The following is a 60,948-nucleotide window of genomic DNA, read 5'->3' on the forward strand; positions in this document are numbered from 1 at the left end:
CAGAGAAAGGGTGAGATATGTTGCTTTCATCGGTGTCGATGAATGTCACAGTTGGGACTGGTTGAAGAGCTCATTGTCGTCAAAGTCTTTGGCCTTTAAAAGTGGGCCGGTCCTGATGGAGATCAGTAAGTCATTTAGGCCTAACAGTCTGGATTCACATAAAACGGTATAAAATCACTTCATCCTCACATTTGACTCCTCTAAAGAGCAAAGAGGAAAACATCAGACTTTTGTTTCTGATGATTTAGCGTCTTGTTTGATTTAGCTGCTCAGTTGTTTGAGATTCTGCAGGACCTGTAGCTCAAAACAAAGAATCAGTCTGATCTGCAGATGGGCTGAGCATCACCACCAACAATGTCTCCTGTAGAACCTGCAGCTCTCGTCATAGAAAACGTGTAATAGCAAGTGGAGGACATTGTTCTGCTCTGTTGAGTATTTGGTGTTGTGACCGGGTTTGCTGTAGGCCCACCTGGGCCTATTAGTCTTAATGATGAACTCAACTTCTGGGGAACTGCTTTAAATCCACCTTAAAGAAATTTCATTTTAATGGTTGTCCTGATAGGATGAGGACTTATCAGTATTTTCATTTGTGCTGTCTGATCAAACTGAAGGATCTGTCACTACATCTGAAAAGTGTCATTTTCAAGCACAGATGTTGGTTCCGTTCAGATCAGCTGTTTTACAGTTAAAATAGAACTCTGACGCTGAAGCTGACCAATCACAAAACCTGATCAGTACCTGAGATCATATCAAAACGTCTAAAACATGAAACCCGTTCTCTTTACCTGCTTCTCAACATGCGCTGGTTTGTAGTTCTAACAGAATGATCTGGCCCTGATCGATCTGTTTTAGTGGATCAGTAACCAGAGGTGTTGAACTGGTGCACAGTTTTTCTCCTTGTACAGCTCTGACCTGCCGATTCTGATTTCTCTTTAAGAATAGTAAATAATCCCATTTTTCAAATATCTGATTTGGTTAAAGATTGTGATTCGTGTGCATTAATGTACACATTTCTGCAGTCTAGTCACTAGGCTTCAGTTTTTAAGTTAAAATTAAGTGAAATAGAATGACTCACTCATACCAGCTCAGTGGCTTAATGGTACGAGTGGCCACCTTGGGATCGGGGTCCAAATTCCGGTCAGGTCATTCCAAAGACTTTAAAAAATGGAAACCAACTCCTACCTGTTTGACACCCTCCCACTGTCCTATCGGGTGACCCTTTCAGGAAAGGTGACCGTTGAGCAGGGTTGATGGTTTGTCCCTTGAGGTCCACATGGCAGGGGTGTACCTCAAGGGACAAACCATCAACCCTGCTCAAGGGTCACCTTTCCTGAAAGGGTCACCCGATAGGACAGTGGGAGGGTCAAGAGGTTGGATTGGGGTATAAAACCACCAAATGGTTCCCAGGCTCAGCCACTGCTGCAGCTCATCCGTTTCTCACGGAGATGGGTCAAATACGGACATGTAATTTCACCAGTGTGTGATGACTAATGGGACTTTAACTTTAACTGCTGCATGACAAATCAGCAGAAATTGTTCATTAGCAAGGCACAGATACGGTTATGGGGGCTGTTCTCATACAGCTTTGATTTAGGCTGATTCAGCTTTATCCAAAACTACTAAAATTATCAGATCACACTTTATTTTTCTTCTATTCCTCATTAACTTAAACTATAATTCAAAAAGTAATAATGTCCACATAAACCTCTGATTTAGCTAGCTGTAGGGAGTTGATGAATAAAAAAAATCAAACTTTTTATTGCTGCTTGGCTGTGGTGTGTTCACTGGCCCTGGGAAAAGAAAATATTTTGCATTTCAGACTGGTTGATCACCAGTTAAGCTGAACACTGGCTGATTATGGTTTTCATATTTGCCTGAGCACACATCAAACACTCAGTATTGTGGAAAACTTAAATTTCTACAAACCCTATTTGAAATAAACTGCAGCTGTGTCCAAAATTATACTGGTGAGAAAAATAAAAACTTGCATGTTTGATCAGTCAGATTGTTGAGTTACCTTTTCATTTTACTGTAACTTAATAGCTATTTAACAAGTGTTCTTTCGTAAACCTGTTATACACCTCGAGAGTCATGGTGATGTTAGACCTGTGGGAGAGAGACACGCTTGTACTGCCTGCAGGTTCACAGTAAATTGGATTATCCTAAAACAGAATAATTACGCTGCTAACATTTTGTAAGTTTCTTCAAAAACATTTGTCTTTAGTGCAGTTAATAACAGCTGTAATTTTTCCCAACTAGTAAATACAGCTAGCTACCATGACAAAGATGTTGGATGCTGATGAGGATGAAACAGTCACTTTTCTAAAAGACGTTCTGTTGTCCAGTAAAGTTAATGAAACCTTTATCTTCATGGATAACAGACCTGCTGTAGAAATGCCTTACAGATGTAACATGTAACCTGATGTCTTTTTCAGTCAGTAAAAACTTCTGCACAGATGTGTTTTTGATGGTGACAATTAGCTGCTTAACTTTGACACTCTCACTGTCCAAGAATAATGTTATTTTGGGTGTTTGGTTAAGTGATTCTGGTCAACAGCCAGTAAACTGGTACTTCTATAAGTCACCAGTTGCAGGTGTTCCAGATGTTTCTGTCCCTAACTCACCCATCAGATATCTACCCAAACATCATCGCCATGGGCTTCCCTGCTGAGCGGCTGGAGGGCGTTTACAGAAACAACATCGATGATGTTGTTCGGTGAGTCTCATTCTGGGTTCATGCTCCTGATTCTGAACACGCTCGCTCGTCACATGCTGACCCAGTCTGCTGATGTCTCAATCTTAACAATTCACACACATGGTGTAAGACACCTGAAACTGTTGTACGCTGTTCAATAGAATGTTTTTGTTTCAGATTTTTAGATTCAAAGCACAAGAATCACTATAAGATCTACAATCTGTGAGTACTGATGAGTTGTTTTTCTTCGTTATTTTGATCGTTTGATGATTTTGGTTTAAAAACACGGAGAATGGGGATGCTCTGATACATAATCGTAACAGCTGTCTCAGTGAAAGGTCATTTTCTGACCCAGAACTGAAGACTAGTTTCTCTGAAGCGAAGTCAGGTTTTTGTTTCTGATGGTGAAACCTGTCGTCATCTCCTCAGATGTGCTGAGCGACATTATGATACTTCCAAGTTTAACTGTAGAGGTGAGACTCGCTCAGATTCTGACCTGCAAAAATATTTTTTCTGAAAGCTTCATCCATTTATGTTTTAGGTTTTTCAACTCTAACAAGCATCTCTGTGTTTCAGTCGCTCAGTATCCGTTTGAGGACCACAACCCGCCCCAGCTGGAGCTGATCAAACCCTTCTGTGAGGACCTGGATCAGTGGCTGAGTGAGGATGAGCAGCATGTAGCCGCCATCCATTGCAAGGCGGGAAAAGGCCGAACGGGGGTCATGATCTGTGCTTACCTGCTGCACAGAGGGAAGTTCCAAGAGGCTCTGGAGGCTCTGGACTTCTACGGAGTGGTCCGAACCCATGACAAGAAGGTGACTACTCTTAATAAGTATACACTTCTCCCTACTCCTTTTCAAACAATTGCGTGGAATGATTTTATGAAATGTTGGTGAATGTATATGTTTGAAATAAAGTGAACTGAAGTGAAGTGAACTACAGCTGCTATTCACCAACAGATACATGAGCATGGTTAAACCTTTTATAGATGAGTCTTTATTCTGGATCTGTTCATGGTCAGCTAAACTCTTACTGTGTAACAGACAGCTGGTTCAGTTTCATTCTGTGCCAAGTAAATTTCTGGTTCACTTCTTGAGTTTATGGTCCTTTTTTGGCCTAAAATAGCTAAAGGTCAATGGTCAGTGTCTTAAAAAAACATTCTTCTAAACGTTCAGGTACAAGGAGTGAAGCAAATTGAAAAGGCGGCCAATGTCCATAAAAAAAGTGTTGATCCAGACCACATTAAAGGTTCTGTGACCGTTTAAAGACAGGAGAGGCAGTTTTATATTCTGAGTACCTGTTTCTATAGTTACTGTTCTCTGAGTCCAGCTGGTCAGACTAAAGGTCTGAAATGTGTGTGCGTGTGTGTTCAGGGTGTGACCATCCCCAGTCAGCGCCGTTATGTCATCTACTACAACTACCTGCTGAGGAACCGGCTGCAGTACAAACCCGTGGCCTTGCTCTTCCATAAGATGATGTTTGAGACCATCCCCATGTTCACTGGGGGCACCTGCAGTAAGTCCTCCCTGTCAGGTGTTACAGCTGGAGACGTTCCAACAGGCCACTCACATGTGCTGTTGTCTCCCTGCAGACCCACAGTTTGTGGTGTACCAGCTGAAGGTGAAGATCCACACGTCTAACCCAGCCAACACACGGAGAGAAGACAAGCTGATGTATTTCAGGTTCCCACAGCCACTTCCTGTCTGTGGAGACATCAAGGTGGAGTTCTTCCACAAACAGAACAAGATGATGAAGAAGGTGAGGAGTAAACTGTGAATGCAAATTATAAATAATTCCAAACTATTTCCTTCTAGCCTTTTCAAAAGGAGTAGTTTAATATTTATTCTTTTTCTACTATTTACAACATATAGTCTCTAAACAACAACATAAAGAAACATAATTTTTACTTTTTTTATTTATATATATATATATCAGAACCATCGGTTGATCTTTTAGTTTCTTTTATTAAGATATTATATGTAGATTTGTTCAACATCAGGCTAACTCTACTCCATTATTGCTACCTTCTACCTTCATGGACACTTTGTGTTCAGAGAAAAAGGACCCGGACAACTTTTTCTCCCAGAATGGACGGACAACTGACTTCTCCTCTCACTTGTCTTCCTCTGTCCATACAGGAAAAGATGTTCCACTTCTGGATCAACACCTTTTTCATCCCGGGACCAGAGGAGACTTTGGACAAACTGGAGAATGGCAGTGCTGGTACACTACGGGAACTGTCTGACAAAACTCATCAGAACCCAACGATGGTGGCGGGAAGTGAAACTAACGACAAGGACTTCCTGATTCTAACGCTGAACAAGAATGACTTGGACAAAGCTAATAAGGACAAAGCCAACAAGAACTTCTCCCCAAACTTCAAGGTAGAAAAGGACAAATTTTCTTAGCTTCAGTCCTGTTTTTTCTGGTTTTCAACTGAACATCTTGCTGAGTGATTAAAGCAGACATTAGATTCTTTTCCAGATGACCTGCATTGTTGGACAAAACGTCCTCGGTGTTGCTCCTGCGCCACGCCTGAAATTCTAGCGCCACAGCTATGAAATCAACCCCCCCCCCCCCCCAACACCTCCGCTGTCACGGCTGACGCACGGCACCGAAACGTTCCGCACGCTATTACCCTCTTCCTCGCGCAACGAAACGATCCAAATGTAACCCCGCCAGCGAAACGGTCCCAAGCGTGCAAACATTCTCCTCCTCCTCCACCCCGCTGCCCTCACAGATGGAATACAGCAGCGAAACGATCCCGAGCGTGCACTCCCCCACCCCTTCTCACGGCCAACGCACGGCACCGATACTGGGATGCAGCTTGGTTCCAATCTGTTGACTCGGCTATTAAAAAAAAATTATATTGGGGGAAAATAAACAAAGAATTAAACTTGCTACACTCCAGGAGCCAAAATTGCAAGGAGGCAAAGGCAGCTTTATTTATAGAGCACATTTCAAACACAAAGACAATAAAATGTGCTTTACAATTATCAGGACATGATATGAAAACAACATAAAAACACAAATTAAAATACACACAAATGGATTTACAGTTTAGAGCAAAAGGAGAAGACCAAGTTACAACGCAGATTACAGTGGAGATGACGCTTGATAAACAATTTATTTAAAGGCTGATGAGTACATTGGGGTTTTTTGTTTTGTTTGTTTTAAACAACACTAGGGTTGCGGCAGATCTGAGGTCATGGGGACGCTGATTCCATATGTGAGCAGCATAGTAGCTAAATACATCTCCACTAATGCGGCAAACTTATCACTATTCATTAGGCAACATCTACAATTTATTCACAATTTATCCATCCAAACCCATCTGACCAAACTTGGATAGACACTGAACAAACAATATACAGAAATATTAAAATATCAATTTTACACACTGGTTCAAGCATTCTGGGGGGAAAAAAATAGAATGCTTGAACCTTCGACTGCCATCCGCTGAGCAAAAAACTTCCTTACCCATCCGTCTAGCTCCTCCTTGAGTGTGGACTCTCACGACGGCAGTGAGGAATGTATGGAGCTCTGAAGGTGACAGAATTTGCTGCTACTTGCTGGCATTTTTTCACATTCATGTACAGCTAACAAATATACAAACAATGGAACTTCGTTTGTTTTGCTTGTTGCAAGTAGTGAAGTATTTCCGTCGACCAATCAGTGCGCTGTGTTGTTGCTCCACCCTAATCATACCGCTCCAAAAATTTCTGGACCTACAACTGAAGGGAGCCAAAAAAAGTCCTGTGACTGGCGCGGTACGGGTAGGTTTTCTGGACCAGTTTTACAATCGTAACAGAAAAATTAGCGACCTGATCTGTCCGATTCCATGCCAAAACAGTTGATGGAAATTGGCTATTAGGCAACTATTGTTTTTTAATAGACTTGGTAGTTCGTTGGTTAAAGTGTCTACCATCCTAGTTCTGCCATCTGTTGATGTGGGTTCGACTACCGTTCGACTATTAATTATTTTCTGCCAAATGTTGTTAGCCTCAAACTAGGGCTGGGCAATAAATCGAAAATTTATCATTATCAAAGTTTCTGACTCTTATCTAGGTAATTTTTCCCATATCAATAAATTTGATAATAAAAAGATGAAAAGATGTTTGTAGGTTGGCAACGTTCATGTGCCTTTAAGAAGCTGTGTCACCTTGAGTCATGTAAAAATGTCACTCAAATTCTACATGTGACAGCCCCAGCTAGTGGGGAACTTTTGATTCTGTGCATACCTGTACTTATCGTCCATTTATCGTTATCGAGGTGAAATCCTCAATATATCGTGATATTAATTTTAGGCCATATCGCCCAGCCCTACCTGCTGGCTTCATTATCACTTGTAAGTTAGACTAAAGTGTCCGCTAAATACATAAACATGAATATTTTGTGTCTAATGATCTTTGAATTTGGTCATTTCTGAGCAGCATTTTAGTTGATACTCTGCCCACCTCACATGGACTCACACTGGCTAGATAAAGATTAGTCCTTACTTTTTAAAGAGCAAGTCACCCCCTACCAGAGTCTTACTCCACTCCCACTTCAAGTTTGAAAAATGCAACAGATGCTGTTGCCTGGCAGACCGAGAGACCTGAGCCGCTAACAAATACACACACACAGGCTCACAACGACATTGTGACATCATAATGTACCAGCTAACTTCATAGTGTACCTCTTAGCCAATAGGGATGGCAGATTTAAATTCAAATGCAGTGCAGAGTTTTTACCTGACGAGGGCACAACACTGACAGTTTAAAGCAGAAAATTAAAATTTTAATTAAGATTAACTAAAGTGCCAGATTGTTGACTACACATGTCTACCACACAGTTAGACACTCATTTATATAGTTTATCAGCCAAAAAAAGTTGATTTGGGGGTGACTTGCTCTTTAAACAGTTCACCAATAAAGCGTTGAAAACATTATACTGGCGAGTGTAACTAAAAAAAGAAGAAAAAAAGTTACAGCTCAGACAGGGACGTCTAAGACGCTGCTGTAGGCCCGTTTTGTCGGAGTGGGCATGGGCGGAGTTTCTCTGAGACGGACCGTTTTATATCCGAGTCTAAATTCAGGCTGACGAAAATAACTCATATTTCAAATGAATCTTTTTTTTTAATTTGTTTTCTCTTCATTTGTATATCAGTTATTCACACATACACACCTTTTCTTCACTTTATCTTTTGATGACTATGTAACTATGGTGTAAAGCAGAGACAGTAAAGAATTGGAGATAATGGAGATTAACATTCTCTCAAAGCCAGATTTTTTTCTGAGGGTACCATATAGAAGTGGACAATTGTATTGCACCTTAAGCCCCTGTCCTTACTTTCATGATTACGGCTGGAAGCAACACCTCTTATTCATGAAAGTGCACTCCTAGCCGGACTGAATCAGTTCTTTAACTTCTAGAGTTCAAAGAGCTTTTTGTTTGTTTGTTTATTTAGGGGTCTATAGCTTGATGAATGAAACGAGACCAAATGCTTTCACTGCCATAAAAAAGATCAAATACTTGTTTAGGTTTTAGATGGTGGTTTTATCTGCTGATTGTGGATGCTCCTGATTTTTTTCTGTAGGTCAAACTGTTTTTCACCAAGACAGTGGAGGAAGGAGCCAACTGTGACACGAGCAGCACGTCAGCCTCGGTGACGCCGGACGTCAGCGACAACGAGCCGGATCACTACCGCTACTCGGACACAACGGACTCGGACCCTGAAAACGAGCCCTCTGAAGAGGACCACCATAATCAGATCACAAAAGTCTGACACACTCTCTCACACACATTTATCAGGCGTATACGTGTACATAAACACACAGTATGTCTGTATACACAGCCGGAGCGCTGGACAGGGACAAGAGTGTGACAGGCTTTAGGGGGAATCGGATCAGAACTGATCTGTGGACTCAAAAGAACTCAGATCAGTTTACAACCCCAAACCCCCATCATCACAGTTGGACAATCATTGTGTGGCAGGCAGCAATGAGGGGGGGTGGTGACATATGAGTGGGTGGGGCCTTGTGTTGACAAATGAATGGACAGATGGATTTTAAAAGAAAAGGAGTGAAACTTGAATCTAAACAAACTCAGAGACAAGTAGACTTCTTCTCAAAGATAAGTCCCTTCATTTCCTTCCTTCCTGAGCAGCTTTAGTAAACGTTATGCAGACGAGTCTTGATTTTGTTTTCATCTCTGTCCCCATGTAGTGTCATATATGGATCTTCTCTCTGTGCATTGTTGTCACCTTTTTAAACCTAAATTCACATAAACTCTTTTAAATTATTTCTGTTTTTATTCACCATGACGATGATGATAAAAACACATCTGCTGAGTTAATTGCTCCTGATTAACAGGTGTAAAGTAGGCATGGGCTGGTTTCAGGCTGGCACTGCAGGTTTCACTCCCTCTCTCCAGTCAGTCAGTTGTGTGACCCAAAGGATAGAATTTTTACTGAACTTTTCCCTCATTAAAAAAGTCGGCTAATTAAAAATGTTTCCAGCAGCAGCAGAAACACAGTTTATTACCTTACAAGTGCCATCTATTGCTCTTTTAAAGTAACGCCGTTTACAGCCTCTTGCTTGCTTGCTGACATCAGCAGTCAGGAGGCTCCCAACCTTACTTCACAAATAGCAGAGCACAATATAATATGCATGTTTACTTTAGATGAATGACTAAAGTTATTTGGTGCTTCTTCTGTGTTTTTGATTTACTTCTCCATCTTTGTGCTCACATTTTTAGAAAAGTTATAGCATCATTCGAGCAGCCTCCTGCTACTTTGGTCAGCAGAGAACAGGAAATGAATTCCCCACCAATCTTTAGCTCTTTCAAACCCAAATAAAATGTTTAAGTTAAATATTCATCATTCATTGTTTTTCTTAGCTTGCTTAGTACTGATTAGAATTACAGGAACTGGTGCCCATCTCTAGCAGTCATCTGGTAAATGCGTGGGTCACCCTGGTCAGGTCGCCTGTCCGTTGCAGGGCCAAGTAGAGACCAACAACACCCCCAATCACTCACAATTTAGATCCACTAACTAAACAAACATGCATGTTTTAGGTCTGGGAAAATCCTGAGTACTGTGGGGGAACCCACACATTCATGAGGAGATCTTGCACAAAACCCAAAGGTTGCATATGGGTTTTGACCCCACAACCTTGTTGCAAGGTAACGTTGCTAGTAATTGTGCCACCAAGCAGCCCACTTTAGAATCAGATCAAGGTAAACCCTCATCTTTTTCTGGAATCAGAAACCTGGTCCCACGTGCTTCTGCTACCAACCACGCAACTGTGCAGCCCAATACTGTCCCTACAGTAGTAGATAAAACAGTAATATGTGACATTTAAGTGGTAGTAATAGTAGTCACGTTTCTGTTTGTAAATTAATTGGATGCACAGGAAAGTTTTAGTTTAAAATTATTCTGTTGTAGCTCTTGAAGGTCGTCCATCAGAACCTCCTAACCGTCCATGCCTACTGTAGCGTTTTAATGAGCTAAAGCAGCTCAGTCTGTCCCCGCAGAAACAATCTAACAGAATTTTTGTGTTTTAAAATGAGGAAGTGGTACATAAAATTTGTTTCTGATAAGTTTTAACGTATCAAAGCAAGAAAACTTGATTTTGTTTTTCACCCCCTCACAGACACTAGCTGATGAGCCGCATCAGTCGGGTTCAGATTGGACCTCTGCAACATTTAGAGCTTTGATCTGGAGGCTTTGACCTCCTAAAATCTCTGGGCTAGAATCTTAAAATTGGGTGGGATTTTTTTGTTTTCGTGGCATGGCGGTGCACTGAGAGAAGTGCTGACCTGTTTGAATGTGACTCTGAAGTAGATGTTTGGATTCTTCACGATCTGCTGCCATTCTGTCAATCAGCTTGTTTCTGCTGTGAAAAAATTCCTGGTTCTGTCTGTCCTCCTTGATCCTCTTCACTTAGCCCCAGAGCTACAAGATATGTATTTATATCCATCATTAAGCTGAACAACACAGTATAACCATTCCTTCTGTCAATCTGCGTCTCAGCTGCACGCTGTCTCTGACACAACGGAGCGCTTGGTTTTTATGTGTCTAAATGCTAGGTGGGTGGAGTTTATTTAAAACACTTCACTGAATCCGGATGTGTCCTGTAAATAATTCCAGGCGTGCTCTGTCCATCTGTCTGGATCATGCTGTGGTGGTGGCGTTCGGCGGATTTCAGTTATTTTCATGGATTTATCAGAACCGTATAAGCTATAGATGTAGAATTTTTTTGGAAACAGAAACCAGGATTTGGGTGGTGTCTGGGTCCTGAGAGCTTTACGGTATGGGTCAGAAGAGGTTGAGAAAAGCAGTTTTTAAAGATGAAAGCTCCAACACCAGCCTCTTTTAACCTTTGTCCACTGGGTTGTGGTGCTGGATCCACTTTAGAAACCGTCTGTGCTTCAGCAGCTGAAAGATGAAGAGCTGCTTCTGTGGCAGTTACTGGGTTTGAACCAGCACTAGAACCACTTTGGTGGAAAAGGCTCCTGCATGTCTGGTTTCTGTCATTTCAGAGAAAGTGATGAACAATAATTCTTATTCTGTCTATAGAATATTAGTCATTTCACTTGTATTTTTGGAAATGTCTGAGCATCGAAACATTTGTAAACTAGCAACAAGAAGAGGTTTTATGGTCATATTAGCATCTCGGCAGACCCAACTCTTCTGTCTGGGTTCTACTGAAGCAGGTGAACTTTAGAGATGTCCTTAGGTCTGAAGTAAGTGGAAGTTTCAGTCCGTGTTCCTGATTATGGTCTTCACATTCGGTGCTAAAACTTATCTGCTCTCTTCTTCCTTACTGTCCATCTTTGGTGCCGTGTCAGGACTCCAGATTGGTTCTGGAGGTCTGTGTTATGAAAGTTATTGGCCTTTGGAAGGGTCTGATCACACAGCCGGCATTCTGAAGTATGAAACACACACACACCTTCAGCGAGAAAACTCTGACCACTTTCTGCTCACAGGGGGATTTCAGCAGGTATATTGGTCGTTATGTTTGGCTCATTAATGCCGAGTGGGTCAGTTTCCTTCCAGTCGTCTGTATCAAACCTAGGAGCAGAGGCTGATGTGGACTTTCTTCCTCCTCAGTGATCAGCCTGCAGCTTCATATGAACTAGCTGAGCTGCTGTTGGACCTCCAGGCCATCTTGTTTAGATGTAGGTGCTAAGTTATAAGTTTTGTTGTCCATCTGTGGTGCTTTCTACAGCAGCAAGCATTTAGTCAGGCCTTTTCTGCTATGCTCTGCAGCTCTCTGAACCTGCTATTTACAGCGACACTTCTCTTAGGTGCTGTTGGACCTGACCCACTTCCTGTCATCAGCCTGTTCGGACACGACCAACGTGGACAAAATCAGAAACCTGTCAGTCGTTCAAAGTTTTGTTTCAGGATGTTTTGCTTGTTTCATAGCTGCTGACCTTTAAAGCTCCCAGGAAGTTCTACCAGCTCCTACAGAGTCAGGTGTGTGCTGATTGGTCAGCTAGACGAGCCTGATCAGCCTGGGAGGATTTAATTGGACATGGATTTAATAACCTTCCTTTAAATTCAAAAAGAAAAATCACAGCAGCTAAATAAAATAAATTCAGGAATCTTCAGTGTTTGTTCAGCCAGAGTAAACACAGAAGATGCTGAAGATGAGCGTGACAGCAGATTACTTCCTGATGAAGGCAGGAAGTAGATCTGCTGATTGTAATGTAAACTGAATGGGCTTCAGGTGTTTAGGTCAGGTTGGTGCTGTCCACATTGGTCAGGTGCTTAATGGTGGTTTCTTTTAGCCAGATGTTGGTCATCGATGAAAAGCTCAACTCTTCTGGAAACAAATCCATAAAAGTAGGCGCCTCGTGTCTCCATCAGCTGTTTTGCTCAAAAATGTTCAGGTTCTGTTTCTGGTTCCACCTGATAGAACCTGGTTTAGACTGGTTTTCCACTCAGACTCATACTTAGATTTCTGTTTCAGCCAACCAGCTCGCTCTGTTTACATCTCATCACCAAATCTGCCAACACGAAGCTCACTTTTTGTTGTCTGTTTATTTTTGGTTTGATGAGGTCATCTCTCCTCCTGACAGAGGAGGTGAAGTCCTCATCACCTGTTGGTTTATGAAACAATCACCAGTTACTCTACATTTCATCACATTTATCAGTCATCATGTGACTAATGTGAGATACGATTTGGCTCTTCAAGTTTCAGAATAACAGAACCAACAAGTCCAGGAGTAAAAAAAAAAAGTTTAATTTGAACCATCTGATCGTTTCTGGGATGATGGGTTCTGTTCTTTTGGACTAAGCCCTGCCCTCATAAACACTTGTGTCCTGCTCTTTTACCTAAAGTCATCTGATGACTGAAGCATTTCATTAGGTCAACAACAAACATTTCTCCTCATTGAGGGTTTCTGTAATTTCTGAAGGTAATTTCTTTCAAGATAAACTGTTGACTGTGATGTCATCATGATGATGTCATCCTCTCACTGCAGTGGTCTCTAAATGATGAGTATAGGTCCATTCTGCAGGACTCTGTTGTCCATACCAACTCTGTTGTCACGTTTTCTTTTGGTGTTTCAGTCATCAAACATTCGCTGTAATCCTACGACCCACGTCGCCATAGAAACGCGTTAAACTGACCCTCTTCCTCCCTTCCCTGTTTTATTCTGCCGCTCCTTGTTTTATATGGAAATAAAAACACTGTAAAGGTGAATAAACTATTTATAAACAGCTGTGGTTTGTCCCGAGTTTTGTTTGCGAACTCCCATGAGCCTTGAGGTGTCCAGCTGGAACTCATTACATCAATAATCATCCAGAGGATGTGAAATCTCTTTTCTAACACCAAATGATGCATCAGAACCTGCGGCTTGTTGCTATGGTGACAAGTAAAAATTCCAAATTGGAAAATGACATCCTGCTCTAACAAGTTGTGTACTGGATAAAAACCTCAAATAGAAATAATGTCTGAGGGATTTTTTTGTTGTTGCAAAAAATACAAAAGCAAAATGTAATCAGGGTATCCGCGGGTCCTTAAAAAGTCTTAAATTTGCTTTTCCAAATTTAAGGCCTTGAAAATCCTTAAATCCAGTTTCCAAAGGTCTTAAATTACCAAAGACCCAATAAGCAAGATTATTTTATTTCTATAAAAATTTTCGTGAATTTCTAGTTTGTGTTCAGCATTTTTTGTGTACGATGTTGGCGTAAGCGGAACCGTACACATTCAGTTGGTTGTGAAAGGGGGCTGTTTTTAGATGAGCACATTAGCTGGTTAAGCTAGTGGGAGCTTTTGGCTTGCGCCATGGGGAAGTGCAAGTTTAATGGTAACTGGATGGCTAATCCCACGTTCACAACGTTAGCACTGGCCCCAGGCAATAGCTGGAAATTATAGCTTAAATTTGGTCAAAGTGGCCTTAAAAAGGTCTTAAATTTGGCTCCCTTAAACCTGCAGATACCCTGGTAATCAATGAGTTTAACTGAATCAGAATTTAAACCACAGACAGGATGAATTCTTCCGATTATGTTGGTTCCTGAAGATTCTGTCTTTTAGGAAATCCAGTTGCTGAGTTTGTATCATGAGACCAAACTCATCTGGAGTGTTTCCATCTGTTGCTGGGAGACAAAAAGCCTCAAGAGTTCTTCAACACCAGTCAAATCAGAGCAGAGAGCGTACCAGTTCTTGGTGTTCTGAGCAAACGCTGTTCATGTTGCTCAGTTTGTCATCCACCTGTGACAGAAATAATCACACTCTGCAGCAGTTGTACTGAGAGCGCTCCAAACGACAGAGAAGAAATGAGGTCACGCGCTCAGAGCCTCACGGGTAGAGAACCAGAACTAATTCTGTCTGTTCTGCTGCTATAAAAAGATCAGAGGAAGTTCTGCAGCATCTTCGCTGCATCAGTCAGCTGGTCGGAGCCGGCTGATGCTCTGCAGCTATCACACCAGGTGGTACACAACTGGTCCTGAACCAGTCAGAAAGCAGGAACCTGGACCTAGTCCACCCCCCCCTACCTGTGGCCTTTATGTGGTCTGAATTTTGTTTTGTGCATTCGGGTCACACGATCCAGAACTGTTATTCAAGGTAACCTGGTGTGCAGCAGGACCTGTGGAGGTGTGTCTTCAGGTCAAGCGTACTCTGTTTAAAGCAGAAACACTGATGTTTGTTCACATCCACAACATAGTTTATTTAAAGATAAGGACAAAACATCTACTTAGGACTAATCTACAATCACTTCCCGGTGCCTTAAGGATGTTAGACAGGTGATGCTCTGGTGTTCTGAACATCTAAAGAGGTCTTCAGAGCCCCAAACAAACTCAAAGCAGAGTCCACACAGCCATCGAAGTTGGAGTGACTGAAAGCGTCGCCGCCACAGATGAGCGGCGGCTGTGGCAGGAGGGTCATGTGACCCGGACAGTCAGAAACTGAGGTCAACACCTGCCCAAGAAACAAAAAGATGATTAAAAGATCTGTCACCTGAAGAAACAGATTGTCATGAAACAGGGACTCACCTGAGAATACCTCCACTTCTGACACTTGATGCTGATTGGCTGAGGCAAATCGGGAAGCAGACTGTGCAGCTCCTGTAAGATGATTGGCTGGATGTCCTCTTTGTCTCGCTCCAAGTGTTCCAAGCCGAATGGGACACTGGTGTGGATGACAAGGGACGGACCAAGACCTGGAGAGTCTGGGAAGACAGGTGAGGATACGGGTTAATCGGTGAGAAGACAAGTGGACAGGTAAGCCAGAGTCCAAGGAGCAGATGAGGACACAGACCTGCACTGCGTTTCCTGTTGTCCACAGCGATGTAGCGAATGCAGGGGTTGTCTGTGACGTATTTTGCCCCCCAACTGAAACTAAAGACAGCATCTGGAGAGAAGAAAAGGGCGAGAGCGAAGCGGGACGAGTATCTGACACCTTCCAACTTCTGCTTCTGCTGAGCAGACATCACTGAGACACAGAGGACAGGCCAAAGTTAGACACTCACCTACTGCACCATGGAAAATTCAGTTTCTACACTTGTCCAGCTGCTGATGTCATACAGAGTTCTGATTGTTGTTAAATGGTAAATTACCTGTATTTGTATAGCGCCTGCTAGGGTTCTACAACCCCCAAGGCTCTTCACAACACACCGATTCACACACACACACACACACATTCACACACTGGTGATTATGAGCTACAACTGCCCTGGGGAGTACTGACGGAAGCCAGGCTGCCAAACACAGGCGTCACCGACCCCTCTGAACACCACCAGCAGATAGGTGGGTTAAGTATCTTGCTCAACGACACAACAGCAGCATTCTCGGCCAGGAGCCGGGATCAATCCTACAACCTTCCGGTTACTGGACAACCTGCTGTACCTCCTGAGCTACTGATGCCCAAACATTTGGTTCAGTGTATGTGGATAAAGATCTAACTACAATAAACTAGTCAGCTTAACTAAAACTTTTGTCTGGTGTCGTTTACCTAGTGGCAGGTTGAAAATTCATGACAAAACTCAGTCTCAACTAGTTAGTTGTGAGTCCTATCTCACCTTTTGAGATAAAACGTGTGATTTTTCCAGGCAGGCAAACATAATGAAGGCCCAGAGGGAAATCGCAGTGATTCCAAAAGACTATTTCCCTCTTAAACAGGTCAAGTGTTTCGACCACATTTCAAATTGTAAATGTTGACATTATTGTCCTCTCAAAGCTGCCCTGGCTCGAGTAGTTTTTTTTTTTCCGCACCACAAAATGTTGTTAAGAAAGTCCAGCATACTTCAGCTGAGGAGCTCAGAACAGTTTACAGCCAGTCTGATCCTGTTTGTTTCTCCCTGAAAGAATTAATTTCATGATTCAGACAAAGAGACAGGCTGCAGATTCCTTCTGCAAGCAAGCAAGCAAACACACACACACACACACAATCTAATAATAACCTGAGTGTGTATGTCAGAGGAAATGGGCGCTGTCCCTGATCAGCCAATCAGAGGACCTGAATGTGACATCATCATTTCATCATTTGAAGAAACAAGGAGGAGCTGTTGTCTGCAGCAACCTGCATACACACCACACTCACAAACACACACGCGCGCACACACACACACCAATTCTGAAGCCACATCTGGACCTGAGAACCAGCTCTCTGGACTCCGCAGCGTCCTCACACATCCACAACACTCCACCTCACTAGGTTTTTATTAAAGGGCCTGTCAGCCAATCAGCGCTCAAGAAAGTGACATAATAGAGAATGCATTGATTCTCTTGAGTGTGTGCATATGTGTGTGTGTTGTGTTAGACGAGCTCCGGCTTGTTTTCTGTCCTCTAACCTCATTCTCTGTGATCAGTGTCTGATGAAAATCTTCCTAATTGAGTTTGTTTGAATTTCAGATTATTATCAATAATCAGTTACACCCACCCATGAGAAGATGTTGATCAAAACAAAAGCAAAGCTGTTGCTGCCCCCGTGTGGTGGATCATTGTTAATGTACTACAGCAGTTTTGATATCAGAACATTTCAGGTGAAAGCATTCCTACAGCAGACATGACCACCTCAGACGGTCACCCGAACCTCTGCAGGTTCATCCAACTTGTAAAGGGTGTGTTGTATCTCTGTGAAGACAGTTTAGACCTGGGGTCACCAAATGGATCCCCCCAGGAGCCCTCTCTACCTTATTTTTCACGTTCCTTATGGAGAAACAATGACGGTAGCAACATCCGGTGAATTAACTAACCCACTGGTTTGCATGGTGTGGTTTTGATGCTGGTAAAGGTTCATTTGAACATTGAAAGAGGATTTTATAAATGATTTACCCTTGAAAAATGTATTTGCGTGACTTGGTAAAATGTTTCTGTGTTTGTGGTTGTGCAAACAACCAGAGAAAATTTCATTTGTGGCTACAAGAGTGATGTTTATAACACGCACCAGGCGGTAAGAGAGTGTGGCTGCAAGCGTCGGTGCAGCTTTCACCACCTCCCCAGAGATGTGGAGCCCAGAGGAGTGTGGCTGAAAAATCTTAACTTGAAAACTACCTCAAACTGTATTTGTGAGTTCCTTTCGTTATGTTTCAAACAACCCAGAGAGGAACGCCCGCATCCTACTGTGTTGTTGGATATGACAAACCTCAGAACAGACGCCAGGTAGTAAAGAGATCTGACAGCAGGCTCACAAGAGCAACAGGCATGATTTCATTTGTACAATTTTCTGAATAGTTTTATGTAACGTGCGTTTAGACTGCCGTTACTAACCTAAAAGTGTCCTCCTGCAGTTTGATGTAGAAACTAAAACCCAGGCTTGGTGATGAGGGATTTAAGGCTCTGACTCAGATCTATGTCTACTTTTAGGTAAATAAGATTGAGTCCCATCTCTTTCAACAAAACATGACCAACCTTGTTACTATGTAGGTACTGATAAGCCTCCGAGTTTTTAAGATTGTTTATTGCCTCGCTGTAGCTAAAATACTACTGTATGTTAGCTTTGGACAGATTTTAACATCAAACCCCCCTCTGACTCAGTAAGCAGAAGGAATGTAACGGTGTCCCGCTTGAACTGTGACAGCTGGTGTTCACGTGTTTTCCGTCTCTAAAAGCTCATAAAGAGGATCTGTGAGAAAGGATCGCATCGTCTCAATGTAAACTAATGCGGACCAGACGTTGCTATCATCTTTCATGCAAAGCATCTCATTGATAAGGTGCAGTCACTGTTGTTCTAAAACAGAGCACTTCGCTCTCAGACTGCTGGTTTACTGGCGGTTCCTAGAATATCTAAAAATAGGATGGGAGGCAGATCTTTTAGCTATCAGGCTCCTCTCTTGTGGAACCAGCTCCCAGCTTTAGTCCGTGAGGCAGACACCTTGTCTACTTTTAAGACTAGGCTTAAAACATTTTTATTTGATAGGGCCTATGGTTAAATCTGATGTTAGCCTAGATCTGGACAAGTGGGGGAGTAGAGGAAGGTGGGGTGTACAGTCGGTAAAGATGGCTCTCAACATGCCTCCAGCTAAAAAGCTAGGTTATCCAGAGCTATCTCTGTAGTTATGCTGCTATAGGCTTAGACTGCTGGAGGACATACTGACCACTTTCCACACTCAACTATTTCTTCTACAGTTTGCTCTTTAACTGTATTATTATCTGCTATTTCAGCTGCTAACTAGATTGTTTCGCTAAGTGTTTTTCTCCCCCGAAGAAGCTACAATCATGTAACTGATAACTTGGCAGCCGAGAAGGTCTACATAATTTTGGGACCTACAGAGGAATAAAGCTAATGAGTTATAAAGTGAAGCTCTGGGAAAGAGTGGTGGAAGCTAGGCTTAGGTCACAATTCAATTCAGTTAATGTACATAGCGCTAAATTACAACAAGAGTCATTTCAAGGCACCTCAAAAAGTTAAACATTCCAATTGAGTTCAGTTCTTTGTGCCAATTATTTAAAAGTTTCTTACATAAAAAGTGAGTATTTGTGAGCAGAAGAACAGTTTGGGAGTTAAATTTTGTTGCAGATTTAGAGAAAGTGTGCAGCTGTGGTGTATGAGGAGGTGTGGAGTGACAGAGAAGTATGTTGGAGTAGTGCAGAACATGTATGATCGCTGTAAGACAGCAGTGAGGTGTGCTGCAGGAGAGTTCAAGGTAGAGGTGGGACTGCATCAAGGATCAGCACTAAGCCCCTTCTTGTTTGCTAGAGAGGTGGACATATGTACTGGAAAAGAGAGGATTGTAGATTAATTGCAGCAAGACAGAATGCATGTGTGTGTAAATGAGAGGGACACAAGCGGAACGGATAAGTTACAGGGTGTAGAAGTACCTTAAGGACTTAGGATCTATGGTGCAAAGCAACAGAGTATGTGGAAAACAGGTGAAGAAGTGTGTGAAGCAGGTTAGAATGGGTGAAGTGTCAGGTGTGATAAAAGCATTTCAGGTATAGAAGACATTAGGGAGACCAGCAATGCTGTCTGGTTTAGAGATGTGTCCATGAGGAAAAGACAGGAGGCAGAACTGGAGGTAGCAGAACTCAGATGTTGAGGTTCACTTAGGGAGTGTCAAGGATGGATAGGTTCAGGAATGAGTCCATCAGAGGGACAGCTCATGTTAGATGTTTTGGAGATAAAGTCAGAGAGGACAGACTGAGATGGTTTGGACATGTCCAGAGGAGAGACAATGATGACAGGTACAGGGACGCTAAGGTTAGAGCCACCAGGCAGGAGGCTGAGAGGAAGACCAAAAAGGTGAAAGAGGACACAAAGTTAGTTGGTGTGTAGGTAGATGCAGAAGATTAACCCTCCCACTGTCTTTATGGGTGACCCCGTGAGGAAAGTTGACCATTGAGCAGGGTTGATGGTTTATCCCTTGAGGTCCATGTGGCAGGGGTGAAGTGGTGCTCACTCCTCACCCCTGCCACATGGACCCAAGGGATAAACCATCAACCCTGCTCAATGGTCAACTTTCCTTGCGGGGTCATGCCTATTAGGACAGTGGGAGGGTTAAACTAATTGGAGACGGATGATTGGCTGTGGCGACTCCTGAAGGGACATGCCCAAAGAGAAAAGGAGCTTTTTTTTTTATCTCAGTTGTACTGATATGGATTTGAAAATAATAAAAGAGCCTTAAAATGTGTTTATTATACATGAAGTTTAGTTAAACTCAAATCTATACTAGTTGAAAGGTCAGTGTTGTGTGCATTAAAAACTTTGTCTACCAACTTGGTAGCCCTTCATACGGCTCAATAATGGTGAAGTAGCTCTCTGCTTCACAAAGAATGGTGACCCCTGCTTTAGCCATGTTCCTACTCAGAGCTCGTCTCCATGGTCAAATGTGGTTTGAGGTGTTAGACTGGTGCTGGGAGTCTTACAGTTTCCCAGGTCTCCTTGCAGCTCCAGGATCTGTGGCACTGGTATCGTCAGGACAACAGCGTCAAACAATTCGCTATCTCCTGCCTTCCTCCGAACCTCCCATGATGCACCACGTTGGTACAAACCAGTCACATGGTGCTCCAGGAACAAATCAGCTCCTGACACACAGTTTCAAATAAATAGAAAGTTGTAATAAAGAACTATTTGATTAATTTCATTTAACAATATTTATGGGTGACAGGTGTGTGTGTGTGTGTGTGTGTGTGTGTGTGTGTGTGTGTGTGTGTGTGTGTGTGTGTGTGTGTGTGTGTGTGTGTGTGTGTGTGTGTGTGTGTGTGTGTGAGAGAGATTACCTGAATCAGACAAGAAGTGTTTGACCACACTGCTAATGCCCCGGGGTGTTACATAGTTTTTACTGCCATCTTTCTGTTGCAGACCTTCAATCTGACAGTCAACTGGGTGCAGGATACCAGCAGAGAGCAGCTCTGTGTAGAAACTTAACACACACATGATGAAAGCTTCAATAGCTTCTTACTTGCATCAGCAGCTACCAGGTGAGACGTACCTGTGATGGGAACAAGCGTAGGCTGGTGTTGCTGTGATGTACTGGGCTCCAAGGTCAGCTGAGTGAGAAGAGGCATCAGGAGGACGACTGGTAGACATCCTTCCACCTGACGGATACAAGTTGATCAAACTTTGTTTAAAAACTCTCACATTCAAGAATCAATCACCTGAGGAGAAGCTGAGAAACCTTTAAGATTAGAAGCAGATTTCAATATGTGATGGACATTTTTCTCTTTGCCTTATGGCAACTAAAAAGAAAATTCAACTATTCTGTGAGACAAAATGATGACAGAAAGCAAGACGTCACCAAAACCTCAAGTGTAAAAGTCCAATCTAAAGTCTGCTTGTTGGTCATCATGATGAAACCTAAAGATAAGTCTGACAGGTGAGTCAGAAATAACTGATATACGGTCAGCTGTCTGGTGAGTTACTATGTAACCAGCTATTAAAGATTGTTTAGAGGCAAGTTTTACAATGGACCTCATCGATGCTTGTGGCTTTTGCCACCTTCAGATGTCCATGTCTGAATGTAAGAATGAGAGTGAACTTTTTCGTTGTGAGTCTTTCTAACAGCAGCCAGACTGAAGTCCATTCATGCGCCGAATTAATGCAAATACCCATCTGATATAAAAGCTTTCTCAAGTCATCTAAGGCGCGCTTCAGTTCGACTGCGAATTCATGAGACCTTAAAATATCAGATTTGTCTATACAGATTTGCATGACACTCACCCGCGCCCCTCGCCTTGTCCCATACAACAATCTGAACTTTATTCTGCAGCTCTCTCCTCAGCAGACAGGCACACAGGCTGCCCGTCAACCCGGCTCCGACTATCAACACCCGGGACATGTTTAGTCATTCAACCGGCCGAGACTGTTCGGTTCGGTTCTAGTCGAAAATAACCGAGTTATAAAACAGAAATGTGGATGGACAAAAAAAAACTACCGGGTTTAAATTACATCACTTCCGTTAGCGATTTCAAAGTAAATATGATCGGGATAAAAGCGAGTTTAAACTTGAGGATTCTTTAAGGGACATAATCAAATCACAAAGTTATGAAGCTGGTTTTTATTTTAGATAGACATAAAGTTGATTTTGGACTTTTGACCAATCAGAAGGAGACCTCAACCTCACATGACGCGCTCCTCCCATCAAGTCATGTGACCTCAAAGCCTCTGCACAGTTCTCACAAGTCTACAAGTCTGCTCCAGCAGGACAGGTGAGTTCTGGGGGCTCTTACCTGACGTTTGTAACTGAGAAGGTTGTGTAGAATCGGCGGTTCCGATACAACACAGAACGGACCGGAACCGGGCTCATTTTACAACAAAGTGTCGGAGGCACACCCGTGGGCACAGCAGGCTGTAAAAGAAACTGGTTGTAAACGTGCTACGTCGGCGTGCGATGTTAAAGAGACTACTGCAAGTTTGCACCTGGTCTAATCAGTGATCTAGGGGGAAAGGTGTTTTTTACTGAGATTTTACAAACGGAACGTAAAGTTAAAACATCATAAACAAACAAACATTATTGTCGCAGAAGGTCAGAATAAAAGCTTCATGGTTCTTCCCAAAAGCACTGAAATATTTCAAGACTGCTGTGCAACAGCTGGCCTTTTTTATGTATGTTCTATATAAACACAGTTTTCTTTCTCTGTTTAATTGTAATGTTACAAACATCTTTGGGTTTTTTTCCTGTTACGTTTTGCTCTCGAATCAATTTTGTAAAATAAACATCCACGAGGGTGGATAGCAGCCTGTAACAAAGTAAACAACCAACTAAACGGTAAACAATGCGGGGAAAAAAATAAAACACTGGAAACGGACACTGGCAAACAGATGAAAAATGTGTTATAAATCTGTTGAAAATGACAAATTAAAATAAATCTGCCATCGTTTTAATGTCAATAGGAATAAATGACCTAAACTGGTTCATGTAAATGTGTCATTCCTGTAATGGAAAAAAGAGTCTTCTTTTATTCATCATCATCAAGAGTTTATTTTAGAAAGTGTGTGTGTGTGTGTGTGTGTGTGTGTGTGTGTGTGTGTGTGTGTGTGTGTGTGTGTGTGTGTGTGTGTGTGTGTGTGTGTCAGATGATGTTGTGCCTGTCAGTGTGTGCGTTGTTCCTTTCAGCTCTCGTCCACACCAGCTCGACTGCTGGCAGTCGGCGGTGCACTGGTGGCCCATCAAAGAAGCTGGACCCTGAAGTGGACATGAACATTGTGAGTATACGGGTCGCATGATTCACACCTGAGGTGAGGTAGCTCTTCCTGTTTCCTGCAGAAGGACTGTCAACACAAGCTAAAAGAAGATTTTATTCCTAATCATATTTCTGTCCCCAAAAAAATCCGTTTGAGAAATCTCTGTCAACTGAGTTGTGCATCTTGTGACTTTTCATAATAAAAGCCTTGACTGTAGTCTCTGAGCAGCTGATCTCAGTAAAAACGCAGATGCAGGGTTCAAACCCTCACACAGGTTCCTCTTACATTTGTACTTATTACAGCTCTAATTTCTGAGAAGTGTGTCACTTCCTGAAAACTCCATCAGCTATGGTTTTCTGCCTTGGTTGCCTTACGGGTAATGTTCCAGTTGTTAGGCTCCACACCTGCACCTGGACAGATTTGTAAATCTGATCAGACTTCTATCGGCATTTTTCCCCTCTCTGCTGCCTCAGAGGTGCAGGTTTTTTTCTTAATGTTTTAAAGCAGCATCCTGCGGTCTGTGACCCCACAAGATTGCAAGGAGTCCTCGCAATGTTGTCTGTGCTGAGGTTGTGAGGTTACCTTAGTAAAAATGACGTGTAAATTCCCAGTAACATGTCCAATCACCCTAAAACATAATCAAAACGCTGTATAAGAGTTGTACCTCGTGTCTTTATACAGTTAGTAATTAATCACTTTTAATGTGAGTTGGGTTTGGGGGTCCTGGCTTGTCTTTAACACAGGCAAGGGGTTTTTCAAGGAATAATGTTGGGAACCACTGTTCTAAAGTATCGGTTTGGTGTGAGAAGATGAGAAGCAGCAGCATCCAGATGTGGTGTGTGGTTTTTGTGCAGGCTGTTAAGTTTGTGTGTGTGTGTGTATCATTCAGACGGAGATCATTCTGAGGTGGGGTTACCCTGCAGAGGAGCATGAGGTTCCAACAGAGGACGACTACTTCCTAACAGTCAACAGGATCCCTCGGGGACTCAAACAAACCACAGGTCAGTAACACCAACACGCTGAATGGAGAAAGATTTTGAAATGAACTTTAACCTACCGTGTCATTGCTTAAACGTGACTCATTGTCAGTTTACGTATTTGGACCTTTGGTTTTATTTTAGCAGGCTAACTGATCCTGGTGTTCCACAGGTCCGAGGCCGGTGGTCTTCCTGCAGCACGGCCTCCTGGCTGCCGGCAGCAACTGGGTCACCAATCCTCCCAACTCCAGTCTGGCCTACGTGCTGGCAGACGCAGGCTACGACGTTTGGATCGGGAACAGCCGGGGAAACACCTGGTCCAGGAAACACAGGACACTGAAACCAGATGACGAGGAGTTCTGGAGGTTTAGGTGAGAACATACAGTAGACTATCTGTCAACAGTAGAAGAAGAAGAAGAAAAGATATTTTCTATAGCGCCTCTCAAGACAAAAATCATGAGGCGCTTTACAAAAACAAAAAATTTTAAATATGAAAAAGAATTTAGAAAATGAGCAAAAAATTGACAATCGTAATTAAAAAAATGTAAAGAAAGAGAGAGAGTGAACAGGAAAGAGGGAAATCAGTGGATCCTGAGGAAGGTGAAATAGGTAGGTAGAGCAGCAGAACAAGGAGAGGGCGTTGAAGGTCACACCAAATCCAGCATGAACAGCTGCGTCTTCATCTGCTTTTAAAGGAGACCACTGAGTCCACTGATCTCAGGCTCAGGGGGAGAGAGGTCCAGAGTCTGGGGGCCACAGCAGCAAATGATCCGTCATCTTTGGTCTTTTGCCTGGTGCTGCACAACCAGTAGACTTTGGTCACTGGACCTCAGGGACCTGCTGGGGGTGTAGGGACAGAGAAGATCACCAGTCTACACCAGTAGAACCAAGTGTGGGATGTCTCTTTGTCCCAGTTCATTAGACCTGAACAAATGTTTTCTGCCCTCTAAAATAAAACTTTGATTTTCCTGTTTGGACACCCGGGCTTCTGTAGAATTTAACCTCGGCTTTTAAAGCAGCAAATTTCTGACCGATGGGCGCCAGGCCCTATGATAAAGGTATAATATCTGTACTGTTGTCGCTATGTGTTGGATACACTGTGTATGCTTACGCAGGTCAACAGCAAGCCAAACTCATTCTTCGTGAGCCAGGAAACTGAGCGTCTTGCTCCTTTATTACGGTCTTCTCGACAGCTTACAATCTTTTACAATTGTGGCTTGAATAGCTCGACGAAAGTGCTGAGTGAAAAGTCATTGCTTTCGATGGTGTATATAAAGATTCAGGGCACAGGAGATAAAGTTTGAACACGGATAAGCAGGCTTTCTGTACAATGTTTTTCCCCAGCTGACTGCAGCTTCCACTTCCCACAATGCATTGTGAACACAGATTACTCCTTCAAAATAAGATACAGAAAAACTAATGCTGACTGTATAGAAAATATTTTTTAACTAAATGACTCTCTTTTTTAACATCAATTACCACAGATGAAATATGACATTTTTATCACTAAATTATTATGAATCATTTTTAATCTTTAACTTGGGACAGAACAATATCTTTTCTTCTTGGGTCTAGTTATGATGAGATGGCTCTGAAGGACCTTCCAGCTGTTATAAACTATATTCTGACGCTGACGGCTCAGGAGCAGATCTTCTACATCGGACACTCACAGGGAACCACCATTGGTAACGCTCAATTACTGCAGTTTTTTAATTTTTTTTACTTTTCATCTGTGGCATAATCTCATTTTCATTTGTGTATTTCTTCTTTGTTTCTTGTTTCCCAGCATTCATTGCATTCTCCACGCTGCCACAACTGGCCAGTAAGGTTCGTCTGTTCCTGGGTTTGGCTCCGGTCGCTACTGTGGCGTTCACCAGCAGCCCCATGACTAAACTTTCCATCCTGCCCGAAGGCCTGATCTGGGTGAGCACACGATTGATTAAACACGGAAAATTACGATTTATTTGGGTTTATCTGTTGGATTTTACAGGTCCTTGACATTCTTGAACCTATTGTGATTTTTTTTAAGTTTTTGAAATTGGCTGTGGTACAAAAATGTGTACTTTCATGAGAGAAGGAAATGAAATAATTGTTTTGAGCACATATATTCTGTCCATGTATAAGTATGATGTATAAGTACATCAGCGTCAATGGGAAAACTCTGGAAAACTAGCTTAAAAGTGCTTGGAAAGTGTTTGATTTAAATGTTGTCAATGGTGTGATTACTTCATTAACAAGGAAAATCAGTTTCGGTATGAAAACCTTTAGGAGGAATGTAATTTTATAGGTTAACAGTAGTATCTGCTGCTGGGATGTTTATATTTCATTTTTATATCAATAATTTGAGCCATGTTTCAGCTCTGACGATGTGTTCGCGCTCGCCTCCTGCAGGAGCTTTTTGGGAAGCGTGACTTCCTGCCTCAGAGTAAGTACATTAAATGGCTTGCCGAACACGTGTGTGCAAAGACGGTGCTGGACGAGCTCTGTGGAAACCTCTTCTTCATCCTCTGTGGCTTCGATGAAAAAAACCTTAACATGGTTCGTACCTCTGCATTTAGAACAACACAAAAAACCCACTAACATTGAGTGTTTTTATCAGCATGAGGCTTTGGATGTTTGTTTAAGCAACTTTGTTTTATAAAAAAAAAAATTAAACATTGGAGTGTTAAAAGGTTGTAGAATCCAGAAACGTTAAAGCTTTCAGCTTTTTGTTCTAAAACCGGAGCGTCAGCTGCTTCTATCGGCATAATAATCAGTTCTGACCTGAACCCTGATGTGTTCTAGACTCGAACTCCTGTCTACACGACCCACTGTCCTGCTGGGACGTCAGTCCAGAACATGGTCCACTGGGCTCAGGTACCACACACACACACACACACACACACACACACGTGAAACAACCTAGCAGCTCTTCATGAAAGTGACGCATCCAGTTACACGCTTCTGTAACCATTTTTACTGACTCTTCCTGTTGTTTACAGGCAGTTAAACAAGGAAAACTGATGGCGTTTGACTACGGACGAGAAGGAAACATGAAGCGCTACAATCAGGTGAGTCCAAAACTCTACTCACCAAGTCCAGGTAACACTAGAGTCTAACTTCAGTCTCTGAAACATGATCATGATTGATGTCCCTCTCTGCTTGCATCTTTGTTTTCCTCCCCAGTCTACACCTCCTGAGTATCAAGTGCAGGACATGAAGGTTCCTACAGCTTTATTTTCAGGGGGACATGATACTCTGGCGGACCCCAAAGACATGGCAGTCCTCCTCACTCAGGTCAGTTACAGAGTCACCACTCCCAGTGTGTCAGGTCAGAAGATGCATGCAGCTGTTTGATCTCAGTTTTACTGCGGAGGAATTTTCAGACAGATGTGGTGTTTCATAATAAGCATCTTCAATATGTCTGCATTTAACCACCTGACCGTCAGCCACTACTTTTCCTTTTATCAACCCATTGTTGCCCTGCTGTTTGATGTTGGGACTGCTAGAATCGTTGACCTCGTTCTGTCTGCAGGTCCCCAACCTGGTCTACCATCAGCACATCAAACACTGGGAACATCTGGATTTCATTTGGGGCCTTGATGCTCCTCAGCAGATGTTTCCATCTATCCTGAAACTGCTACAGCAGCATCATTAGAAAAGCAAAGGACAAGGACACTTTGTCCTCAGAACCTACAGAGTCTAGGAGGTGAAGATGGATGGTTTGACAGTGAGGTTTAATCAGAAGTCTGTTTTAATCTTTTGATCACCAGCAGGCTGGACTTAGGACTCGTGGGCATCGGGATTTGATTCCATTCTTACTTGTTTTAAATTTTTAAATGTCATTGATTTTGTGTATTTTATTGTGAAACAAACTATTATCTGAGTCTCTGGATGAATAATTTGGTTTTAGAGTCACAGCAGTTCTCATCATTTTTAAAAGCACCAGTCATCTCCAGGCTCAAATAAAACAGCATGTCCAATTTGTTTCAGGTCCAGATTCAATTCAGTTATAATAAAATTTGATTCAGTAGATGAAAAAAAATGTCAGTTTGCTAGTGCAAAGAAAATGGTAGAATGTACTGAATGAACCACTTCAATGCAACAAAACCTGCAGTAAGAAAAGCTCCTTTTTAATCAGGCTCCAAACGGGCAGCCTTCTGTCTACCCGCCGGTGTCTGAGAGGACAGGAAAGAGACAAGAACAGAAGAGTTGCCGTTATTCTGATCACATTTATGATGTAATTTGTTTAGCCTAGAAATCTAGTCCAACTGTAGCAATAGCAAAAGGATTTAGCTCTGCAGGTCAAATTTACATAGGATCGCTTACAGGCTGGTCCTGGAGGTTTAGTGGTTCTTGTTTTTGGTTTGGACTCTGAGCTTCTACAAAAACAAAGGGGGGGGGGGGGGGGGGACTGTTCTGGTGTCATGAGATAAAGAGAATTGCTCCTTCAAAGAGGAATGTGTTGGTACTGTGAGACAAAGAAGACGGAACCGAAACGAGAGGAACATCAGAGTTGTGAAACCAGATTAACATGTGATGAGCCTTTACACTGATATTCAGATTAAATACAAACCGCTGGAAATCACTGTGAAATGTCTGAAGACATAAAACATAATCTCATGCCCATCCATCCATCGTCTATACCCAGAGCACCTGGAGAGAACCCGTGCATGCAGAGAGACCCAGACTGGGATGTGAACCCAGGACCTCCTTGCTGCACAGAAACCGCTCTAACCACTGCTCCACCGTGCAGCCTATAACCTCTTGTTCCCACACCAAATAATTTCTGATTTTTAATGGATCAGTTTGAGCTCATTTAAAATGTTATGATGTAAAATGTCCACAAATAATTAAACAAATCTTCATTCAATGACATTTCTGTATTCGCTGATCCTAATGAATCAAATGTGATGCAAAAATATTTTTAAAGAGAATTAAACTACACACTAGAATCAACACTGTTTGCTATCAGTTGTTGGATACTGAAAAATGACCAAGCATATTAATCTAAGAAGTCTATATCATACATAAATATCCCGGATACTTATGTATGATCTAAGTTCATACACCAACCTGTTTGGTCTAATTTTAATCCAAAGATTAATGTTTGATTTAGATAGTTAAATTTATAGCAAATTATTTTGAATCAGAAGCTAGGATCTTTGCTTTACAATAACCAGAAATATACCTTTTCTGTGTTTTGTTTCAATAATGAGGCAAGTTTAAAAATGAAGAAATGTTATTACTAAGAATTTTAAACTTAAAGATTTGAAACGAGTCGACAATTATAACCGACAATTCATGGATGACAATTTAATGACAATTTTTAACAGCTTTGATGTTAAACTTGTTTTAAAAGCAAACCTGTGGCTGGATGGAAGCTAAATTGAGAATTACGAGTTTGGATGCATGAATGGAATTATCAGAAAGTTTCTTTCAGGGAGGGAAGAAGCGTTCTGGATGAAAATGATGTTTTGCGGCTAACTGAGTCTTTCACTTAGAGCATGAAACACATTCCTGTGTTCTACCCCACCCAAATGGGGACCCGGAAATCAGGAGGATGTTGTTCATCCAAGATGACACTCGGTCCGGCAGGGGAGACGCGACTGTCCGATCATCTGGTCCAGAGATGTCGTCGGGTACACAGTTGAGCGTTTGCGGATGGACGTTCTCGTCTTAACTCAGAAATCAATGACTGGGTAGTCTTCGTTAGCTGGTTACAGTTGCGTTTATTCTTAGCTATTCTTGTTGGCGTGACAACAGCTTGGCAGAGGGTCAGGGCGACCGTTCCCGTCTCCTCAGGATGGTGTTGGTTCAAGAACTGGCCTGAAGCTGGTGATGGTTACAGTTTCACCAAGCTCTCAGGACACTCCCGCTCTCTCCCCAAGAAAGCTTTGATCATGCGTCAAAAACGTGTTGCAGTTATCGTTTATCTGGACTCTGTGTTAGCTGGATAAGGTGTACTGACCTTCTTTGTGGAACACATCTTTTACTGTCATCCACCATAATCATTATTAATCATTATTATACCCAAAGCATAGTAATCCATTTCATGTAATTAAAATACCTTTATATTGAACCAAGTGATCATTTATGATGATTATATTAAACAGTAATAAAATCATTTAGTTTTATTAATTATCTAATTATCATCGTGACTTGAAGTGTCCTCCTCCTGGGATGGAACAGCAGCAGGTATAGATATGATCTTGAGCAGACATCGTGGCTCCTTGTTTAATCTGTGGATTTAAAAGTACTGTTTGACCCAGCTGGGTAGATGTGCCCTTTGCCACAAATTAGAGGACCTTCGATGACGCCACAAAATGTTTAATAAAATTCTATGCAGCCTAGATCAATTAGATGTTTGGAGCAAGACGAAGAGGACCAAAACCACAAGATAAACATCCCATACAGACAAAACCTCGATTCATCTCAGACTCAGTTTCATTAGTTCATAGTGTCAAAGTCTGAATAGCAGAACACCAACAGAAAACACTAATCTTGGGTTCAATAAAAATGTGTTAAAATGTAATAAATCTTTCCACTTTTCTGTGTGTTTTTTATTTTATAGCTTTGATGGTTTCTGTAATGTTTCCAACAGTTCTGAACCCTAACATACCAAGGTTCAGAAGGCTCAATGAAATACAAAAACAAAATGGCTAAAATCTACAACAGAGGCAATAATAAATCAGAATAATAGGCATTAAACCTCAAAACTTGTGGTCCATGGTGCCAAAAATTAAGTATTCTGCAGCCACCAATCAAGAGGCTGGAATGGCACTGGGTGGAGCTAACAGCATAGCATTTATGAAACAGAAAATAATTGTTAGCCTAGCCCAGCTCCATGTTCTGTGTTTTGGCATTGATGATCTAAGTAACTAGATCGATTAACATGTCTGTTCATCAGTCAGACTTCCTCAACATGTCGATGATCTTTATGAACTTCAGTCTCCGAGCGACGTCTAGAGGGGTTTCTCCGCCCTGGAAAACCAGAAAAGATCATCACCACCACTGTAATATACTACAAACATTAAACCAAAAATTAGGTCGCAAATACAAACAATAACTTGAACTTTTAGTTTCTATGTTTTAATAACAAAGTAATTGGTTTTGTAGAGCAGGATCTGTAAATCTTTGTAGATAAAAAGCGTTCTGCTTTGTCTGGAAGACAAAGATCTAATTCCCAGGACATGATGGGTTGTTTTCTAGATTTCCTGGTCTCAAAAATAACTTGAGTCCATCATCAGCAACAAGAACAGGATCTGGGTTACTCTGCTGTCGGTCAGGTTTTCTGATTTTTCATCAGTCTTCAGTTTGAGTTAAAACATTAAGATTATGACACTTTTTTTCTTCTTGGGTCTAATTGTTGAGTTGAAGCAGCTTTCAGTCATATTCATTTTCCTGGTTATTCCTGATTTCTGACAATGGTGTGGTGTACGTACTTTATTCCTGATGTCGGTTTTGGCATCTTGCTGCAGCAGCAGAGGAACTAGACGATGACTTTTTCTCAGACAGACATAGTGAAGAGCTGAGTTTCCTTTCTGCAACAAAAACACCTTTACTCAGTGAGGAGAAGCTGCAGTCTGATTGGCTGATTAAACATCAGGTTTCTAACTAGGTGGAACACGAGCTCCAGGATGTTGATCTAAAGTAAACAAAGATTTGTTCATCTTTATTTCTCTGTTTGTGATCACTCACATAGTCGACAGCATTGACGTCGACTCTGCTGTTCAGCAAGGTCTTCATCAGCTCCTCACTCGTCCTCTGTTTCTGCAGCTGAAATATGAAAAGAAGATCAACACAACCGGCTTCTGTACGCTATGAGTTTCACTCATTTTAGCACATATTTAAAGGCACACTTGGCAGTTTTGTTTGCTTTTAGCACCCCCAGTGTCCGTTTAGCAGAACCAAAAGTGAAACTTATCTCTTCGCTGTTCGTTCATCTTTTTAATCTAACAGCTGGAATGCTTCCTCAGCCTTCCTTAGTGACTATGGGAGTGGTTCATCACTAAATAAAACAAATCAACTGTGTTCATGATCTAAAACATGCAGGAAACGCGCTGAAAGCAGATTGCAGTGCCAGCTCTATTTTTTTCTGAGTCCAATAGACTGGACCAATACTCTGAAGTTGCAAGTGTGGTATTCTGGCCATTGAAGGCGGTAGGGATCTGAGTGATATTTCATTAATCCTGTAAAGGATCAATTTAGCACATACTGGCTCAAGAAAATGATTTAAAAAGATGAAAAAGTTGCAAAGTATAGCTTCAAACTTCTCTTCCGGTCTAGTTTAAACTCCTGATGAAGTCCTTATCTCTTCTTGTTTACACCCCAGCTGCCAGACGTTCCTGTAATCGTTTAAAAGAGATTCTGATCAACAGTTATTTGGTCAAAGATTTGGACTTTGGTTGCGTTTTCACTCCGTTTCAGTCCTCGCACCTCAACGTTTTCAGAGACTTTTGCTTGTTCAGAGACCTGACTCTGACCTGTAAATCATTCATGTAGGGAAAGGATCCTAAACTCAGGATGTTAGCAGCCATTTTCATGTAGCTATTCACTGAAAAATGACTTTAGGAGTTTATAGAAAACTGTACTAGTGGAGATCTAGAAGAAACTACCGATAAGCAGAATTATCTTCTTTGTTGATTTGATTTTTTGGGGGGGGATTAATTCATCTCTTGGAGGTCAGGGTGGACACTGTGTGAAGGTTCTGTTAAAAGTTCTGATGGAGCTTAATTTCAGTCACTGGTTGGGTCAAAATTGTTTAAATAAAAACTACCAAATCACATATAACTCAAAATCTGCTTTTAAACCACCATCTGCAACATTCTGGTCAGCACAAACCGACCCCTCAGAACCATAACTCAATCGGTAATGAAACAAAGTAGAATCATCTTCACAGGGAATTTAACAAAGAGGAAAGCTTTGGAACATCCTTTAGAACATTTGCAGAACGAATGAGGCTAACCTCTGATTCTACAGATCATCTTTAGGCCTTGATCAGAACATAAATGTTGGCACATGTTTCCTTTTCTCTTGTTTGTAAGTTATTTTGGGTAAAAGCATCTATAAAATAGCATACACGTAAAAAGGACCGTGAATGTATGAGGAGAGGATGCTGCTGTACCATGATGAAGTATCCAAGCAAGAGGATGGGCATCAAGATGGCGATCATCAGGTAGTCCAGAAAAGAGAAGGTTCTTCTGGACACGTAATGAAGACATGTCCTGTGTTTCTGAAGGACACGCAGACTGTTAGACCTCACACAGTCTGGCATCAAATGCAAACATCATCAGTATAAAATACCTTATTGGTCAGGTGGACATTGGCTTTGTTTTTCAGCAGGTAATTCACCACATTCAAGTTACCACGGCGACAGGCAGCGATGAGGGGTGTGTCACCGGTGTGCTTGTCCTGAATGTCTAGACAGGTCGGGTCGTTTTTCAGAATGCTGTAGAGCTGACGGGTGTCCCCATTATATGCAGCCTGGCAGGCTGGCTGAGGGAGATACGGGGGAGGAAAAGGAGAGAGGGGTTGGGTGGTTAGAATTCAGACATGTTCAGCTGCTGAAATCACCATCTGTAAAAAAAAAAAAAAAAAAAAAAAAGTTCTAATAGTTTAACAAACTAAAGGAAATATTTTGAAAAAGAATCAAGAGTTGTGTTTTCATGTCATTTCTCTCTAAAGTACCTAAATGTAATCTGGTTTCTGTATGGATGACACCAGTTGAGCCACAAGTCTGGCTTGTTTACGCATACATGTTCTTAATCCTGAGGTTCACATAGAACTCAGATGTTCCTGTGTCTGTCAGGTCTGATTCGGGTAGATCTATATCCACCAGAATCAGAGACTGAATGGTTCAGTGGTAATTATTTAGATTAATTAGTTATCGTCTAGAGTTCACTGATGGACAAATATTAAAATATTACTACAAAAAAACAGTTGATATCTTAATTGTTGCAGATTATTTACATCAAATATCAGATCCACTCTCTGGCCTTTATCTCACAATTTGCCTTAATAAATAATAGAACCCTGCAATAAAGTTTATGATCAGCAGACATCATTTAGAAAAAAACTTAATAATCATAGTGACTCATCCCACTACAATAGAAAAGTCCAAATAACAGCTGAAGATGTGACCTTTTTCATGAGGTTTGTGTAACCTCATGAAGCTTTCGTGTTCATTTGGCAGTCATTCCAGCAGTGTGACTGTTAACAGTTCTACTGTAGTAGTCTACGTGGTAATGTTTCTACAAGAATTGCTGCAGTATTCTCAATAAAATCACTGTTTGGTTGATAAGATGCGGCTGGCTTGACTGCGGCTCACAAATGACGGCTCACTTGACCGCGGTCTCAAATGTCACATAAAATTTAGCAAAACCGTTCTCCGGGTGAACCATGTTACAGCTAAATCTCAGGTGTGTGCACGCGACTCGGCTCGAGCTGAAAGCGGTTTAATGTTCTGTCAGAATAAATGAGGTGAAGTGAGAGAACAGAACGATCGTTTGGACCCCAAACTATTTTCCTTACCTCCGAGTAAACAAGCCCCATCACGATCCAACAGCATGAAGTCAAGAGCACACCTGGACTAGTTTTCCGCGAAACGCATCAGCTATGGCACTTCCGGTAAAGAAATCCAAAATAAAAGCCTCTGTATACACTTTCTTTTGAATTTTTACAATTTCCTTCAGATTTTTATCTTTATTTACTGAGTAATTTTCTTTGTAGCTTAAATTATATGTTTTATTGACGATTCTGATTATTATAACTAAACTACAGCTGTCGGTGTTGTTTCCTTTCAATTGTTGTCTTTTATTTCTAGCGTCGTTCATCACTTCCTGTTTCTTTCCATCTAATCAATTCTTTAAATTCAGCTGGAGGCTAAATGTTCAGGTGGCGGCAGGTAAGCAGGTGAGTCATGGGAACACAATGAGGCGCTTAGTCAGATTCACAACTTTAACCCAAACAAAAGGAAACCACGACCAATGACACACAAAGTAAACCGCTGATTCTTTATCCCTTTAATCCGGTTCCAAAATGTTTTCCTTTTTTTTCTAGTGTAATAAACAACCTGTCCAGGAGAGGGAGACAGACCCGAGCTGTTCATTTCTGTTTTTCGAAAGGTGGATTGTGACGTTCTGTTGCATCTGCAGGTTTACGGAGCACCACACCTCAAGGAGCCAGATGCATCACTGGTTCTTCTTTTTTACCCATCAGGATCCCTAGGTACGTTTTATGACACGACTCTAATGTGTGGTTCTTGTTGTTCAGTGTGAGATTGTGAACTTCAGAATTGGAGTAGCCTATATGAAAATCCCCTTTGTGTAAATGGGGTTATATTATTCACCAAAACGTTAAAACTCTTGTGTCAAATTTTTCTTTAAGCTTTAAACAGTTCCAGGAGGGATGAATAAAAAAAAATTATAATAATGCTCCATTAAAAAATTGCCTATACAGAAGTAAATCCAGAAGACAAATTAGTTAGATAGATAGATAGATAGATAGATAGATAGATAGATAGATAGATAGATAGATAGATAGATAGATAGATAGATAAGATATGATTATTATCAATGTACAAAACTGATTTGGGCCAAAAACATTTAAGGTCAATCAGTCTGAGACTGTACACAAAATTCATAGAAAAAAAACATCACTAAAGTTTTATGTCTCCAAGAAACAAAGATCCATCAAAACAGCAAAAAAAATCTTCTAAAATCTGGACATCGGTTTCATCTGACGTAGAGGCACATATGCAGATCGGGACCCAACCAAATACCCATGTCCTTGAAAACCTGTCAGAGTGACTCACCTCAGTTTGCCTCCTCTTTGTGAAAGCAGCTCTGCGCATGCGCCTTGCGTCACCGGAAGATTACAGGCACATCTGTGCTAAAATACGATCTTTGAAACCACCATCAGCTGTCTGTGGATCTTTGTAGCTTCACCCAAACCTCTCCTGTCGGAGTTCCATATCTGGTAGGCTATCTGACAGCTTCGGGACCAAAGCTCTTTGGACCGGCTTCGTGTTCCGTTCGGTACCGGGTCTGGACTCACCTCCGCGCTTCTGGGCTCCACGCGTGGCCACGGTCAGCCGGTAAATCTCTCCGCCACAGAACCAGAGCTTTCTACAGATCCTCCAGTAGAATCGAATCGAAGCGATTACATGTCAGCAGGTTCTGTTCGGTTAACTGATCTGAAAGCTACTGGTTGTTCTGGCTTCACTTGTAAATAACCCTTTAACCCTCTGGAGGCAGGTGTTGCAGATTTGCAACGTTAAAACCTGCCTAACTGGTTACTCCACGTATTTCATGAGCATTTTTTAACTCAGACGTACCCCTGAAGGACTCAGTTGTTCGTCCTTTTATCAAAACTTATTTTGAGCCTGAGAGGCTCGTGGAAATATCTGATAACAGCCATTGATAAAATCTGTTAACAGAAAAATGATTAACATCATCAGTCATTCGGTCAGTGAAAAAACCCACATGGGAAATGTTGTTTCTATGTTTGTTTAAAGTAAAAAAAAATCTAGTTTAGCTCCATCTGTTTTGTTCATCCATTAAATCCGTTATGAATGTTTGCTTGGTTACATCTGATCTCATCTTTGATATTTAAAAGATAAAAAATAAAACATGTGGTGGTTAAGCAGGCATCACCAACATCAGAAATCTAGACCTATCTGGATTTTGAGTAAAATTTCCCTATTAATTAAACATGTTTTAATATGAGTAATTAAAGAGAAATCGACACAAGTTTATGTGACGATGCTTCATGCTGTTTGTGTTTTTATCAGCATCACTTCTGACACCGTGACAGATCTGGATAAACAAGATCAAAAGTGTTTCAGGGCTTCAAAAACTGAATGAAAGCCTTTGATTAATTTAACAATTAAAATAATTTATCTCATGTTTACCTATATATAGTTGAGTCTTTGTTTGTAAATTTAGGAACATTTTAGAATTAATTTAGTCATCAGTGTTTTTCAGTTCCTTTTATGGGATAAACATTAAGTGATGGAGAACTTTCCTCAGGTCTGTGTTGTTCAAGATTTCACTTAAAAATGCCTTAAATATTATTTTTAGTATATTTGACTTCACTGGAGGTTTATTGATCAGATATTCAGATGGTTTTACATTTGCACTTTAAAGCAACTTAACGGATTTATGGAAAATATTGTCCTTTATCAGAAAATGGAACAGAAACATGACAAACACTTCAAAACATCTTGGTAACCCTGCACAGTTCTGTTCCCTTTAGTGTTTCTAGATAGAAATGATGATGGGAGTCGGAGGAAGTGGAGGGTTCAAACACCTGTTGGACTTCCTTTCTGAGAAATTTAAAGAATCTGTGTCTCTCATAACACTGCTGTAACTCAGACTGGTCCCACCGCATTCTGAGGTCCGATCCCAGCAATAAGGAACAGAATATGTGCAGGTGACAACACCTGTGGGTGTGAGGCCAGTGGGCGGGACTTTGAGGGTTCTGCTGTCAGTTTGACTTTAGATTGTTGAAAGTTTCTTTCACGTTTGCTTTTAGTTTGAAATTGAAGCCCAACCACTAGTTATGTCTTAACCTAGTTGACATGGTCTATATGACGTGATTTTTATTTGAGTAGCCATGGAATAGTAACGGCTTTAACCTTTTATCATCCTCCTGAGTGTCTCGGACCTTTTTTTCCGCCTGAGGCTATGCTTGAATTCCTCAACTGAAGAGCAAGGGGGGTATTTATGTTTATGTTTATTCGCTTAGCTGACGCTTTTATCCAAAGCGACTTACAATTTCTAACCTATAGGGCATGTTGCGATCTGTGGGGGAAACCGGAGTACCCGGAGGAAACCCACGCATGCATGGGGAGAACACACAACTCCACGCAGAAAGGCCACAGCCGAGTTTCGAACCTGCAACCTTCGTGCTGCGAGGCAACAATGCTAAACACTGCGCCACCATGCAGCTATTTAATACTCCTTCACACACAAGAAGCACTCCGTGAATTATTGCTGTTTTTGACTACAAACTCTAGTTATTGCTAAACTAAAAAAACAGCTCAGTGACCTAGTGGTGTGAGTGTCAGCCCTGAGACTGGGAGATTGTGGGTTCAAATCCACAGTCGGGTTAAACCACCAAATAGTTCCTGAGCGTGGCTTCGTCTGCAGCTCACTGCTTCCCCAGGTGATGGGTCGGATGTAGAGAACAAGTTTCACCAGTGTGGGATGACTAGTGGGGCTTTAATCTTTTATCTTTGTAAAACATCATTTAGTTTTAGATCTGATTCATTCATAAATATGACTCACGCTGGTTGTTTGAATTTAGATTTTTAACAGAAGTTGGGTATCTCTTTATTGTTGGTGTTATTCTGATTTTAAGTTGATAATCTCTGACTTTAGGCTGACTTGGAACCAGTTCACTTTTAGGTTCACTCTGATTTCATCGTGTTCAGCCTGAAGCCTCAACTTCGACTTGCTGCTTTACTAAGAACAGAAGGACATCGCTACATTTGATCTTTTTATTTGCTTTGTGAGATTTATTACTGCAAATGTGTGATTATTCAACAGATGTGAAGCAAAGTTTAAACACTGGAGGGTTCAGAGAACTGGTCATTCTGGTGTTAGGAGGTTTTGGATGTTGATCTGTGTTTTGGTGCAGCTGCAGAATGTTTGCCTCAACACTAAAAGCTCTTTTTGATGGTTGAAACCTGAACGCTGCTCTTCCTCTTCTGCCCTGTGGCTCATCGACTCTCCTGGTCTGCAGCCCGGATTCTCCCGTTGCTGTGGTGACAGCATCCCAGCCAGACGGTGTTGGTGACCGACTGAATCAGACATTTAGATGCTGGAACTCTGGGAAGTGGGAGCTTGCCCTCTTCTGTTTCACTTTTCTTGTTGTTGGAGAGGGTGACTCACTGCAAAAGTAGCTGCTGGTCGTCGTGGTAACTGAAGGACGACTGATCATCATGATGATGAGATGCAAATGGCTTTTTGTTACAGGAATCTTCCTCCCGAATGTCTGAAATGTTGTTTTCCCAATTTCCCTGCAGTGAAACATCATGGGAGGTGGCAGATGGAGGAGACTGTCGTGGGCCGACCACTGACACATACAAACACTTGCTGACGCGCACACACCGACACACCATGGAGCAGGGCTTCAGCCTAAATTCACTGGTGAGGTGTGTGTGGGTGTGTGGGTGTGGTGTGTGTGTATCAAAAAGTGACTCATTCAGTTTCTACAGCTGGTGTTTTGAAAAATTCAAATGAAATAATTACTTTTAAAATTTCGACTACATTTTGAAAATGTGCTACCAAACAGCCAGAAGAAGCAGCAGGTACGGGTGGAAGGCTTCCCCTAGGCTGGGAGTGAGTTCACGCCTTGAGCGGAGGAGTATTTTGGCTGCTGTTTGAGTGATGGTAGGATGGACTCCGACTGAGGCTTCGTCTGCAGCAACGAGGGCGTTGCTCCGGACTGTCGTGGTGAAAAAGGAGCTGAGCTGAAAGGATCAATTGTTCCGTCCACAATCCAACCCTTGAGATTAGATCAGATGAAAAGAAACTACTTGAGCCAAGCGGTTGAAATGATCTTCCTCTGTAGGGTGGCTTGGTTCAGCACCAGTTAGGTGAGGAGCTCCATCATCTAGGAGCCCAGTGGATCAGAGCTCCTGCTTCTCCTCATCAAAATAAGCCAGCTATGGTTTACCTGATTATATCTCTCCCTGTCTTCCTTCTGGAAGCTTTTTGGTCTCCTACCAGTGGGATCTGATTCACTATAGGACATCACAGAGCAGATCCTCAGCTTGCTAGAGAGATCATGTATTGTACAGGAATGGAAACACACCTGGATTCTACAAGGAGCTAGGTTTCCAGGCTTTTCTCCTGGATCCCTTTCCTCCATGATTCATCCTTGGATAGAAGGAAGTGAATGAATGAAATCCAGCGTCCTCTCCATAATTAAAAAGGCAATAAGCATGAGAGGTACTGATTCATATTGATTAGGGATAGGGTTTGATACATGCAGGGAATGCTATCTTATGGGGGGTGAGCAGTTAAGGTTTCTTAAATTTAGGATCCAATTCAAACTGTTTGCGACTAAGCAAAGGCTTTAACTCGGGGGTTCTCAACAGTGGCCCTGAGGGCGACATCCGACCCATGAGCTACATATTGTGGCCCCCAAGCTGTAATTCTTTAGATTTAAAACAGGCAATGCTGGATTGTACGCCGATTTCCACTTCCAGAGCTGTGCACTCTGAAGGTTCGGCAGCGAGAGTTAAGCATGGCATGTAAGACATGGCAACCACCCCCATCCCCACCCTGTAGATCATGGACTCTCAAAAAGTCAGACCTGTAAGAGAGGTATTTTAATTCCTCTGATTTAACCGAACGTTTAAGCTTTCCTTTAAACTTTTGGTCATATTTAATTTCTGCAGATGGAAAGTTTTGCACAGATCATCTGACGACTGAAAAGCAGTCTGTCTTCTTTCACAATAAAACTGCCAGAATAATTGCAGCAGGTTTTATTGGACTCTAACATTTTTCAGGTAACGTTTATGATCTATGTGATCAAAAGTAAAAGCAGCACCATGCTTGGTAGGTTTGGGTTTATGTCCCTGTCCACTTATCCTCTCCTGTTCTACACAGAGTTCTATGATTATTTGCGTTTTAAGTGTCCTCTGATTCCTCCAAGCTTCCTCTCAGTTTGGACTGAATGCAGTTAATCTTCTTCATGTAAATGAGCTGGGGAACAAATGCTGCATTCAGGCTTTCAGCAGGAGTGGGAAATCTGAGTGTGCTGCCTGGGAACAGAGTCCAGCTGAGATTCCTGCTTGGTGCTTTACCTCACCTTTCTGCTTCAGATAGTGGTATTAATCTATCAGAACACCAACAGAGTCTATATTCAATCTCATCTTTGTTCCGATCTTGACCTGCAAGAGAGCGGAGGATGAGAAATGACACATTATTGTCTGATTCACCCACTTAACTAGAGCCTTCTACTGGGACTGGCATCCTGCAGGACCAAATGCAAAACGTGCATGAACAGGTTCCCTTAGAGCTGCTGCAGGGCTGAGCAGGCAGATAATAGTAGATGCTTTTCTGTCCGATGGTAACCAACAACTGACTTTGGTAATAAAATTAAAAGTAAAACAACTAAGGAAAAGGACAAAATCTGATATATGGAAAACATTGTTTGTCTGAAGTTTTAATTGCAAAGTACGGCTTTTATTATTGAGGGTGGAGACGGGGTTGGGCTTGAATATTGCGGAGACGTGCAGGAGTGACGCAGTCTGTGGGCATGGGTGGAAAATGGTTAGAAAATCTCCTGGAGAGGATTTTTTAAAAGTCCAGCGCAGGGCTGTCCCGCTGACTTCTGGGGTAAGCTTCACCTCCTTGCTTTGGCCGAATCTTTTAAGGCTTCAGCTGTTGTGATGTTTGTTTGTGGTTACCATGGTTACTACAGCGGCTGCTTTCTATTACGGTGTCTTTGTCTGAGATTAAATGTCCACGTTCGTATGAACCTGGTTTCCTGGTTCTGTTTTCATCCTACAGAAGAAGCTGGCAGCAGAACCGGACTACACCGACGTGTCTCTGACAGCGGCAGAGCGCGTTCGAGCCCTGGCAAAGATGGGATGCTGCGTGGAGATCAATGAGGACATCACGCCCAGACGCTACTTCCGCTCAGGTGTGGAGATGGAGCGCATGGCGGCGGTTTACCTTGAGGAGGGTAGTCTAGAGAATGCCTATGTTCTCTACACCAAGTTCATCACGTGAGTCAAATGATGTCACTGCTGGCTATGGGAACAGGGCTTCTTTTTTATGTGGAAGATTAATTGGCTTCCTGTAATCAGTCTGTTTGTAGAGAAGCTGCCCAGCCACAGAGACTATCAGCAGGGTTCATCCATCCCAGAGAAGCAGCTGATCATGAAGGTAACTCACCTGTGGTTGTTCTCCTCACCACAGATTCTGGAGAGATCTGGTTTAAGAGCAAGCTCCACCTGGTTTTCCACCCATTCCCTATTCTTATATGTACTGCTCAGGGTCTAGGCCCTGATTCTATTCCATATTCCCATGTTCTTTTTATGTCTGAAGAAACTTCAGGAGGTGGCGTTTCCTCGAAAAGAGGAGCTGAAGAAACGTCTTCAGGAAAAATACAGCAGGGAGCACACCGATTACCTCAGTGCCCAGGTGTGTGGGTGTGTGTACGCACGCACAAATGCATGTGTGTACGCGTGCGCGCATGTGTGTGTCACACGGATAAAGGTCACGATGTGTAGTTTTTTTTTCTGAACTTTAACAGCATTACTGTTATTAAAGCTGGCCCTGGCCCTCACCCTGGGATTGTTCCGACTGTTTCCTCAGAGATCATCAGTGATGGTGGATGGGTGTGGCCAGCAGCTGCAGCGGCTATCCCTATTGGATGAGGAAAGGAGGCGCCTCTCGCTGTTAGAAGAAGAGAAACTACGGGTTGCAGCCCAGAGACGCATGCAGATCGAGTCGGAACAGTTCCGCTACTTCGAGGACCAACTGAGGCGCCAGGAACTGGCCAGTAGGAGAGTAGAAGAGGCGGAGCCAAAGGTGTCAAACCCTTCAGATAGTTTCTCAACTTGAGTACAACAGAGTACTGAGGACGTGTTCCCATTTCTGGTTTCTCCTCTAGATGGAGACCAAAGTGCCTGAGGTCACAGATGGCTCCTGTCTGTCTCAGCATCCAAACAGAGATGTTGTTTTATCCCAGGGACTGAACCAGAGCCAAAACCGGCCTCCTGCTGCCATCAACCAACCAGCCCCGTCTTTGGCTGGAGTACACAGTGAGTACATGCAAAGACATTCAAATATACACTGATCTGAGTTTTTTTTTCTACTTTATAAACCCGTCTGATGCCAAATCTTTGGGTTTTAAAGTGGATATAGTATGCAAAACTCACCTTTTGCATCCTTCTGCTCTGCCATGTGGGCCTTTACCGCCTCTATAAACACTTCAAACATGAAAAACCATCCATCTGCTTTCTGTCAGCATTCGGTTTTAGGAATTATGTACCTAAAACAAGCGGTTTCAGAAATTGGCATACCCACCAACACCACCACCTGTCAACACTGGATCAGCAGCAGCTCTACTCCAAGCCCCTCCCTGATGTTTGAGCTGCTCACCTTTTTGTCTGTGCAGGTCAGAGAGTGGAGGGTCTGAGGCGAGTGGTGATTCCCCGAGATCTGATGTATCGGTTCCTCCTGCTGGCCAACTCCAACACCTCCAGAGGAATAGAGACCTGTGGCATCCTCTGTGGACGGCTGGTGGGTTTCCTACCATCCGCAGGGTTTCCTCAGAAGCAGGAAAACAATAAAATTTTCATCTAAATGTTTCTGCCTTTCAGACACACAACGAGTTTGTTCTGACTCACGTTGTGATCCCAAAACAGTCAGCTGGTCCAGATTTCTGCGACATGGAGAACGTGGAGGAGCTGTTCAGTTTCCAGGACCAACAGAACCTGCTGACCCTGGGCTGGATCCACGTACGACAACATGTTAGACACGTGATAATGACAGGTTCACATGTTCTGAGGCTTCAGCTGTGTCACGTGGGCTCCTTCATGACTTAATGTCTTGAAACTTCAGCTTGAATGTCAAGGTCACACAGGGTCTGGACATTTTATCATTTGCTGAGAGAGACGTTAAAACGATTCAAACAAGAGTCAGAGGACCGTTGACATAAAATCTTTTTGTTCTCTTCAACGAAAAAAAATCCCCCATTATTAGTCCCTTGAACTGACCTTCAAATGATTAAGTTTAAGATGAAGTAGGCTCTAATCGAATAGGCAAGGCAGCTTTATTTATATAGTACATTTCAACAAAGGGCAATTCAATGTGCTTTGCAATTGGCGTGAAATGGCACAACAATAAACAGGAAAACACAAATTAAAAATATACACAGATAAAATTATAATTTAGAGCTAAAAGGAAAAGGCAGCATTAAGGTTGAGCAATAATATTGCAGCTTACAGTGGAGACAGACGATGCAGCATCATTCACAGGCTGAGTACATTAGGGTTTTGATTTAAACACTAGAGTTAGGGAAGATCTGAGGTCCTGGGGAAGCTGATTCCATCCATAGTAGCTAAAAGCATCTTCACCCTGTTTGGTTCTGACCCGAGGTTCTACCAGCTGATTGTTACCTAAGGATCTCAGAGCCCAGCTGGGTGTATATACAGGAAAGAGATCTGACCTGAATAGGCTGTTTTATTTTAAAAAAAAAATAACAGAGGGGAATTAATTAAAAAAAAACCATGGATGACAGGAGGAAAAGTAGGATTCTTTTTTTAAAATGCAAAAACTTAAAAATCAAGAACTAGTCATTGTCCATCTAATGTGACATCAGAGAGGTCCACAGTTGGATGATTTAAACGATTTCAGGGAGTTATCACACACCGAGTCAGAAAAATGACCTCCGTTGTTCTTTTCATCCCCCTTCATTTGCATGAGCTAATATCACCATGGCAACAGTGACTGCAGTCCAGCATCTGAGGAGCAAGGGAGGGACAGAGACGGGAAAAAATAGATGCAGGTCTCGCTCTGAATTTCTTCTACTTCAGGGGCACAGTTGGGTTCAGTGCAGGGGACCTTCTGGTCCAGCGTAGGGGACAGTTGGGTCTTGTCCTGGAGATGATCAGGTCAATCTCCAGGTTTAACGTTGGGATTGTTAGGTCTGACTTGTCAGAGGACCATTGAGTTTGTCTCTGGATCATGTGGACCGTTGCATGTGGTAAAACCATTAAACTACTGCAACTCTCTCTTCACGTGTCTGAGCAGAACCTCCCTGAACCGTCTACAGGTGGTTCAGAATGCCTGTGCTCAGCTTCTGACCAAGTCCTCCAAACACACCCACATCACCCCGCTTCTCCTCCAGCTTCACTGGCTGCCAGTCAACTTCAGGGTTCATTTCAAGATCCTGGTTCTGGTCTATAGGGCCTTACATGGACAAGTACCACCATACATTGGTGGTCTTCTCAGTCCCTACACCCCCAGCAGGTCCTGAGGTCCAGTGACCAAAGCCTACTGGTTGTGCAGCACCAGGCTAAAGACCAAAGGTGACAGACCATTTGCTGCTGTAGACCCCAGACTCTGGAACTCTCTCCCCCTGAGCCTGAGATCAGTGGACTCAGTGGTCTCCTTTAAAAATCAGCTGAAGACTGACTTGTTCAGGATGGCTTTTGCATGATCTTCATCACCTTCCTCTCCTTATTCAGCTCTTGTTCTCCCTTTCCCGGGATCCACTGATTTTCCTCTTTCCTATTAATTTTCTCTCACCCTTTCCTTACATTTTTTAAACAAAATTTTTTATTTCTTCTCATTTTAAACATATTTTTAATTTTTTTTTCTTTTTTATACATATATATTTTTGTTTTTGTGAAGTGCCTCGTGATTTATCTTGAGAGGCGCAATATGAAAGATTGTTTTCTTTCTTTCTTTAAATCACAGCAGAGGAACTGCTGTTCTTTCAGCTATTGGTTTGTCAGTTTCCGACCCCCTGACCTTTCTGCATTGTTAGGTTTGTTTTACCGTAACATAGAATGTGACCTGTAATATTTGTACGGCGTACATTTTAGGACATCCTCAGGTGTCAGTCCTCGGGTCTCAGTTGTCAGACATCGTCTGAGTCGTGGCGCTTTCGGACAACTGCAGGGGAGTTGGGACAACCGCGGTGTGTGTCCCGCATCCCAGCCTCCCCAACACCCCAGCCGCTGTCCGAAAGCGCCGGAGCCACGCCGAGCCGACCAAACTCGGTGTGCCTGTAGCTCGCTGCCCCTTTACCCTGTGCGCCCCGCCAGTTCCAAAACAGCCTGTGCCTATAAAGCGACCCCCACCCTCGACAGGGGAGGCCGTGGTGACTGGGCTGTGGACGGCCAGCGGGAACGGGGTATGGGGACTTGCGAGGTGCGGGACGTGGAGAGGCCTGGCATGCTCCTCCGTCGCCAGGATGTTGTCTGAAAGTGCTGGAGCAACGCCGAGCCGACCCAACTCCGTGCGCCCGTAGCTCGCTGCCCCTTTGCCTTGTGGACCCCCCCCCGACAACACCGCCTGCGCCGATAAAGCGACCCCCCCCCCCAGTTGTCAGACATCACAAGCCTTATGTTTTGACAAAATTTGTCCTGAAGCAGTTTTTCCTGAAACCGGAGGCTTTTTCCCCATGGTCTGAAGTCTGACACCTGACACCTGAGACCTGACAACCGAGACCTGACAACCGAGACCTGAGGATGTTTCCTGAAGCAGTTTTTCCTGAAACCGGAGGCTTTTTCCCCATGGTCTGAAGTCTGACACCTGAGGATGTCCTAAAATGTACACCGTATATTTGTGTTATATAGTGTGTCTCTCAGGGTGTGACCTCTGACCTGTGTGTGTTCAGACTCATCCCACTCAGACGGCCTTCCTCTCCAGCGTTGACCTCCACACGCACTGTTCCTATCAGCTGATGCTGCCCGAGGCAATCGCCATTGTCTGTGCTCCTAAACACGATGAGTATGTCAGGACACACACACACACACACACACACACACACACACACACACACACACACACACACACACACACACACACACACACACACACACACACACACACACACACACACACACACACACACACACACACACACACAGGACTTCATTTCCCATCAGACATTTCAGCCTGGGTGACCTCTTCACTGACTCTTGCCCTGTTACAGTACGGGAGTGTTTCAGCTGACCAGTTCTGGGATGACTGAGGTTTCTGCATGCAGACATAAAGGTTTCCATCCTCACTCCAAGGACCCGCCCCTCTTCACGGTGAGAGCGTGTGTGTGTTTAACTTTCATCAGCCAGTAGCATGTTGCGTTACAGTGGAGGCGATTCTGAAACTTGTCTCATTTAATTCCTGCTTATATTTGTAGCTGCTGCCGCCTGCTAATCAATCAATCAATCAATCAAAGCTTTATTTATAAAGCGCCTTCCGCAACCCTGTCAGGAAGCCCAAAGCACTGAACATGGTACAGTTGTAGATAAATATATTGAATAAATCAACAATAAAAGCAATTCAAATTACAAAATACAAATTACAAAATACAAATTACAAGATAGAAGAAACATTCTGGTACAGGACAAATTTGTGAAACACATTTGGATTGAGTGAACCAATGAAAACTGTGAAATAAATTCAACATAAAAGAGGAGCCTAAAGTTAGCTCTCTGGCTTTGATTCTAAGACACCACCGACCTCGCTCTCTCACACACACACACACACACACGCACTTACAGTAGGGTTGCTAACTTTCTCACATACAGGTGAGAACATTTTTTTTATCTAGTATTTCAAAATTAAACATAGGAAGGTTTTTCATTAAAATAAATAAATATTAAAATCCAGCCTCCCTAAAGAATAAAATAGATGTGAATTGAACAGAATTAAAATAGATGATTTTGCAAGAAGCCAATCTCTCTCCGGGGAATAAATTATCTGCCTGTTTTAATAAACTATTTTTAAAATTGTTATTATAATGAATAAACTCATGTTATTTGACTCACCTGTAACTTTCAATAACCATGCCTGCTTTCTAATCTTCTCAGGTGTGTAAACACGTGGTGGTCAGAGACGTGAAGCTGAACCTGCTGGATCTCAGGTGACAGAGCAGGGGTGCTGTCTATCTGCTGCCAGGCTTTTATTCTGAAGAGCAAACTGTGACCCTTCTGCCTCTGTGTGTAGTGAAGTTTCTTGATGTGCTCAGTTTACAGGAGGTTTACTTTTATTGTGTTGAGCTGCCAGCTGCGCACACAAATCTATGATTTATTTTTTCCTTGTGGCTGAGAGTTTTTCCTGCAGTGTGTGACGTGTTTACAGGAAACAAACAAAAATCAGACGCTGAAATGACGGCGTGCCTTCTCATGAAACCACGAACGTTTGTGACAGTCAAAAAAATCTGAATCTAAATTTACTGAATCTGATTTTAACAGAACTTTTAAACCAATTAGTTTTTTATTTTGTCCACATCGGCCAACACACAGGAGTGTTTTTTATTTTTTATATTGCTGTTTAATTATTTTAATAAGATTTGAACACTTTAGTGCCTGAAACTACTGACATTGTCAGTTGGTGACTCCGGTTACTGGATTATTGAGTTATTTTATCTCCTGAATGTCCATCTGAAGCTTGACGTTGTTTAAAAATCAGAACATTAAGGCTCAAATCAAGAACAGAAACACTATCAGATAAAAGTTATACCGTCACAATCTACTGTTTCATTTTTGTATTTTGCCATTTTCAGGTCTGTTTAATTTTTCTTCACAAAGATTGACATGTTAGAAATTAAGTTGGGATTTACTCAGGATGCAGAAAAGCATCACAATAGCTTTATGGTTAATTTTTCTGGGTACTAAAAGTAAGGAGCTAAGATTATTACGTGTGACTTGTACCAAGTATTGTTACTTGCTACATGTTTTGTAGCTAACTTTTGTTTTGTAGCATGAAATTCACATTTTGTTACATGTAACTTTCGATGTGTAACATGAAACTTTCATTTTGTAACTTGCAGAATAAAATCTATGTACAAGTTTCAAATCACAACTCTCAAAACACACATCTCAGTCTACAGTTACAAAGCTCAAGTCTCCATGTACAAAATATTGTCTCAATTCAAGGTTCCTTCCCAAAGAACCAATGACAGGTTTTGTCTTATCAGCCAACCATCTGTCTCGGATATGAAATCCTGCTGTAATTCAAAATGTAAGTTCTTTATTTACATCAGTTTAATTTCTCTAAAAATTACCTCCACCTAGTGGTAAAGCGTGAGAACGCAAGCACGTTTGGTTGTTGTGAGCAGCACAACAGACCTCTGCCCTCTGGTCATGATTGGACAGGAATCCAAGACTCATGATTGGCTGGTCAGACAACGCCTGTCATTGATTCTTTGAGATAGGAAGCTAGAATTGAGACAAACTGTTTTGTATAATATAGACTTGAGTTTTGTAACTGTAGACTGAGATGTGTGTTTTGAGAGTTGTGATTTGAAACTTGTACATTGATTTTTTTTTCTGCAAGTTACAAAATGAAAGTTCATGTTCTGTACTGAAAGTTACAAATCAAAAGTTACGTGTTACAAAACATGAATTAGATGCTACTACATGAAAGTTACGGTTACATAACATGTAAGTTACAAAACTTGGTTCGAGTTGCATGTAATATTGTCCTGATCCTAGCTCCATATAAAGTTGCGTGTGCATGAAATACCTGCAGACAGTACTCAGGGCTTCAATAACTGCTGCTGTAAAATAAATATTCTACATATCTAACAAGTTACAGTCCGTTTTCTGAGAGTGGAAGGGCAGAGCTAGACAGAACTACTGAATGTTAGTTATTAAATGATGATCAGACACCATCAGATGAATCAGTGATCTGAAAAGTTGTAAAACCACGTCGTATTGAACCATTGTACCATTTTAGTTTAAAAGAAAAACCGTATCTCTGCTCCAGCGATATTTATTAAGACAATTCTTAACTTTCTAAAATAAACCTTAAACTAACCTGAAGTGAAAATGAATCTGATTTATGGAAAATTTTGAGAAAAATTATCTATGAAATCTGATTTTAAATGAGAATTTATCAATAAACATGAAAATATAGTGAAATAAGTTAGAAAAACTTTTTGATTTAAAATTGATCTGCAATCATTTTTGATTGATTTGAAACCGAACCTGATACGTTTGTTTATTTATTTATTTTTTATTTGCTGTTCAGCCAGATTTTCTTTTTTTAATGTCTTTTGGTTACATTTGGCTGTAAAAATGCCAGCGGCGAGGTGCTTATGTGTATTTTACTGCAGACAAAGACATTTATAATTTTTTATAATTTTAACTTGCCAACAGCTATAAAGACTGAGATCTGCATCAGTTTTTTCAAACATTTATTTAGGTAAAAACATTTTTTTATGTGTAAACAAGCTGTGTATGTGGTATACACTCAGCAGGGAGCACTGCACAGATGACATGTTTTGTTTCTCCTTAAGTCAATTTCACAGGTATAAAATCAGCTGGTTTACATTTTGTGGGCATTTTAAAAAAATTTCCTGAGAAATGTTACAGGAGGACTTTTCTCTATTCTCACTGATGTTTTTGGTGCCATGTTTTCCGATGTGCCGAGTGTTTCATTTTGTTTGAGAAGCAGATTTGAGGTTTCTCCTTGTGTGTTCTGGAGCTGACTGCTGTTTTAAAAACAGGCAGCTGATTTTCGGTAATAAAACACCAACTGCTGCTCAGACCTGCTCAGTGTTTCTTTTATTGTTTTACGTATTTCTTTATTCAAATTAACAAACACATGTTGATGATTATTGGAAGAAAAGAGCGATTCAAAATTGACGTGCGTGCATGTGGTTTTCGATTCTATTTCTGTTAGTGTCTGTTTCTTGATTTTCTCTCAACACTCCTAAGTAGACCAAGAGAGAGCAAGCAAAAACACTATTTGCTTTTAATTAACGTTTAAGCTTTCAGGTAGGACATCAAAGCACTCTGATTGGCTATAGTTGCACCACTCTGCCCTAACAGCAGAGTAAGTGTCTATTATAAATTAGATTATATTAAAATCCCCTCCTGCTTCCTTCCTCGTCCACTTAAGTATCCTCCTCCTGTTCCTCCTACTGTTTTAGACCAGTTGGCCAACCTATTTATTTGAGCTGATTGCTCAGCACACTGACTGGGGCTAATTGGCCATCCAATCAGCAGAAACAAGCCCAAATGGTAAAAGTCACTGCTTGCTGAATTACCTTCTAATATAATGGCTATTAACAGTGAATGATCAGTCACATAATTGAAATGAACAACCAAGTTGTTTCAGAGCTTTTTATTCTTCTGGGTCATTCAACTCCTGTTCGTATGGTTTACATCCTTGAGGCCACGCCTCCTGCTAGCCAGCCAGAGTTGAACCATGCTGGGACATCACAACGCAATGCAAGTGTGCTCTGCTCCCCAATGGTGGAAGGAAAACACTAGCGAACAACATTCAAGCTTTACTCAATACAAATTAAACAGTTTTTGACGAGAGAACAACATGGAGGAGGGAAGGGGCGGGGCAAAAGGAGGTGTAAATGGCAGAGTTACGGAAGGTGTACAAGTAGCACATTCACAGTTTTAAGGTGAGCAAAAGGAGGGGATGTTTGAGCTGAAAATCTCCAACATTCTGTATATTTAAAGCTTAACTTGGCTAAACATGACATCACTTCCTGTTAGGTGTTTCAGCATCTTCTTGCCCACCACAGAAACTCCTGCTGCTGTTTTTGGAGAGCTGACTTGGGGTCTGTTAGCTGGTGCTCAGTGCAGGTTACAATAAAGGCAGTGCTGAAACTGAAGAGGGGCTGCAGAGCACAAACGCCAGGTGGGTTCTTCAGAAACACTTGCGGTGGACGATGGAGGGTCCAGCCTCATCATACTCCTGCTTACTGATCCACATCTGCTGGAAGGTGGATAAGGAGGCCAAGATGGAGCCACCAATCCACACCGAGTACTTCCTCTCTGGAGGGGCGATGATCTGAGGGGTAGGGTTTGAAAAATGTCAGTCACCCTGGACAAAGCCCCCCGCGCGCACACACACACACACTCACACACACACACACACACACACACACACACACACACTCATACACTTACACAAAAGAGCAAGTAAATTTTACTCAGAGTAACATTTTATCGTTACTTTTCAATTTTATTGGAATTTGGAGTTTATCGTGAGTAGGATTTCACCAGAGTAAAAGTACTTGAGTGCAAAGTGTTTTTTACACCTCTGGTTCTCAGTTATTATTCAGCATTCCTCTTCATTTCCTACCAAAGTTTTCATATCCTCAGTCAGACCTTTTGCGTGAACAGGTAGGTACTAGCATTCCCTCTGCCTGAATTTTAATTGTGACTCCTGTGCTCAATAAACATGATTTATGACCTGAATGTTTTCAGCCTGTTCGTAATGGATCACGAAGGCAAACAGCAGTACCGAAGCAGACGGGTCAAAGGTCATACCTTGATCTTCATGGTGCTTGGAGCCAGTGCAGTGATTTCCTTCTGCATACGGTCGGCAATTCCTGGGTACATGGTGGTTCCTCCTGACAGAACATTGTTGGCGTACAAGTCCTTACGGATATCAATGTCACACTTCATGATGCTGTTGTAGGTTGTCTCGTGGATTCCAGCCGACTCCATTCCTGCAAGTAGAGCAACATCAACACCTGCTGCAGTCGCATCTTCTGTCACTGCTCATCACTAACTGGCTCATTTATAGATTTATAAGATTTAACTTCCTTTTCAATTATAAACAAGCTAGGTAATAATGGATAAGAAAACAGGCACAGGCATGTAGACAGATAGAAAGACTGACAGGTGAGCAGTTAGACAAAAAGGAGAGCAAACAGACAGGTAGATAGATACAAAGGTAGACAGACAGGCAGATGTGAGAGTGTCTGACCTATAAAAGATGGTTGGAACAGCGTCTCAGGGCAGCGAAACCTCTCATTGCCGATGGTGATCACCTGACCATCAGGAAGCTCATAGCTCTTCTCCAGAGACGACGAGGTGGCTGCTGTTGCCATCTCGTTCTCGAAGTCCAAAGCCACGTAACACAGCTTCTCCTTGATGTCGCGCACAATTTCCCTCTCCGCTGCAGACAGGTGAACACAGAGAGAGACAGACAGGTCAGAACCATTGTCATCTGATGTGGAGGGAGTGTGTCCCGGTGCAAACATCATACCAGTGGTGACAAAGCTGTAGCCTCGCTCAGTCAGGATCTTCATGAGGTAGTCGGTGAGGTCACGGCCTGCCAGGTCTAACCTCATGATGGCGTGCGGCAGAGCATAGCCCTCATAGATCGGAACATTGTGGGTGACGCCATCACCGGAGTCCAGAACGATACCTGAGAATAGACAGATAGTTCTGTTCACAAATATCAACAACATGAGAGCAAAAGTGCATTTCCATAATCAAAGCATCTAAATGTTTGTTTATCAGGGTGAAGAGTTTTGGTGTGGTCCAACCTGTGGTGCGTCCTGAGGCATACAGAGATAGGACAGCCTGGATGGCCACATACATGGCAGGAACATTGAAGGTCTCAAACATGATCTAAATGGAATAATAACCTTGTTGTTATTTTCTTGTTTTTTTATGATTTGGTTTTGAAATGTTCTGTGACCGAATTAAGAGTGGAGGTTCTACCTGGGTCATCTTCTCCCTGTTGGCTTTGGGGTTGAGTGGTGCCTCTGTCAGCAGGGTGGGATGCTCCTCCGGAGCCACTCGTAGCTCATTGTAGAATGAGTGATGCCAGATCTGACCAATCACAGAGCAGATGCAGGTCAGAGCTAGCCACTTGGGTGTGTGTGCTTCTGAGGGTTTGTCAAACCTTCTCCATATCGTCCCAGTTGGTGATGATGCCGTGTTCGATGGGGTACTTCAGCGTGAGGATTCCTCTCTTACTCTGAGCCTCGTCTCCCACGTAGCTGTCCTTCTGCCCCATACCCACCATCACTCCCTGGCAAACAGACACACACACATGCGTCACCTCTCACCTATCTGATGGATTTTAAATTGATCTATGATCGTAGGTCATTCTTCCATTACCTGATGCCTGGGTCTGCCCACAATGGATGGGAAGACAGCTCTGGGAGCATCATCTCCAGCAAACCCGGCCTTACAGAGACCAGATCCATTATCACAGACCAGAGCGGTGCTCTCCTCATCATCACACATGGCTGCAGAGGGTGCTGTGGACAAGCGATGAAGCTACGACACCGAGTCACACTGGGAAAAACAAGACAATACTTTAAACAAGGTCTCATCTAACCAGGTAACAGAACCTGCTCCTGTAGGAGCCAAGAATCTGTTACCGTGGTCACAGAAACAAGTTTGCAGCATATCTTGCCATGGTAAAGAGCAAAAAGGTGGGTTTACAGCATATGTCGCCATAGTGACAGAGTCAGGAAAGTGTCCCAACATCTGTTGCTATGGAGATAGATTTTGGTGGGTTTAGAAAGAAAGAAAGAAAATGATCTTTTATATTGCACCTTTCGAGATAAAAATCATGAGGCACTTCACAAAGAACAAAAAATTTAAATATAAAAGGAATGTTTAAAAGATAATTAAAAATGTGTTTAAAATGTAAGGAAAGGGAGAGAGAAAATGATTGCGAAAGAGGAAATCGGTGGATCTCGGGAAAGGTGGAACATGTAGAAGAGCAGAATAAGGAGAGGATAGTGATGAAGTTCACACCAAAGCCAGCCTGGACAGGTGAGTTTTTTGCTGCTTTTTAAAGGAGACCACTGAGTCCACTGATCTCAGGCTCAGGGGAGCGAGTTCCAGAGTCTGGGACCACAGTAGCAAATGATCTGTCACCTTTGGTCTTTATGGTATCTGTTACCATGGAGACAGTCATTTAAACTTGTTAGCTGTAAAACCGCAAGATACTTTACCAAACTTGTGAAGATTTTTGCCAGAAATTGCTTCTATGAATCCAAACAGCAGTGAAGTTTGGATATTCAATCAGAGATATAAAAAATAAGACATTTTGTTTGAGCTTATACCTGTTCTAATGAGTTTAGGGTTGAATCTGTATATTATCAGCTAAGTTCAGTGAAGCTGAAGTTCATAACGTATCCTTAGCATGATGACTTCTCTAAACTGGTCCTACAGGTAGTGTCTTCGGTTTTTTTTAAAAACAAAAATATTCTATTTCTGTAAGAGAAATCAAAGTAAAGTAGATCAAAGAATGTTCATTTTTCTAAAATTCTCACTGTTGGTAGGGTCTTCACATAGCCTGGCAAGCCAGACTAAATAAATATGTTATTTGCAAGGCAAGAATTTGGTCTAGTTCACTAGGCTAGTGTTCACACCCAGATGGATCAAACTTTAGAAAGCAGAATTTTGTAAACACTGCGATGAAATAGCTCACAACTGACCTGAATCCAGCTGAAACAGTTCACAGTGCTGCTGTTTCCAAAAGGAATGTATAAACCGTTTTATCAGAACATACGAGTAAGAGAGCTGTTGAAAACAATCAAATCTGTTCATAAACTTCAACAACCAAACCTCCCAAAAAGCATCTAACAATTTTCATCTAAATTCACTTTAAAGGCAGAAAATCCATCACTTCTCTGCAGCATCTGCATCACCAAAGCTGGAGCTGAGAGGTGGTCACATGACCACACACACACACACACACACACACACACACACACACACACACGTCTCTCTGGGAAAACTTCCTATTTCGGTCATGAAGTCAAGTCCTGTCAGTGTTTGGTATGCTCTCTCTCCTTGTGTCAGATATAGCTTGCTCGCCCTAGCTCCTCTCCATCTGTTCTTCCTCGTCTCTCCTAGTCTTTATTTCCCTGCAGACCACTTTACTCCTTATTTAGTCATGAACATTAGGAATCAAATATTTCTGCAGTTTCTGCAGCAGGCTAGGCTTTGCCTAGTCCTTTTTCATTCCTGTGATTTTTTGGTGTATTTTTGTGTTTTGCTCTGTTGCAGCAGTTCAGCCTAATTTAGAACACACTGACATTGTTTATAAGTGTGTTAAAAGTGATTTTGCCCATAACTTTTCCTCATTTCCCTCCTGCAGCAGCTGTTAGCCCTTCTCAGAACCAGTGCCACTCATTCACAAATTCAAAGGACCTCTGGCCTTCAAGCAGCTATAAGAGTAAAGGATTGATACTTTCTCAAAAACCTGCCAAAATGCAGTTCTTCATGTCTTCTGTCCTCTGGTGGAGGCTCTACAGGTGGGAACGGCTCGTTTGATTGTTCTCTGGTGCGATGTTGACATATAGCTTGATAAAATAAAACTATTATGCAGTTGTTATAAAAATACCACCTAATAAATAGTTCAGTTTTAAAAACATTAAAACCGTTATTGATATTTCTTATTACAGTTAACGTCTGACTCTGATCTTTGTAGAAGCTCAAAATCCATTTAAACCTTAAAACTGAAGTTAATTCTTGTGTATTTTATGAAATTACAAAAACATGGTTTTTCATTACACCTAATAAATGTAAAACAACATTATCTGAATGCAATAATATTTTTGTAGCTGTTAACTTACATCTGTACTTCAGGACTTATAGAAACAATCATCAGGTGCTTCAGTCATACAGCAGGGAGTGCTGCAGAAGCGTTTTCTGTCTAAAGAGAACAAGTCCAATAAGAAGTCATGCGATTTTTAAATAACCTCCTTACATTTATTTTTGCTGTTCTGTTTTATTATGTGGTTTTCATTAGCCATAGCTTTTATAACAGTTCTGACTTGATCCGGTTAAACTAAATCCTCCGTCTGTGTCAGACCCAAACCATCTTGAGTCCAGTAGAGACTGGCTGAGTCCCAGATGTTTGAACTGAAAGCTAGTTTCAGTCCATCTTTCTTTATTTACTTTTTGTTATCAGATAGTGACTGGTGTTGGGACCTGTTTTTCCAGAACAGTAAAACAAACAAACAAACAAAAAACATTCAACTGAACAATATTCTGCCTTTTCTAAAAGACCAACTGACTCTGATTGGCTGTTGGGGCCCGTGGGACAGGGGACCTCCACCAAAAACATTTCCATGAAATCCAGAGAACACATGAAATGCAGTTAGTTGGAAATAATTGAATAACAATCACTAGAAATGTTCTGAAGAAATGACTTTAGCCCAAAAGGTTCATCAGGACTGAAGTCTTGTAAGGGGCCGCATGGTGCACTTGGCAACACTGTTGTCTCACAGCAAGATGGTCACAGGTTCAAATCCTGCCTGCGTGCATTTCTGTACAGAGTTTGTATGACCTCCTCATGCTAGCATGGGTGTCACCAGGTGATCTAGCTTCCTACCACTGACTGTAGTCCCTAAGTGAGCGTGACTGGTTGGGCGTGTCTCTGTGAAGGAATAGTGACGTGTCCAGGGTGTCCCCCGTCTCTTGCCCAATGACTGCTGGAGTTAGCTCCCTGCAACCCTACTGAGGAGTTAGCAGGACAGGTGACAGATGGATGGATTGTTGGGATATTTCTTGATTTTAAAAAATTGTAAAACATTTTTGTTTGGATTAAAGTAATCAATGGATGTATTTTAATAATTTACAAGTTGTGTTTAACTTACTGTCATCCATGTCCAATATTGACAAATTAAGCAACTCAGAAGAGCCTCTCAGTTTTCTCCTTTAGATTAATTAAAATTAGATCCCGTGATTCTCCACGTGTCGTCTGATGCTGTAGGATAAACGATCTGGTGAGAAAACTGATAATGCTTTTATAGAATGTTGGATTTGTTACAGGTTATCATTTTCATCACATATAAACTTCATCTTCAGGTGATCTCAGATTTTTGTCAGTAAATACAGTTCGATCACGTTTTTTATTGGACACCACAGAGAAGTTAGAAATATTTAATTATTTAGTTGTTTTTTGTTACCTGAACAATGTGTTTAGTTTGGTTTTGTTGGTTTAAAGCAAAGAACAGTCCAACTGGACCTAAAGATCTGCTGCAAAGAGATTTGTTTCCCATTCATTTTCGTGTGGTCCTCAGTTTATGAGTGTGCCTGTCAGTTAAAACTCAGGGTCCCATGTGGGAAAGGAACGAGAGCAGTTTGTAAGAAGAGGACAAACCGATGTCAGATTTTTAGTTCAACAGTTTAAACAAAAAACTTCTAAACAGAAAAACTCTGTGTGAGGAGAGGAGGAGAGGTGATGTGAAGCAGGAGAAAAACTCAAAGAGGTAAAACAGGAAAAACAGGAGTGGAAATAACAAAAACTAGACGTAGGAGTAGGACAAACTATGGTTTACCCTGAGAGGTGATGAAAGAGAGATAGAGATGAGGAGGTGATGACGAAGTGAGGAGTTCTTACCGTGGCAGATCAGGACCTGTGGGGCTGATGTGGAGGTGGGGGCAGGACAGAAGTGGGATTCTGAGGTGCTGTGATGGAGTTTATCAACCCGCCTCCTCCTCCCTCCATCCTTTCATCCAAACAAGGTTGTGGCCTCCTCCTCCCCCCCTCTGTCTCTCCAGCTTGATTCCTTATAGGGCAGGGCCTGAGGGAAGCAGCCAATCAGACGATTCACAGAGCTGCTGGACTTTCTTCCATCATTCACTGCATTCCTCTGAGAGGCAGACAAGGCACAGCAGGAAGCATCTAGAACCCACACTGAAGTAAAAGTATTCAGTCACAGGTAGGAGTTTCACGTTTTAAATGTGGACCCTGACCTTCTGAATCTCAAATGGAAGCATTGTTTGACATGTTACATTTGAGTGAGGTGCTCACTGACCTACAGACTCAACAGAGGGACCATTTCACATTCTTTCTACATTTATTTTACTTTAAATTCCTGACAGGAGACCTTTGTTGAATATTTGCAATACAGAAGATTTTGAAGATAAACATCAGCCCTTTAGTGTGATGATCATCACTGGAACGCGCAACATGCTACAAATGCTTCTGGTGTTTTCCTCAGGAGGCTTCCAGATGTTAACCAGTCAGAGGAGAGCGGCTTTATTAGTCTTTATTAAAACTGATCATATTTTTGTATGAAAATAATTTGTTGACTAAACTCCATGGTCCAGTGGTGTTAGAGCTAGAAGGTCCTGCTAGCAGGATGTCCTCTGATCTGAGGTCAGGCCGGGTCTGGCTGGCTGTGGTTTGGGCTGACCGGAGACACGGAGTGTGTCTGTTAAAGGTCAGACGGTGTTCAGTGACACTGTCTCACACCTCAGTCATCCCCAACATCCTCTTTTACAATCACCTGCCTATCTATGGAGATAATGTTAGTTTATCTGACCAACAACTTCAAACCAAAGCAAGTTTAGTTTTGTGGAAACGTGTTATGGATGAATCTGTTTTGTAGCATCTAAAGGTGCTGCTTGGGTACGTTTACCAAAGTCTTTTCATTTTTCTTACTTTTATCAGATTTCTTAAAAAGCATTGTTTTGCAGATTCAGATGATTATAATGTATTTCTTTTCTGATGATCTGATTATAGTTTTATCATTATCGTACCTTTATGAGCTGCTGCAAGTCATAGTCAGTTTAATATCTATGGATCCAAAGTGATTTACTGTGTCTGAGAGGGTTTTCATTTGGATGTTAACAAGTTTAGTTTACTGAAGCATGAATGCTGCTGGTGCTCAGGAACTCATCGCCTCTGAGATGCAAGTCTGTAACGTGGCTGTAAACACGTTGTGCAGCTGACTTGTCCAAGCTTCAACCCTTCAGGGCCGAACTGGTGTCATTCTCAGCTGTGCTGCTGCCGACTGATTTACACTCATTACCAGCAAAGTACAAATGCACAAACGTATCGTGTTCCAGACCAAGAAGCTCTGCCTGAGTCAGATCATCAAATTGATCCTCAACAGTCTCAGAGCCAGCCAAGTCCATGTTACAGATCTGTTAGAAAACTGATCTTAGATCTGCTTTCTGACTATAACCGACTTCACTTGTATACTATCTTTCTGAGTCAGGGGACTCCAAAGCGTTTTACATCACAGTCATTCATTCATCCATTCACACACACATTCACATCATGGTGGTGGTGAGCTGTATTGTAGCCACAGCTGCCCTGGGGCACACTGACAGCTGTACACAGGCACCACCGGTCCCTCTGACCACCAGCAGCAGGAAAGGAGGGTAAAGTGTCTTCCCAAGGACACAACGACTGACATGACTGCAGGAGCTTGGGTTCAAACCTGCAAACCTGAGATGAGACTGATTTTTGATAAAATTCCCTGGGGTCCATTTATTACAGTACTTTATATCCGCCTCTCCTCCACGGTCATGCTCACGCACCCACCCACACACACACACACACACACACACACACACACACACACACACACACACACACACACACACACACACACACACACACACACACACACACACACACACACACACACACACACACACACACACACACTGTATACATCTGAAATGGGTGCCGAAAGGGTGACATCATTAGTTTACATGATACAGACAGCAATTCCCATCTGAGGACATTTCCAGACATCTTGAACTCACACAGCCGTCTCATCTGTTTGATGTTAGGCATCACCAGGATATACAACATGGTCCAATTTAAACTCACAACCACATCAGAACCCTCCAAAAGACTGTTAAAGGATGGTCCCAAAATGAAGACATTGTCCCCATAAAGACTGCATCACTGCCCCGCCGTCCCATAAAGACAGGCTGACAGAATCACGATCAGATCCATGTTGGGATTTAAGCATTGAGATTCTTCACAGAATCAACATTTTGGCCCATTTTCCTTAAAAGAAATTGATCAGAGTTGCACCATGAAAATCAGAGAAACCTGCTGACCCTGATAAACTTAATAAAGCATCATTTTGGGGTAATTAACACCATAATATCTAACTTGAGTCTTACTTAAAGAAGGAAATAGTTGAAACTCTGCTACTTCCCCTCTGCTGGTCAAAGGCACAGCAAAAAATACTGATGGATCCAAGAATGAATCAGAATCTTTTCTACAGACAGCATCATGGCTTTATCAGACTGAGATGAGATCAAATTAACTCCATAAGTACACCTGATCCCAGTCATCTGCATCTTAGATCCTATCATATGCAGATGGATCCGTCTGGGTGTTGAAGCATTAATAAACAAGATCTGTTCGGTTCTAGTATCAACCAGAATAGAACCAAAGTGAGTTTGGTCTGAAAACTGGAGCGTTTTCATTTTGTGTCAGTCACTGTCTGACTCCCAGAGAAGATGATTTTACATCCTTTTGGATCGTAACCTTAAGTG

At 42.1% G+C, this 60,948-nt stretch overlaps 6 protein-coding genes across 12 annotated transcripts in view; 3 read left to right on the plus strand and 3 right to left on the minus strand.

Moving 5' to 3' along the window:
* ptenb (phosphatase and tensin homolog B) overlaps nt 1-8,679 on the plus strand; it is a 9,404-nt gene extending 725 nt beyond the window's left edge. Inside the window, exons 2-9 of the mRNA XM_015962487.3 lie at nt 2,632-2,716; nt 2,873-2,917; nt 3,125-3,168; nt 3,272-3,510; nt 4,069-4,210; nt 4,287-4,453; nt 4,834-5,079; nt 8,274-8,679. Of these exons, the coding sequence (XP_015817973.1) occupies nt 2,632-2,716; nt 2,873-2,917; nt 3,125-3,168; nt 3,272-3,510; nt 4,069-4,210; nt 4,287-4,453; nt 4,834-5,079; nt 8,274-8,462 (1,157 nt within the window). The 3' untranslated portion in view covers nt 8,463-8,679. The remainder of the gene's footprint in view (nt 1-2,631; nt 2,717-2,872; nt 2,918-3,124; nt 3,169-3,271; nt 3,511-4,068; nt 4,211-4,286; nt 4,454-4,833; nt 5,080-8,273) is intronic.
* A 6,153-nt stretch (nt 8,680-14,832) lies between these two features.
* On the minus strand, nt 14,833-22,004 carry rnls (renalase, FAD-dependent amine oxidase). The gene is made up of 7 exons (XM_015962488.3): nt 21,787-22,004; nt 21,059-21,164; nt 20,847-20,989; nt 20,493-20,651; nt 15,448-15,621; nt 15,183-15,358; nt 14,833-15,108 (listed from the first exon to the last, which is right to left on the minus strand). The coding sequence occupies exons 1-7, from the start codon at nt 21,902-21,904 to the stop codon at nt 14,926-14,928; spliced, it is 1,059 nt and encodes a 352-aa protein (XP_015817974.3). The 5' UTR covers nt 21,905-22,004; the 3' UTR covers nt 14,833-14,925.
* Nucleotides 22,005-22,184: 180 nt separating this feature from the next.
* Nucleotides 22,185-28,193, plus strand: lipf (lipase, gastric). The gene is made up of 11 exons (XM_015962494.3): nt 22,185-22,274; nt 23,143-23,271; nt 24,140-24,251; nt 24,400-24,598; nt 25,803-25,912; nt 26,014-26,150; nt 26,619-26,765; nt 27,012-27,083; nt 27,209-27,277; nt 27,393-27,503; nt 27,742-28,193. Exons 2-11 carry the CDS (start codon nt 23,143-23,145, stop codon nt 27,862-27,864), a joined length of 1,209 nt encoding a protein of 402 aa, XP_015817980.3. The 5' UTR covers nt 22,185-22,274; the 3' UTR covers nt 27,865-28,193.
* Nucleotides 28,194-30,520: 2,327 nt separating this feature from the next.
* Nucleotides 30,521-36,136, minus strand: ankrd22 (ankyrin repeat domain 22). Of its 2 annotated transcripts, none has more exons than XM_015962496.3 (6): nt 36,022-36,136; nt 33,513-33,704; nt 33,334-33,441; nt 31,908-31,985; nt 31,652-31,750; nt 30,521-31,190 (listed from the first exon to the last, which is right to left on the minus strand). In XM_015962496.3, exons 1-6 carry the CDS (start codon nt 36,058-36,060, stop codon nt 31,113-31,115), a joined length of 594 nt encoding a protein of 197 aa, XP_015817982.1. In that variant the 5' UTR covers nt 36,061-36,136; the 3' UTR covers nt 30,521-31,112. The 2 variants fall into 2 exon arrangements, with proteins under 2 accessions (XP_015817982.1, XP_015817984.1); XM_015962498.3 differs by lacking the exon at nt 36,022-36,136 and adding an exon at nt 34,740-34,844.
* Nucleotides 35,084-47,978, plus strand: stambpl1 (STAM binding protein-like 1). 6 transcript variants are annotated; one of them, XM_054749412.2, is made up of 13 exons: nt 35,084-35,120; nt 35,363-35,435; nt 39,238-39,361; nt 41,735-41,952; nt 42,034-42,112; nt 42,275-42,370; nt 42,545-42,760; nt 42,843-42,993; nt 43,350-43,474; nt 43,555-43,704; nt 46,581-46,693; nt 46,899-46,998; nt 47,776-47,978. In XM_054749412.2, the coding sequence occupies exons 3-13, from the start codon at nt 39,332-39,334 to the stop codon at nt 47,830-47,832; spliced, it is 1,335 nt and encodes a 444-aa protein (XP_054605387.2). In that variant the 5' UTR covers nt 35,084-35,120; nt 35,363-35,435; nt 39,238-39,331; the 3' UTR covers nt 47,833-47,978. The 6 variants fall into 6 exon arrangements, with proteins under 6 accessions (XP_054605387.2, XP_015817976.3, XP_054605389.2 ...); XM_015962490.3 differs by lacking the exon at nt 35,084-35,120 and having other exon boundaries at nt 35,307-35,435; XM_054749414.2 differs by lacking the exon at nt 35,084-35,120 and having other exon boundaries at nt 35,307-35,435; nt 43,555-43,692.
* A 3,371-nt stretch (nt 47,979-51,349) lies between these two features.
* Nucleotides 51,350-58,171, minus strand: acta2 (actin alpha 2, smooth muscle). Its single transcript, XM_054749417.2, has 9 exons — nt 58,040-58,171; nt 53,791-53,970; nt 53,573-53,701; nt 53,389-53,499; nt 53,211-53,295; nt 52,928-53,089; nt 52,646-52,837; nt 52,204-52,385; nt 51,350-51,721 (listed from the first exon to the last, which is right to left on the minus strand). Exons 2-9 carry the CDS (start codon nt 53,917-53,919, stop codon nt 51,578-51,580), a joined length of 1,134 nt encoding a protein of 377 aa, XP_054605392.1. The 5' UTR covers nt 53,920-53,970; nt 58,040-58,171; the 3' UTR covers nt 51,350-51,577.
* Nucleotides 58,172-60,948: the final 2,777 nt, after the last annotated feature.

The sequence above is a fragment of the Nothobranchius furzeri genome, chromosome 16, assembly GCF_043380555.1.
Source record: "Nothobranchius furzeri strain GRZ-AD chromosome 16, NfurGRZ-RIMD1, whole genome shotgun sequence".
NCBI lineage: Eukaryota > Metazoa > Chordata > Actinopteri > Cyprinodontiformes > Nothobranchiidae > Nothobranchius > Nothobranchius furzeri.

Bases quoted from the DNA above. Each gene is read 5' to 3' on its own strand.
- acta2 (XM_054749417.2), bottom strand. From the start codon at position 53,919: ATGTGTGATGATGAGGAGAGCACCGCTCTGGTCTGTGATAATGGATCT. The intron at 53,090-53,210 runs GTTGGACCACAC...GTCTATTCTCAG, and splicing joins TGCCTCAGGACGCACCACAG to GTATCGTTCTGGACTCCGGT. The intron at 52,386-52,645 runs GTCAGACACTCT...CTCTACTTGCAG, and splicing joins GTTCCAACCATCTTTTATAG to GAATGGAGTCGGCTGGAATC.
- rnls (XM_015962488.3), bottom strand. From the start codon at position 21,904: ATGTCCCGGGTGTTGATAGTCGGAGCCGGGTTGACGGGCAGCCTGTGT. The intron at 20,990-21,058 runs GTACGTCTCACC...GTGTGTGTTAAG, and splicing joins TACGCTTGTTCCCATCACAG to TTTCTACACAGAGCTGCTCT. The intron at 15,109-15,182 runs GTGAGTCCCTGT...TTTCTTGGGCAG, and splicing joins AGAAGTGGAGGTATTCTCAG to GTGTTGACCTCAGTTTCTGA.
- lipf (XM_015962494.3), top strand. From the start codon at position 23,143: ATGATGTTGTGCCTGTCAGTGTGTGCGTTGTTCCTTTCAGCTCTCGTC. The intron at 23,272-24,139 runs GTGAGTATACGG...TGTATCATTCAG, and splicing joins CTGAAGTGGACATGAACATT to ACGGAGATCATTCTGAGGTG. The intron at 24,252-24,399 runs GTCAGTAACACC...GGTGTTCCACAG, and splicing joins GGGACTCAAACAAACCACAG to GTCCGAGGCCGGTGGTCTTC.
- ankrd22 (XM_015962496.3), bottom strand. From the start codon at position 36,060: ATGCGCAGAGCTGCTTTCACAAAGAGGAGGCAAACTGAG. The intron at 33,442-33,512 runs GTATTTTATACT...CGTGTCCTTCAG, and splicing joins ATGTCCACCTGACCAATAAG to AAACACAGGACATGTCTTCA. The intron at 31,986-33,333 runs GTACAGCAGCAT...TTCATATTTCAG, and splicing joins TGCTTGGATACTTCATCATG to CTGCAGAAACAGAGGACGAG.
- stambpl1 (XM_054749412.2), top strand. From the start codon at position 39,332: ATGGAGCAGGGCTTCAGCCTAAATTCACTG. The intron at 39,362-41,734 runs GTGAGGTGTGTG...TTCATCCTACAG, and splicing joins GCTTCAGCCTAAATTCACTG to AAGAAGCTGGCAGCAGAACC. The intron at 42,994-43,349 runs GTGAGTACATGC...TTGTCTGTGCAG, and splicing joins GTCTTTGGCTGGAGTACACA to GTCAGAGAGTGGAGGGTCTG.